We start from the raw sequence: 71083 nt of genomic DNA on the forward strand, positions 1-71083 counted from the left end.
TAGATTTTGATGATTGCCACATCTCTGAAGTTATAAAGTTCTTACAAAAACTTGCTAAGAGTCCCAATGCTAGCGTCTGTAAACTTGGCTTTCACAAAACATATTACAAATGCTCTCATAAAAGCTAGAGAAGAGAAACTAAAACTTGAAACTTCTATTCCTAGAAAGCAAGAGGATGGTTGGGAGCCCATCATTAAAATGAGGGTCAAAGATTTTGATTGTAATGCTTTATGTGATCTTGGTGCAAGTATTTCTGTTATGCCTAAGAAAGTCTATGATATGCTTGACTTGCCACCATTGAAAAACTGTTATCCGGATGTTAATCTCACTGATAATGCTAAAAAGAAACCTTTGGGGAAAGTTGATAATGTTCATATTATGGTTAACAATAACCTTGTCCCCGTTGATTTTGTTGTCTTGGATATTGAATGCAATGCATCTTGCCCCATTATATTGGGAAGACCTTTTCTTCGAACCGTTGGTGCTACCATTGATATGAAGGAAGGTAATATTAAATATCAATTTCCTCTCAAGAAAGGTATGGAACACTTCCCTAGAAAGAGAATGAAGTTACCTTATGATTCTATTATTAGAACAAATTATGATGTTGATGCTTCATCTCTTGATGTTACTTGATATACACTTTCTGCGCCTAGCTGAAAGGCATTAAAGAAAAGCGCTTATGGGAGACAACCCATATTTTTACTACAGTATTTTTGTTTTATATTTGAGTCTTGGAAGTTGTTTACTAATGTAGCAACCTCTCCTTATCTTAGTTTTATGTTTTGTTGTGCCAAGTAAAGTCTTTGATGGTAAAGTAAATACTAGATTTGGATTACTGCGCAGAAACAGATTTCTTTGCTGTCACGAATCTAGGTCTAATTCTATGTAGGTAACTCAGAAAATTAAGCCAATTTACGTGAGTGATCCACAGATATGTACGCAACTTTCATTCAATTTGGGCATTTTCATTTGAGCAAGTCTGGTGCCCTAATAAAATCCATCTTTACGGACCGTTCGTTTTGACAGATTCTGCCTTTTATTTCGCATTGCCTCTTTTGCTATGTTGGATGAATTTCTTTGATCCATTAATGTCCAAGTAGCTTTATGCAATGTCCAGAAGTGTTAAGAATGATTGTGTCACCTCTGAACATGTTAATTTTTATTGTGCACTAACCCTCTAATGAGTTGTTTCGAGTTTGGTGTGGAGGAAGTTTTCAAGGATCAAGAGAGGAGTATGATACAATATGATCAAGGAGAGTGAAAGCTCTAACTTGGGGATGCCCCGGTGGTTCACCCCTGCATATTCTAAGAAGACTCAAGCGTCTAAGCTTGGGGATGCCCAAGGCATCCCCTTCTTCATCGACAACATTATCAGGTTCCTCCCCTGAAACTATATTTTTATTCCGTCACATCTTATGCACTTTGCTTGGAGCGTCGGTTTGTTTTTGTTTTTGTTTTGTTTGAATAAAATGGATCCTAGCATTCACTTTGTGGGAGAGAGACACGCTCCGCTGTAGCATATGGACAAGTATGTCCTTAGGCTCTCATAATATTCATGGCGAAGTTTCTTCTTCGTTAAATTGTTATATGGTTGGAATTGGAAAATACTACATGTAGTAACTCTAAAATGTCTTGGATAATTTGATACTTGGCAATTCTTGTGCTCATGTTTAAGCTCTTGCATCATATACTTTGCACCCATTAATGAAGAAACACTTAGAGCTTGCTAATTTGGTTTGCATATTTGGTTTCTCTAGAGTCTAGATAATATCTAGTATTGAGTTTTGAACAACGAGGAAGACGGTGTAGAGTCTTATAATGTTTACAATATGTCTTTTATGTGAGTTTTGCTGCACCGTTCATCCTTGTGTTTGTTTCAAATAACCTTGCTAGCCTAAACCTTGTATCGAGAGGGAATACTTCTCATGCATCCAAAATCCTTGAGCCAACCACTATGCCATTTGTGTCCACCATACCTACCTACTACATGGTATTTATCCGCCATTCCAAAGTAAATTGCTTGAGTGCTACCTTTAAAATTCCATCATCCACCTTTACAATATATAGCTCATGGGACAAATAGCTTAAAAACTATTGTGGTATTGAATATGTACTTATGCACTTTATCTCTTATTAAGTTGCTTGTTGTGCGATAACCATGCTTCTGGGACGCCATCAACTATTCTTTGTTGAATATCATGTGAGTTGCTATGCATGTCCGTCTTGTCTGAAGTAAGAGAGATCTACCACATTAATGGTTGGAGCATGCATATTGTTAGAGAAGAACATTGGGCCGCTAACTAAAGCCATGATTCATGGTGGAAGTTTCAGTTTTGGACATATATCCTCAATCTCATATGAGAATAATAATTGTTGCCACATGCTTATGCATTAAAGAGGAGTCCATTATATGTTGTCCATGTTGTCCCGGTATGGATGTCTAAGTTGAGAATAATCAAAAGCGAGAAATCCAAAATGCGAGCTTTCTCCTTAGACCTTTGTACAAGCGGCATGGAGGTACCCCATTGTGACACTTGGTTAAAACATGTGTATTGCGATGATCCGGTAGTCCAAGCTAATTAGGACAAGGTGCGGGCACTATTAGTATACTATGCATGAGGCTTGCAACTTGTAAGATATAATTTTCATAACTCATATGCTTTATTACTACCATTGACAAAATTGTTTCATGTTTTCAAAATAAAAGCTCTAGCACAAATATAGCAATCGATGCTTTCCTCTTTGAAGGACCATTCTTTTTACTTTTATGTTGAGTCAGTTCACCTATCTCTCTCCACGTCAAGAAGCAAACACTTGTGTGAACTGTGCATTGATTCCTACATACTTGCATATTGCACTTGTTATATTACTCTATGTTGACTATTATCCATGAGATATACATGTTACAAGTTAAAAGCAACCGCTGAAACTTAATCTTCCTTTGTGTTGCTTCAATACCTTTACTTTGATTTATTGCTTTATGAGTTAACTCTTATGCAAGACTTATTGATGCTTGTCTTGAAGTACTATTCATGAAAAGTCTTTGCTTTATGATTCACTTGTTTACTCATGTCATTACCATTGTTTTGATCGCTGCATTCATTACATATGTTTACAAATAGTATGATCAAGGTTATGATGGCATGTCACTTCAGAAATTATCTTTGTTATCGTTTTACCTGCTCGGGACGAGCATCCGACGTATCGATAATTTCTTATGTTCCATGCCACATTATTGATGATATCTACATGTTTTATGCACACTTTATGTCATATTCGTGCATTTTCTGGAACTAACCTATTAACAAGATGCCGAAGAGCCAGCTTGTCTGTTTTCTGCTGTTTTTGGTTTCGAAATCCTAGTAACGAAATATTCTCGGAATTGGACGAAATCAACGCCCGGGGTCCTATTTTGCCACGAAGCTTCCGGAAGACCGAAGAGGAGTCGAAGTGGGGCCACGAGGGGCCGCCATCATAGGGCGGCGCGGCCCGTGCCCCGGCCGCGCCGACCTGTGGTGTGGGGCCCTCGTGTGGCCCCCCACGTTGCCCTTCCGCCTACTTAAAGCCTCCGTCGCGAAAACCCCGGCATCGAGAACCACGATACGGAAAACCTTCCAGAGACGCCGCCGCCAATCCCATCTCGGGGGATTCTCGGAGATCTCCTCCGCACCCCGCCGGAGAGGGGATTCATCTCCCGGAGGACTCTTCACCGCCATGGTCGCCTCCGGAGTGATGAGTGAGTAGTTCACCCCTGGACTATGGGTCCATAGCAGTAGCTAGATGGTTGTCTTCTCCTCATTGTGCTTCATTGTTGGATCTTGTGAGCTGTCTAACATGATCAAGATCATCTATCTGTAATGCTATATGTTGTGTTTGTCGGGATCCGATGGATAGAGAATACCATGTTATGTTAATTATCAAGTTATTACCTATGTGTTGTTTATGATCTTGCATGCTCTCCGTTATTAGTAGAGGCTCGGCCAAGTTTTTGCTCTTAACTCCAAGAGGGAGTATTTATGCTCGATAGTGGGTTCATGCCTCCATTGATACCCGGGACAGGTGACGTAAAGTTCTAAGGTTGTGTTGTGCTGTTGCCACTAGGGATAAAACATTGATGCTATGTCTAAGGATGTAGTTGTTGATTACATTACACACCATACTTAATGCAATTGTCCTGTTGCTTTGCAACTTAATACCGGAAGGGGTTCGGATGATAACCTGAAGGTGGACTTTTTAGGCATAGATGCGCTTGGATGGCAGTCTATGTACTTTGTCGTAATGCCCAATTAAATCTCACTCGTACTTATCATGACATGTATGTGCATTGTTATGCCCTCTCTATTTGTCAATTGCCCGATCGTAATTTGTTCACCCAACATGCTTTTATCTTATGGGAGAGACACCTCTAGTGAACCGTGGACCCCGGTCCATTCTTTTATACTCGAAATACAAATCTGCTCGCAATACTTGTTCTTTACTCGTTTTCTTGCAAACAATCATCTTCCACACAATACGGTTAATCCTTTGTTACAGCAAGCCGGTGAGATTGACAACCTCACTGTTTCGTTGGGGCAAAGTACTTTGGTTGTGTTGTGCAGGTTCCACGTTGGCGCCGAATCCCCGGTGTTGCGCCGCACTACATCCCGCCGCCATCAACCTTCAACGTGCTTCTTGGCTCCTCCTGGTTCGATAAACCTTGGTTTCTTTCTGAGGGAAAACTTGCTGCTGTGCGCATCATACCTTCCTCTTGGGGTTCCCAACGAACGTGTGAATTACACGCCATCATGCATCTCTATTTGTCAATTGCCCAACTGTAATTTGTTCACCCAACATGCTATTTATCTTATTGGAGAGACACCACTAGTGAACTGTGGACCCCGGTCCATTCTTTTACATCTGAAATACAATCTACTGCAATCTCCGTTCTCTGTTTTTCTTTGCAAACAAACATCATTCTCCACACCATACGTTTAATCCTTTGTTTTCAGCAAGCCGGTGAGATTGACAACCTCACTGTTAAGTTGGGGCAAAGTATTGTGATTGTGTTGTGCAGGTTCCACGTTGGCGCCGGAATCCCCGGTGTTGCGCCGCACTACACTCCTTCACCAACAACCTTCACGTGGCCTTCATCTCCTACTGGTTCGATAACCTTGGTTTCTTACTGAGGGAAACTTGCTGTTGTACGCATCACACCTTCCTCTTGGGGTTCCCAACGGACGTGTGCTTCACGCGCCATCAGGCGCCGGACCCTCCTCCTGCACGCCGCGGCCCCTCCTCCTCCACGCCGCAGCGGCATGTGCTGCTGGTGGCGGGGATGGGTGGATCGTGGCGGCATGCGGCCCTCGCGGAGGAAGGCGGCGACGGCGGCGGCGGCGACGCTCACCATGGAAGGCGGCGACGAGCGGTAGCTAGGGATCGAGAGGGGAGAGAGGGGGTACGGGCGAGGGAGGGGTACGGCGCGCAGTGATATAAGAGGCACTATTTCTGTGGCGCACCAGAACAAGTGCGCCACAGAAATAATTATTTCTGTGGCGCAGCAGAACAAGTGCGCCACAGAAACACTTATTTCTGTGGTGCACCATGCCCTGTGCGCCACAGAAATAACTACATTAATTATTGGTGGTGGCAGGATGTGGGCCCCACCTAATTTCTGTGGCGCATGGCTTAGTAGTGCGCCACAAAAATAAGCTATTTTTGTGGCGCACCCTTCCTGGTGCGCCACAAAAAAGCTTTCTATGGCGCATAATTGGCTGGTGCGCCACAAAACTAAGATCTCACCTATAAGGCTTTTCATACTAGTGCAAGAATAAGATGGGATTGGATGACCTTTTGAGTAAGCAAAGGTCAAACAATAAGAAGTATGGACTTGGGTATGTTCCCAAGCCCCACAAGAAGAACAACTACAAGAAGGAGAAGCCCTCTCAAGAAAAGGACAGGAAGGTCACTAATGTTGGCAAAAGCCCCAAAGGGCAAAGCCACTAGTGGTGACCGCACATGACCTAACAATCTCTATGCTTTATTTGTAGATTATTATGGTGATGTGTATGCTAAATATGTTGGCCCTCGTAATGGCTATGCTTATAGAGGGTACTAAATTTGGGTACCAAAAGATCTTGTTGCCATTGTAAAGGAACCCATTAATCAATGGGTTCCTAAATCCTCTACTTGATTTTGTAGGGGTATTCCTCTGGTGGTCCAAAATGGGTGTTTGACAGTGGATGCACCAATCATATGACCGGAGGAAGAGGTATGCTTGACTAATTCATAGAGGATGTTAACAAAAAGTCAAGCATCACCTTTGGTGACAACTCAAAGGGAAAGGTACTTGGGTATGGCAAGGTGGCAATCTCTAAGGACTTGTGCCTTGAGACGGTCATGCTTGTTGAATCCCTTGGCTACAATTTGCTTTCTATTTATCATCTTGCAGATGCCGGTTATGATTCCTATTTTACTAATTATTGTGTGAAAGTCTTTAGGAGTGATAATCTTAAATTGGTCCTTGTTGGATATGTGGAGAACAACCTTTACGTGGTTGACCTCTCAAAAAAGAGTTCTTCTCTCCCTACATGTCTAATGGCCAAACATGACGAGGGCTGGCTGTGGCATCGCCGCCTTGGTCATGTCAACATGAGAAATCTTAAACAACTCCTAATGGTTGAGCACATTGTTGGACTAACCGGCATTTCCTTTGAGAAAGATCGTGTTTGCAGTGCATGTGTAGATGGGAAGCTACTCACGAAGAGACACCCTATCAAGAATATTGTCACCACCTCTAGGCCTTTGGAGCTCCTTCACTTGGATCTCTTTGGGCCATCTCATTATGATACCCTTGGTGGGAGAAAATATGGACTGGTCATTGTTGATGATTACTCAAGATACTCTTGGTTCTTTCTCCTTAAGTCTAAGGATGAGACCTATAGAGAGTTCATCATCTTCGCCAAGAAAGCTCAACGAATGTATGAATCTGAGATCAAGGCGATAAGGACCGACAATGGCACCGAGTTCAAGAACTACACCATACAAGAATTTGTTGATGATGAGGGCATCAAACATGAGTTTTCAGTTCCATATACCCCTCAGCAAAATGGTGCTGTTGAAATGAAGAACCGGACTATTATTGAGATGGAAAGAACCATGTTGAGTGAATTTAAGTCACCCCATAATTTTTTGGGAGAAGCCATCTCTACTGTTGTCCACTACTCCAACCGGCTCTTCCTCCGTCCCCTGCATAATAAAACTCCATACGAGCTTCTCACAGGTAACAAGCCTAATGTCATGTACATTCGTGTCTTTGGATGCAAATGTATTGTTAAAAACAATAAAGAGAAGCTTGGTAAATTTGAAACTAGAACTATAGAGGGTATATTTGGATATGAGAAAAACTCCCACGCCTATAGATACTACAACAAGTTCGGTGGGACTATTGAAGTATCTTGTGATGTGATGTTCTTGGAGGATAATGGATCCCAAGTGGACCAAGTTGTTCCATGTGTTGCTGGTGATGTTGATCCTTCTAATGCCATCAAGATTATGGGCATTGGGCACATCCGACCCACAGAGATTCATAAGAATGACCTAGATGGTGAAATAGAAGCTTCAAGCTCAGCCCAAGTGCAGCCTTGCTCAACTCAAGCTGAACCATCAAGTGCAACCCAAGATTCATCCTCTACTCAAGATGAGCCGCATTCCGAAGAATAAGAATAAAATCCTCATCCTCCTGAGCAAGACCAAGATGATGATCAAGAATCATCCTCATCCCATGGTCAAGCTCAGTTTGTCCCTCATGATCAAGAACTAGCTAGGGATAAATTTATTGATCATGAAGGAACCATTCGGAAGATCAAGGCCACTTCAAGGGCAAGTGACATGAAAGTGGATCAAGTCCTTGGTAGCATCTCAAGAGGAGTGGTTACTCGTAGAAACCATGCATTACTCATCACTTATTATCAACGTCATGCTTTTGTGTCTAGTTTTGAGCCACTCAAGGTACATGAAGCCTTAGTTGATCCGGATTGGGTAATTGCCATGCAAGAAGAATTGGAATGTTTCACCCGCAATGAAGTATGGTCTCTAGTTGAGAGACCCAAAGATCATCGCATCAATGTCATTGGGACCAAATGGGTGTTCAAGAACAAGCAAGATGAGAATATCATTGTCATAAGAAATAAGGCAAGGTTAGTGGCGCAAGGGTTTGCCCAAATAGAAGGTATGGACTATGAGGACACCTTTGCGCCAGTTGCCCGTCTTGAACCTATTCATCTTTTGCTTGCATTTGCATCTTTTCATAATTTCAAGCTATATCGAATGGATGTGAAAAGTGCATTTTTGAATGGTCCCCTAAAAGAAATTGCATATGTGGCTCAACCCCCGGGTTTCGAAGATCCATGCCGTCCCAACCATGTGTATTTACTCCATAAGGCACTCTATGGTCTCAAGCAAGCTCCACGTGCTTGGTATGAGTACCTTAGGGATTTCTTACTCAAGGATGGGTTCATTATGGGTACGATCGATTCCACCCTTTTCACCAAGCAGTTAAAGGGGGTGGCCTGTTCTTATGCCAAATATATGTTGATGATATTATTTTTGGTGGAACTAACCCTGAACATAACAAAGCTGTTGATGACCAGGAAATTTGAGATGTCCATGATGGGGGAGTTGAAGTTCTTTTTTGGCTTCCAAGTGAGGCAACTTGCAAAAGCCTTCATCTCCCAAGAAAAATATGTGAAGGACATGCTCAAGAAGTTTAACATGACCAAAGCAAGCCCAATGAAAACACCCATGCCCGTAAAGGGGCAGCTTGGTTCATGTGATGCTGAGAAGGATGTGGATCAAAAGGTATATTGGTCCATGATTAGATCCTTGCTCTACCTCTGTGCTTCTAGGCCGGATATCATGTTAAGTGTCGGGATGTGTGCTCATTTTCAATCTGCTCCTAAGGAGAGCCACTTGGTGGAGGTCAGACGGATTTTAAGATACCTTGTTCTTACTCCTACTCTCGGGTTGTGGTATCCAGAGGGGTCAACCTTTGAACTCATAGGCTATTCGATTCCGATTGGGCTGGTGATAAGGTTGACCGGAAGTCTACCACCGGGGCTTGCCAATTTATTGGCCGGTCATTGGTGAGTTGGTCATCTAAGAAACAAAACTCCACTACCTTATCCACTGTCGAAGCCGAATACATATCAGCGGCATCTTGTTGCACTCAGTTGTTGTGGATGGAGCAAACCTTGAAAGGCTATGGTGTGTCCCTTGGTACGGTGCCTCTTCTATGTGACAACGAAAGTGCAATAAAGATCGCCAACAACCCAGTTCAACATTGCCGCACAAAACGTATTGACATTCGCCATCACTTCCTACGTGACCATGTTGCCAACCGGGACATTGAGCTCACTCATGTGGGGACAGTGTACCAATTGACAGATATTTTCACTAAGCCTTTGGATGAAGCCCGGTTTGTGAACTTGAGAGGAGAACTTGGTATTCTTGATCCTATCAACTTAGATTGAACAACTTCTTGCACTACATTCTTGCTTTTAACTTGCTATCTAGTTTAGTTGTGCATCACATATGGGGATAGTCATCTTACCACTCTTGGTATGATGCATACCTATGTGTGCAACATAAATGGAACCAATGTCAAAATATGGACCCAAGCATGTCCCTTCGAGGTCTCATTAACATAGGGGGAGTAACCCCCCGCCACTCATTAGCCTCACTTACAAAGTGATTTCATCCCATGAGGCTAACTGATCTTATTGCAAAATTATTCTAAAAGATTTGTGATTCTCGATATATTTCGAATCATGCCCATTGTTGCTATTTACATCTTGTTTGGATTTCAATCCAATGGGTATGCCTAGAAAAACATATGTTCCTACCCCGTGTCTATGCTCCTCTTCTCAAATATCTATCTATCTATATTGTGCATGTCATCTTCTGAACCTACACAAAAATTTCCCATAAAGAAAACACAAATAGGAGGTTAGCTAATGGCAGCCCGGCGCTGCCGGCTCTGCCGCCGACCGTCCCGATGCACGGCCTGGTCTGTCAGCCCACAGACCGGTCGATGATAGGATAAGTGGGGATGGAGGATACCTCTTTGGGTTTCTTCCTCATTCTTCCCCTCAACCTCCCTGCTGCCATGGACGTTGCCCTCTCCCTCTCCCTCATCTCCTAGGGCGTAGGCCGCCCCCTATGCTAGTGCACACCGGATCACTTCCAGGAAGTTGAGACATGCCCACTCGGTGCAGGCCCGGCGCCACGCTCGACGGCTGCCGGCTGCCCTGGTTTGCAGCCCGGCGGCACCGGCTGGTCCGACGCCTGGCCCGGCAGACCAACCACTTCGACCCGCTGCTGAGCTGTCACTTCCCCAACGGCTGGATTTCAACTAGAGCTATAAATACCCCTTCACCTAGCTCAGAACAGTTAGGCACTACACTATACTTTGTTCTTGAACTCTCTCTTTCATACTCTGTTGTTGCAAACACCAAAAGCTTCAGATCTCCCTCCTCCTCCACCCAAACTCAAATCCTTTCGGGGAAAAGCTAGAGGAGGTCTTGATCTATAGGCTCACCGAGCGAAATCTTGTTCCCCCTTGTATTCTTCGAGATACCTGCTCTTTAGGGGTGGGAAAAATCGTCCGAAAGCATCCGGGCTGTGGATTTGCTCCTGATAAGATTGTGAAGGTTTGGAGGCTGCCTCAAAGTCTACCACAAGTGAAAGGGCTATTCCTTCGTGGGAAAGACTCGGAGAAGAAGGTGAGCCTTCGTGGCGTTGAGAAATCCTTCGTGGGATCCCCCCACCTCTCCAAACGTGACGTACCTTCTTGCAAAGGAAGGGAAGCCGCGAATACATCTTCGTTGCGTGCTTTCGGTTATTCCTAACCGAACTCTTTACTTGTGTTATATATCCCGTGAGATCCTTCGTTCTTGAGATACTTGCATTATCATCTAGGTTACCTCACCTAGTTTGTATTAGGATCACATTTATATTTCGCAAAGCCTAATACTGCAAATAAAGAATTAAAATGTGTAGAAATCTATTCACCCCCTCTAGATTTACCATCTGTGAACTTTCAACACCTCTATATAAATCGACCTCCACATGTCGCAAACAAGAACAGAGCCACGGTCACCAACACGTCACATCTCAGGAGGAGATCCATTGCCAAGCCGTCCCCATCACCATCTCCACATCCATTTCTCCACCTCCATTGTGTAATCTTGATCTCCTCGATTGGCGATATTGTAAGACTATTTGATATTTATATTGAATCCATTTTTACAATATTTATGTTTGATCTCATTATGGGTGAGTAGTCTCACGGGACTATATTTATTTGTGTGCTATGTTTAAATTAGTTTTGTCTTCAAATATCCTGAACACAATAAAATTTATTAGGAGGCACGTTTAGGGCACGCGGTTGGGTAGAGACGCGTCCCAAAAACGACACCACGCGGGAACCTAGCGCATGCGGAGAGGGTGAGCTTCGCCCACGTGGTCTGCGGGGTGCACGACTGGCGATGGAGGAGGAGAGGGCGCCGGAGAAGGTAGAGTGGGAGAGGGCGGCAGAGCGAGTGAGGTCTGGAGGCCGCGCGCCGTCTTTTATAGCCGGCGGCCTTGGCGGGAAACTTGGCGCGAGCGCCCGTCCTAGACCTTTTCGCACGCGCGGGAACTTTCCAGCGCTTTCTCCTGCCCGCCATTGCTGTCCGTCGAGACCTGCCATGACATGACGCAGGGCCGCCTAGGGAAGACGAGCCACGTGGCGGCTTTATGGGTCGCCGCGTTGGGCGCAGCGTGCGACCAAACGAACCCGCGGATCCGAGACGCTGCCCGCGTGTCCATGCGACCATCCAAACAACCTAAACCGGCTCAACCATGCATTTGGGTCGGCTCGTTGGAGATGCTTTAGCGCATTCCCCATACGTTTAATCCCACAATTTTTTCGAATGCCGGTCTGAGAGATGCTCTAACTCACCGTACCCTGTCGGCACGTACTCGTGTTGTGCCCGTGTACTCGAAAGCATACGGAAACGAGTACTCCGTACGGCGGCTTCATGAATGATTGGGCCACGACGGCCGTCAAAAAGCGTGAGAGAATGTGCGACGCAGGAGTCCAACTCGGCACACTTTCCCGGCGACCTTTACCACTTTTCAGCCTGTTCTTCCATTCCAGCCCCTACCCATCTCATCCCATCCCTCATTGCACCCCTCATCTCTTCCAATGTTTGTTTTCTCCATTATTAAGCACATGCTATTATTGGTCTACGGAAACAAGCATATTTTCTCTGTCCTTTTTTTTCTCTCTCGCAATGCTCAGCTCAGATCAATCTGACTTCCTTTACGACGAGCTCCTTTTGTGGGGAAACTGGAGCGCACGGTGGCAATGATCACATATACCTGAACCATTATTGTTTCCTTTGTGTGCATTTAAGTGAAGTAATTACATTTAAGGAGTACAGGTACGTGCATATCTTTAGATTGTCGATTTGACAACTATAACACAAAATATATACTATCATCCATTCTATACTATCATCTTTAGAAAATATATCATTTGAAGTTTCTGATTATATACTGTCATCCATTCTGTATTAACTATCCCACATTTATCTAAATTTACATGTATCTTTGTTTCAAATTAAAGATGCCTAGATTTATGTGTATCTACACATGATACATGTGGATCTAGATAAATGTGCAACAATTATGAAATGAGATAGTCTCTTTTATACCCGCTCTATCCCGAATTAAATGTTATAAATTGGTCTAGATTTGCATTATCTACACAATAAAAAGCATGCCTAGATACATGCGTATCTAAATAAATATGCCAACTAATTTGTGACCGAGGGAGTGATATTACATTGTATTACGTTGGTCAAATTGACAATCCAGGGACAAGCGCAGTACCTTTACAACGGGGAGTACACATAATCATCGTCATAATTATTTTCTCTATCATGGATGGACGGTTTTCCATTGTTTAGATGGTATTTGAGTTTTGCTTCCGTTATTAGCTGAACTAATTTAACTTATTAACTAGACCAATTTTCATCTTCCTATAATGCAATACGAGAGCTTCCCGCTCTCTAACGAGGTTCGGTCGGAAAGGTATGTTCCATTTTTTTCCAACACTCATCAAAGAAAAGGGGATCTGTTTTCCATTTTGACCTGACAATGACTTGGTCCATAACCACTCAGATATCATACTTACTTTTTTTTGGAGCAACTTATTTCGTTAATTGCATTTAGCATCTGGTGATAATTATATTCTTTTTTTTGCGAATAATTATATTCAAGTAGACTAAATGCAGCAAATCCTCGAAGATTTGTTCACCCACTAGGCCCAAACCTCCTTCAAGCTGAAAGGATTTGGTGAGCAATCAACTATTCAACTGGTACCACAGTTAACGGTTACACTGACCCCAATCAATCAACTTTTAGCCTAACACAGATCACAGGCACATGATCATCCACTAAAACAAATGTGAACTAGAAAGGGGAAAGAAGCTACTTAATCATATTCAAATGAAACGGCGCTACAAATGACCATGGGTTATAATATCCTATATTCTAGGGGTGTTCGTGCAAAACTAAAAGGTACAGACCCTGTTATTACTACGCGTCCCCAGCTCCAGACCCCCACCATTTGCTCTCTCTTTCTCTCTCTCTCGTGGTGTGTCTGGGCTTCCGACATCGGCGGCGGCGCGGCGGCGCGGGGGGCGGCATTGGGAGCTGGCGGCGCCTTCGGCGGTCCTCGCACGGGAGGGAGCTCTCCAGCGGCCATGACCTGATCCGGGTCCGTGATCTCGCCGCGGGTTGCTGGCTCGCGAGGGCCGCGCGGGGATGAACGGGGCGAACGCCGGCGCTGGCCCCGGCGGCGCCGGCGGAGAGGCGCCGCTGGTGTACCAGGCCTGGAAGGGAAACAATGTGAGCCCAGCGCCTCCCCTCTATCCCCTTCTGTATTTCCTTCTCTCCGTGCGTTTTATTTCTTAAATGTGTGGATCTGCGTGCTCTTGAGGCGGCCACTCGAATTGAACGGTCCTGTTTACTGCCCTCCGTTAGATTTACTTGTGGAAATGCTAGGGTTCTTCTGTTGAGCTCCCTCCGTCTAGATGGTTGCTGATCTTTTTACCCCCTGTGTTTTACGATTTTGTTTACTCTGTACTTGGGAATGTAGATTCTGGCTGGGACATGTATGTGGTGTCCTTGTTCCGGAGAAGGACAAGAAACGCGAGGGGATAGTCTGATTTCAGTGCTAATTAATGTGTTAAGGAGTTTTAGCTCAGACTTGATAGAAGTTAATACTACCAGTAAAGTAGTACTAATGTACTGTATTAATCATCCTTCCACTTAATGATGTAAAAATGTGAGATGGTTTTCCCCTTCCTTCTGTTCTACCTTGAAAGATTTATGCATAGAGAATAGCTGCCTGCATAGCGTGGGAGAAGTCTTTTTTATATAAAATCTCCCAACTGTAGTCAAGTAGTTGAAAAGTGTGACTGCGACTGATGGAATGTATCTACTTGCAGGTATTTTTCCTTCAGGGGAGGTTTATATTCGGACCTGATGCGAGATCCTTGTTCGTCACCATGTTCCTCATCATCGCGCCAGTATCCATCTTCTGTGTGTTCGTTGCAAAAGGGTTGATGAATGACTTCTCGTATGGTCTGGGGTTACCCGTGATGGTTGCAGCAGTTGTATTCACAGCATATGTGAGTACTATCCTTGCCCGCTTTTAACCATATTTCTGTTGCACCTGACCCAGTACATGCTATTTTTGTGGATAGTAGGTTCAATCTTTATTAGTTGCAAGCTGCTTTTCAAGTTCAAACAATGTACCTGCTGTGAATCTATTTTGGGTTTTATGCGATTAAATTTCCACTCAATATAAAGTCAGAGACATATGATTATATGAGTTGAAGTAGGGATTGTCCTACCATGAATATGCACCTTTATTTTTAAATATTCTTTGATCAACCAATCTGTTCCGGATAATATAGATCTGAACTATGATATTTGCAATGCTGAACTGTAGTACCTTCATCATACATGGCATCTTTATCGATTAACTGATCCTGATTGCATAGGTGCAATTAAGTTTTTGGAGGTCAAGGAATGGGGCCATGATTTTTTTTGGGGGGGAGAAATAGACCATAGCTTGCTTCAACTTTCTGGCCATTAGCATTAGCATATTTTAGTGTTGCTATCCCCTCACATCATGCGAAAACTGAATACACAAGCAATGTTCTCTTTGTTTTTAATGTGCTGGTAAACAGAGAAGTGTATACATAATTTATTCTCTTTGTTATACTTGTGCAGTTGTGCTGGTAAACAAAAACGTGTATAGCTAATAATATATCCATATATTCCATAGTACTCCATGCTTACTGCTTTAGGCATTTCCATGATTCTGTCACTTTACAGGATATGAGTCTTCTGCTTCTCACTTCTGCGAGGGATCCAGGTATCATACCTCGGAATGCACATCCTCCAGAACCTGAAGGTTTTGAAGGCAATGCTGAGGTTGGAGCTAACCAGACTCCACCATTGCGGTTGCCCCGAGTGAAGGATGTTGTTGTCAATGGAATCACTGTGAAGACAAAATACTGTGACACCTGCATGTTGTATCGGCCTCCTCGCTGCTCCCATTGTTCTATCTGCAACAACTGCGTAGAACGGTTTGACCATCACTGCCCATGGGTTGGGCAGTGCATAGGACTTGTAAGTTTATTAACTGAAGACACTCACATTACCAGCATGACCTTCTTTCTTACATTGGTTGATTTTTGGGAATATTGCTATCGTTATTTGGTTCTTGAGGATTTATCTAAGATTTCCTCTATAACCTTTTGCTATGTATACAATAGTCTGTCTCATTGTACTCTATGCTTGTTAGTTTAATTCACTTGCTTATGCTGAAAGAATAATGTACTAGCTATTTCATATTGTGGATAAATATGACTTCTCTTGTTCCAACATTCCAAGCTCTATTTGATACCTTTTGAAATACTTTAAAGTGCTCACAAGGTTGCATATGATTGTGCAGCGGAATTACAGGTTCTTTTATATGTTTGTCTTCTCAACAACTCTTCTCTGCCTCTACGTCTTTGGATTCTGCTGGGTGTACATTATTAAGATCAGAAACGCAGAGCAGATAACAATATGGAAGGCAATGGCAAAGACGCCAGCGTCTATCGCTCTGGTTGTCTACACATTCATTGCGGTTTGGTTTGTTGGTGGCCTGTCAGTGTTTCACTTGTATCTCATGAGTACTAATCAGGTGAATGACCGTTTCCTGAAAAGATATATTCCTAGTTTTGCATGGTACTTCCGTTCTGCCAATTGCTAAGCATTGGTGCCTTTTAAATTCTGCAGACAACATATGAGAACTTCAGGTATCGCTATGACCAACGGGCCAACCCATACAACAGGGGAGTTGTGGAGAACATCAAGGAGATCTTCTTCACGCCGATCCCTGTTTCCAGGAACAACTTCGGTGCCAGAGTTCCACAGGAGCAGGGCCTGAGGCCTCGCTCCACGAATGGTTTCATGAGTCCAAACATGGGAAGAGCTGTCGGCGACATTGAGATGGGCAGAAAGCCAGTAGCATGGGACGAGCCAAGGATGGCAGCTGAGATAGGCGATCTTGGAGGTCTGGGCAACTTGCTGGAGGACAAGGATGGCAGGTTCCGCAATGCGTCCCCTGATCTGAGCCGCGACGCCCTCGCAGTTGGAGGCTTAGACGAGCAGGGCTCCTCGGCCATGAACCCACCGCGGACAAGCTGGGGAGTTGAAGCAGGCAGATGATGGTGATCGGCTGATTAGCCGTGTACGCAGACTATAGTGGAGGACTAAGGGATGTTAGTAGTACCAGCTTGTTCCTAATTTGGTATCTGGTTGAGATTCGAGGTTGCTGATGTTATTAGGCCTATGACCTGGTTGTTGTTATTTTCTTGTGTTGCTTTTGCGTTTCCTGTATCAGTGGTTTGTAAGCAGATTGTTGGTTTGTGAGTTCTCCAGTTTAGTGCAATTCTAATTGTATCTGTATATAGTTGGAGCGGTGAACTGAAAAAATAGATTGTTTTGCTTGGCTTTGAATGTCAATGATTGTGCACGAAATTGTACCCATCAATTAGTTTAGTTTTTACTGGTCAGCTGTCACAGTTGCAATTTGGCATGCGTTTCTGTGGCCTGGACGTTGATGGAGATATCCATTTCTTGGAAATTTCATCTCGTTACTGCAAATGAAATGGCAGTGTGTTACTATTACTGTAACAATTCAATTCCGTGTACAAAATTACGGGCAGGGAGAGGCATCACAAGCACAACTCAAAACCAACAAGTCCATCTCTGAATTATATTTATGGATTCAGAGATTTTATTTCTTGTCTACCATCTCACTACATCCTCAAATTGCCATGATTCGAAACAATACATTACTCTGTGAAAGTGTGAAGTATGCTTTATTTCATAATGGCAGCATCCGTTTCAAAAAAATAATGGCAGCATCTCCGGGAAAGATTTGATGGCATCTAACAGGTCGTTTGACAGGCCGCGTTACAGCGTTACTGCACGTTTCACTTTTCCTTTTCTTCAATGCAGAGGCTATCTCTGTGCCTCCTTGTTCAGCTGGAAAGGCCATGGAAGCTAAGCAAAAAACTTCTGTTTGTGTCCGTTTTCCATCGTAGCAGTGGTAACGAATATGACCCAAAAATTGTTGTTACTGTGGTACTCCTAAATAAGCGTCTTAGAAGCGACCTACCCCTAAAGCATGCAGTACGTACCAACATCTTCCTTCCATTTAAGGATATATTATCAACTATCCCATCAACTAAACATGCACATATTTCTGGTCCTGCCATTGCCATATGTTGCTACAATGCTTGCCTGTTAAGAAACCTAAATAACTGCAAGCTTGTCTACCTCGATTCCTTCCACTCCACATTACAACTTTAAAATAGTTCTGGAAACGCTCCGCATTACAAGTTCACAGTTTGCTGAAACAGTAAATGGTAGAAGCGACTATGAAATGCTTATGGATTATTACACTGAATTTTCATCAGATTGTGCCGTCATAGCTGCAAGCAGTCTTGGCATTGGGGGCATATCAATCTCCTGAAGACCCTCGAGAACCCAGACCACTTCACCCATTGTAGGCCGATCAGACTCATTATCCTGGATGCACCAACACGCAACTTTGCAAACCCTCTTAACCTGTTCCACATCGAAGTCACCATTTAGCTGTGGATCCACCAAACACCGGACATCCCCCTCGTGAAGCTTGCTGATGGCTTCCACAGGGAAATATTCTGCATCATAACTGCTGCTAGTGAATGTTTCAGATGAATTCCTCTTTCCTGATACGATTTCCATCAGTACCATGCCAAAGCCATAAACATCAATTTTTGGTGTAATGGCAACTCCGCTGAGCCACTCTGGGGCAAGATAACCGGCAGTTCCTCTGAATGTAGTTAGAAGTCGGCTAAAATCCCTTCCAACAAATGCTGCCATCCCAAAGTCCGCGACTTTAGGAACAAATGATGCATCCAGAAGTATGTTTTCCGGCTTAATATCACAGTGTATGATGCATTCGTGACAGCTCTGATGCAAGTAAGACAGTCCTCTAGCAACTCCTAGGGTTATTTGATATCTGGTATTCCAATTTAGGACAGATTTGCTTCTAAATAGATGACCATCAAGAGACCCGTTTAACATGTGTTCATACACAAGTAACCTTTTATCACCCTCACAACAGAAGCCAATCAGTTTAACTAGGTTGATATGTTGGATCAGTCCAATTGAGCTCACCTCAGCCCTGAATTGCTTCTCTCCTTGACGGGCACCATCAAGCGTTTTCACTGCTATAGTAGTCGAGTCACAGTCACTTAACACTCCCTTGTATACAGCACCAAAACCCCCTGCTCCCAGCTTTTCTGAGAAGTTTTTAGTAGCACGAACTAAATCACAGCATCTAAAGGCTATAATCCCACCACTACCTTGATTGTCGTATACTGGCAAACCACACCACTTGAATTTGTTCTTCCAAATCAGTATCAACAACATCAGCATCAGCAACCCAAAACCAACAATGCTTGCAGCAGCAACAGCTCTAACGTTTGGTTTTCTTTTATTTTTTCTCAAACTTGGCGGATCTTCGGCGGCAAGGCGAAGGTAAAGAACATCTTCAGAAGTATTATCAATGCCATCATTCAGATTTACACTAAGCAATTCCCCATGCCAGACAGAGCATCTGCTATTGTTATAGGAATAAGCAGTGCAGGAGCAGGAACTGAGACAAGTTTCTTCACATTTGCTCTGAGTGGTAGCAGCGTCTATGCTTTGCAGGCTATAGGGCAATGTAACTCGAGCAATTGGGTGGAAAATGTCTGTTGAATTTGTGATGTTTTCATTACTAGTGCAATGTAATGGTGTATTTCTGATGCACCCTCCTGTTCGATCGCTTAACTCCCAATCCTGCAGTGACTTGTGAGAGAACCTCTCCATACAGTCACAGGGTGGTTGTGCATTGCCGTTGCAGACCGTGAAAGGTCCACAGGTAGCAGACGGAGTGCACGGATCGGCCGGTTGAGCATATATGCTTTCCCAAGACTGTTTGGCTTGCGACCAAATATTCGGCTTTATCTGACCAGAGATGTCTAGTGAGACAAATATGGAAGATTCATCTGGTGAAGTGTACATGTAGTACTCCTCTTCTTTGTTATCAACATATGCTGGGTCAATCAAACCTTTGATCCGTGGATCTGAGTCTATGATCGACTTGAGTATTGGTATAAGTTTCAATGACGATGTTCTGGAGGATGACCAATGCCAATACACAATCGAGGGGTTGCGGCGCTTGAGGACAACCCCACTGCTGTCTAGTTCAATGCTGTATGATCCAAGACCCAGATCAATGAGGCTCTTGATTGAAATGGCCAGGCTATTCAAACCGGTGACCTTGTTCCGGCCAAACTTGGCGCCAGGAAGCAGAACATCTGTTGGGTAGTCGAAGCTCTGCCACAACAGTATGTCAGATGATGGACTCGCTGTGAGGGCAAGGTTTCCGCTGTTCAAGAGAACGACACTAGTGGTGTTTATGTTGGTTTGTCTCCTATTGACAATTTGAGTGGACCAAACTACAGACTGAGTACCGGCATGGTTTACGATGACAAGATTGCCATCGCCTGAGATCTTGAGCTGTGTTAGAGGGTCGGTGATGGGTTCCTCCCTATTGGCAACCCACACAGTAGTAAAAACTGGGATCTTATTGAACCATATGCCAAGGTACCAGCTGTTGTTGTGGGACTTACTGATGGTGCTTGCGGGCTGGAAGAAGCCAAGTGCGAACTTGCCATTTCTTGAGACGAGCTTGCCTCCAACAACGAGCGCTTGGCCTGCCGTGAGAGTATCATTTGCAGCTCCAGACGAAGGAGTGTACAACAGGAGAAACCCCAGCAGTATGTACAGGGGATGCATCAGGCATGTGTAGATGACTTGGAGAAGAGAGGAAGCAGTATGGCTGAGACACGCTGGATGGATGCATGCTCTGCTCTGCTGTTTGGAGAAGGAAGAAGAGGATGTAGAGTGCCCAATTATGTGATGCTATGTTCAACTGGCTGACCGAGAAGCCACTTGGGATCTAAATTCAGATGGTTGGCCAAGACAGCGTTACCCTGTATCATATTTAGACTTCCACTTGAACGGGGTAGCTGTACATGCACATGCTAGTATGCTACCTCTCTGTCCGGTTAAAACCGATGAAGCTTCCCACCAAGCAGCTGGAAGTCAACCACAAGGCTTCAATCAAGCTTACCAGGGAAACTTTAGTGAGCTCTGTCTGGGAAGTGCTAACCATACCATTCATGATCGCTCATGGATGTCAAAGGTCAGCCAACAGCCTGAATGATCATGGTATTAACCTAAACCAGAAAAATTAAACTAACCAAACCCACAAATACTTGCTTCAATGAAATATAGAAAATGAATATTCAACGGATATCAACACAAAAGACCAACAAAAATATGAGAGACAAAAATATGATTAAAGAAATACAACAATTATTGTACCCTAAAGTCAGGAAACTTAGAACACATAAGTGCTAGGAAAAAAATGAACATGGTAACATGGCAAGCTAAAGCATCAGAGTACCAGCTCGTCAAGACTCAAATTCAACTCATACCTAGACAAGCTATGGGACCGTCCCAGGCTTATTGGACTAAGATCTTGTTCGCCTAACTCAGATGTAAGCTCAGTGAGTTGATTCATTGATCACACGCTTACTGTAAAGGCAACCAATTTTCTGCAAAAGCGCATCACACTGGTAAGTGGTAGTGGTTAATCACAGTTCTCACAGCATAACCCTAACAAATAAGGGCATGAGTAGTGCTAATAAAATTCCGGAAAATTCCCACTTTATTTATGATGTACAACATACAACCAATAAGAGCAATTGTTTTGCAAATTCAGAGATTGTGTTTCTTGTCTACTTTCTACCATCAATCTCACTTTAGTGTCAAGTGGCTAAGATTCACAAGTAATTTTTGGCTGCGAAGTATGGTTCATTTGGTCATTCAGAGCTTAGAGAATACGGGCTTCCGCTTCTCCACAAAAGCTTTGATGGCCTCCATCAGGTCATTAGATTTCAGCATTCCCGCATTCCACGTCGCTACATGCTCCAGCCCCTGCTCTACTGTTATATCCCTGCTTCTCAGCAGAACGGCCTTCGTTCCCATCACTGTCAAAGCTGACTTCTCTGATATTTCTGAAAAGATTACACAAATTTGTCTCTTAGATTGGAGCTTGTTGAGTTGTATAGTTTCTGGAGAATAATGCAGCATAAGGTGGTAGGTATGGTGAACAAAGAACTGCTTATCACTGTGCAGGGGTCCTATGCGTGCATCTGAATTCTGAATAAACATTATGTCTATGTACACGGAAAAATACTGAATGTACCATATGTACGCGGAACCATACTTACAAGTTACAATCGTACCTACATGTGTGCATATACTTCAACTTGGAGGGGAAATAATTTAATTTGCTTCTGGCTCAATAAAGGGGTGGTACTGGTGAATTTCAGATCCTTTAAACCATCATAGATTGTTTTGTTGGATTGATTCGAGTAGCCCTGACTTCAAATTAATAGTATTACCTATTCAACGGAAATAATCCAGTTTACTACGTTGAAAAATGGAGCAGTACGTGTCTGCATCCGATGAAGAGAGTGATGGATCACGCTGTTTAATCTAGAACAAGGAACTTCTAGCTCGGTACTTATATGAATCTCAGCACACTAAAGCAAATTCCCAAAAGAAAGCAGGGAATGCAAATAAAGACGAATCTTCACAAAAGATAGGAGAGCTGTTATCCTAGAAAGCTTGTCAAAATTTTAAGCTGAACCACACAGTTGTTTAAAATACAGGCAAGTTACCAACTGTATTTCCAACAATTTACCCATGCTGGAAATGCTTTTTAAAAGATACTCATGATTGATTTTAGAGTGAATGGCAGAAGAAACCTGATTCTGAATAATAGAAAACCAAGCAGACTTTGCAGACAAGGATGTACCAATCACAAGTACAAGAACTTCAACTAGAGCACAAGGAGGATTCGTCAAAATAAAACGGCTACAGAATACAGATAGCCGAGAGAGAACTCCTAAGGGTTGGAGCTTCCTTAGCTACTTATACACTAAGAGCATCTCTAACAGAGCCCGTAAATCCCGCCAGAACTGAATTTTTCCGGCGGATTTACGGGTTTGGGCCGAAAGTGGCGCAGAATGGAGCCCGAATCGGTGGGCCGGCCCGTATAAATAGTTCGGGGGCCCGAGAAACTGGAGCGTCGACCCGTATAAATACAGACCGTGGAGGGAAGTAGAGTTCCAAAACCCTACTCCCTCTGCCGCGCGCACGGTTCGACTTCCGGCGAGCAATCGCGGAGCCACCGTGGCCACATGTCTGGGGCGAACAGCGGCGGCAGGGGAGGCGGGCGGATTGGCGGGAGCAACTCTCCGCCGCCCCCCCCGTCTTCTAGTCCGAGGCCGAGCGGCGGAAATGGAACCGCTCGAAAGGCGCTCGGAAGCGCGACGCCGCCGGGGAAGCTCGCGCGCTACGCGAATAGCGGCGAGGGGTCGTCCTCGGGCGCGTCCGGCCGTGCGCTAGCAAGGCCCGCCGCCGACAGCAGCAGCGACGAGGAGGAGGAGGAGGAGGTGCCGGTGCGCAACCTCCAGTTGCAGTAGGGGTACTACGTCCTCAACCACGATGAGGAGGCGACGGCGGTCCAGCAGGTGTTTGTCATCTCCGCCGCCGAGGCGCGCGCGCTTCCGCCGCGAGGAGGCGGAAGCCGGCCGTGTCGTGCGCGAGTACGAGGCGGCCCAGAAGGAGGCGGTCGTCCGCCGCGTGAAGCAGGAGGTCGACGACCTCGACTCGCGGCGCGCACAATAGGTCGCCGCCGGTGAAATTAGTTTACTTTTGGAGGTGGTCGCCGACGACCACCTCAAATGCAATGTATTTAGCGATCATATCTATCAAAAACTGCCCCAACTGCAAACAGAGCTTAGCTCTGGTGGTTTGGGTCCTTGTGGTGGAACCAGCCCACCCAAGTTCAAGTCCTAGACTTAGCATGGGTGTTTGCATTTACCTGGATTTATTTCAGGATTTAACCGGCGCTATGCTTTCAGTGGTACATGGCGTGCCCGTCAACAGCGAGGCGCCAGTGGTGACTTCGTCAACCTCAAGATATGCCGGCTCAGTCCCTCGGAGGTGCTCATAGGGGTAGGGTGTGCGTGCCTGTGTTCATAGGAGTGTTTGTACGTGCGTGTTTGTGAGCGTCTGCGTTGTACTGTGTTCTCAAAAAAAAAAAAAAAACTGCCCCAACTATGTTTGAATTTCAGTTTTTAAGCTTGTTTGCGATGATCACTTTACCGGCAAATTTTGAATTCGATGTTTTTCGGTTCCGAATATGGGTGCTGTTTTGCGCCACCTCCAAAACCGCTTGCATTTTGTTTTTCGGGAGACTGAACTAACTTTTTTCGGTTCCGTAACCAAGACAGAGTTATGAAGTGTTTAGTATGATTTCTAGCACAAGGTAGTATATTGGCCCTCTCTACAGTCATGTTCAAACTCCAGCACTGGACACCGCTCATACTGTACTATCGACATGAACTACATAATGATTTACCCTTATGAACTGAAGTTCTACTACCTCCATACCGGATTATAGGCCTATTACGCATTTCGAGAAAAACTTCAACTACAAATTTGAACAACAAAATATGAGATATATGATATAAAAATTATACCATTGGATTCATATTCAAAAGAAGTTTCCAATAGTATAATTTTTGTGATACATATTTCATATTTTGTTGACTAAATTAGTAGTTGAAGTTTTTCTCGAAATGCGTAATAGGCCTATAATCCGGTATGGAGGTAGTAGTAAATACCCTACATGATTGTGCAATTATTCGGAACCAATTTTGGAGAATCAAGAACATGTACACATGCGGTAAGATTAGAGTAAATATACACTTGTATACCTTTGGCAATCTTTGCAACGCCGGCATCCAGCTCCTGCTTGGAATCGAAGACCCTGCTGACGAGCCCCATCTCCTTGGCCTCCAGCGCGGTGATCCTGCGTCCCGTGAGCGCGAGTTCGGCAGCGTTGCCGTAGCCGACGATTCTCGGCAGGCGCTGCAGCGCGCCGAGGTCGGCGACGATGGCCATATCCACCTCCTTGAGGACAAACGTCGCGTCCTTGGAGCAGTACCGGATGTCGCAGGCGGCGACGAGCTCGACGCCGGCGCCCACGCAGGCGCCGTGCACGGCCGCGACGACGGGCTTCCGGCACAGCTCGACGGCGGTGAACGCGGCCTGCAAGTCGAGGATCGCGCGGCGGAGCCCCTCGGCGGCGGCGGCGGGGTCGGTGCCGGGGGGCGCGGCGAGCGGGCTCCCGGGCGCGCCGAGCTCGATGCCCCCGCAGAAGTGGGGGCCGGCCGCGGAGAGCACGACGGCGCGCGCCGCGGGGAGGCGGTCCAGGAGGGACATGGCGCGCGGGATCTCCGCGAAGGCCTCCGGGCTGAGCGCGTTGCGCTGCGCCGGGCGGTTGAGGCGCACCTCGTACACCGCTGCCACGGGGTCCGGGCGGGACACGGCCAGGGTGTTGAAGCCCCGCAGGAGCTCCGCCTCCGCGTCCGACGAGCCGCCGCCGGCCATCTGAGCTACCTGCCGTGTGGGTGGTCAAACTCTAACCGCCGCTTGCTCGGCCGAGTCGCTGCCCACGGGCGGGGCTTTGGACAGATAGTTCGTCGACAGCATTCCCACCAGCAACACGAAGAAGACCAACAAATAGAACAGTGAATCTTTTATCCGGAATTTGATGATTCGGGTAATATTCGGTCGCCGGGTATTTATCCTTTTATTTCGAGTTTGATTTTAGAGGAAGCAACGTGAAACTCTGTTATGTGTTGTGGTGAAAATAAGAAGCGGAGAATATCACGAAGATTGAATCGGAGAACTAGCAATCGAAGTTCGAGTCTCTGTGCGATGCTGAGGGATTTGTTTGGTGTTCTGGTTCTCTCAGCAGTGGTATGCAAATGGGGGCGGCAGCACGTGTGAAGTTCAGAGTCTTACCTTTCAGGATAAAAAATCAAGGTCTGATCTTAATTGGTTGTGTCTAACAATGACCTTGTTGAAAGTATGTTTTAAGAGCGAGAATTATCTTCAGGATGAAACTCTAAGATCTTTGATTCAACGACGACGGTGTTTGTGCAGTTGTTTACTTTTTTGGAGCCGTCGCTTTTGGAGAGCCTGGAGTTCAGGTGTTGTCTGCTAGGGTTGGAACACCGTAGCTAGATTTTTTCCTTAGTTTTTTTTTTACTAGGTGCATCCGTATTACCATTAGGGTAGTGCGTAGTTGCAGAAGCTAGATGTAATTGGTATCTTTTTAATATTAATATATCCCCTTTATCGAAAATAGGCATTTGATTCATCCGGACAAAATCTGGTCACACCACCAAATTTCCTAGAGCAGCTTCGAGCAGCAGAGTTGCTGCCCTTGGAACCATGATCTTAGCGTGTGTAAGAAGTAATGCAACAAATAGAAGCACAATATAGGGACTGTATTTATACTACTAGTCTCTTCGATCCATATTATTTGATATTAAAATAGATGTATATGCAATTAAAATATGTGCAGATACATCTATATTAGTGTTAAGTAATATTAGAACCATGTTAGAATGACATGATATTTGCGTAGTTACACATGAAAAAAACATTTTCGCAGGAAGTGTACTAACTTTAGAATCTACTATGACATAGTAGCTTAATTCAATAGCACGATGAATTTGTATTTCTCATCAGAACAACAGCATTATTCTCTTTATTCCTCAACAACGTACATAACCGATTAACCCTACATATATTCTATGCTAAAACAGCAACCATTTAAAAAAACAATTATAACATGGGACCTATACTTCTTTGATTCAGCCAGCACTTGTTTTGCAAATGCAGAGCTTGTATTTCTTGTCTAATTGCTATTGTCCATCTCACATTATTCTCAAGTGGCCAAGATTCACATCTAAATTTACAGATGCAAAATATGGTATAAAGTTTGATTTAAACTGAAAATGGTATATTTTGATCATTCAGAGCTTAGAGAAAACGGGCTTCCGTTTCTCCACGAAAGCTTTGATGGCCTCCATCAGGTCATTAGACTTCATCATCCCCGCGTTCCACGTCGCTACATGCTCCAGGCCCTGCTCTACTGTTATATCCCTGCTTCTCAGCAGAACGGCCTTTGTTCCCATCACTGCCCATGCCGATTTCTCTGATATTTCTGAAACAAAAAGAATGACAAATTTGAATTTTAGTTTATCATTGGTCGGTATGTTGAGTTGTATAGTTGTTGGATAAAATGCAGCAAAAGGTGGTAAACAAGGAATTTCTTATCACGGCGCAGGGATGTCTCATTCATGCATCAGTGCATCTGAATTCTGAATACGACCAATGTACAAGAAACTATACTTACAGTCAGACCTGCATATGTGCATGTACATACGACTTGGATGAACAGATTCTACTTGCTTACTCAATATAGGGGGTTGGTACTAGAGAATTTTAAACCCTTTAAACCATCATACAATGCTTCGCTGGATCGATTCGAGTGCCTTCAAACTAACAACACTAACTATATGATCCAGAGTTTACCTTTTTATATTGGGAAATGGAGCAGTGCACCAAAGAGTGCTGGATCATGCTGTTTAACTTTAATCTAGTACACCTACAAGGAACTTTGAGCCCAACACTTGTATGCAGTGAAACTCAGCACACAACAGCAAATTCACATAAATCTAGTACTGACCCCTTGCTCATATGTAAATGACATCTCAACTCCAAACAAGCTCAAATCCTTATTGTTTCTGAAGTTCTAGTAACACCCTTGCATGAGTATGAATTGTGCGAAAGCCTATTTCGAGAGAGAGAGCGTATGAATTGTGCAATTAATGGTGGGAACCAATTTTTGTGGATAGCAAAGCAACAAGTTCTATAACTATTAGAACTAAGAACATGTGCCCATATGGTAGAGAATATCCGTCGAGATAAGTGGGCTACAGAATACAGATACCCTAGAGATAACCCTTAAGAGCCCTTTAATTCATAGGAATTGTATAGGAATAGTGTAGAATTTGAATCCTATAGGAAAATTTCCTACACAAGTTGTTTGATTGATAGGAACATATCCTGTAGGAACTAATCCTATAGGAATCTTGTAGTGCAAATCCTATAGAAAAAAAGCATTAGATCATACCTCATGGAAAAATTCCTTTGCTACAATCAAATAAACTTTATCTTCCCATAGGATTCAAGTATGCATGACATCCTAATTCTATGATTTTCCTATTCCTATGTTTTTCCTATCCTATAAATCAAAGGAGCCGGTTTGGAGCTTAGTTAGCTACCTAGACATCAGCCAATAGTGAGTTAGTATGGTTTGTAGCAAAACGTATTAGATTGGTCCTCTCTACAATCATGTTCAAGCTCCGGCATTGGACCTCTTGGTGAGCTCATATTGTTCTACCCACATGCACAACATAATGATCTAGTGACATCTCTGCTCAAATCCTGATCAGTTATGAAGTACTACCTCCGGTCAGTTTTAATCGACGTCGGAGTGTGCCTTCTTATACGCTAGCGATGCGTTATCTCCGTGTCGATCTTTTCCGACCAGAGGGAGTACTAGTAACAAACTGCATGATTGTGCAAGTAATGGGAACCAATTTTGTGGAGTAGCATAGCAAATGAACCGTAAGAATTAAGAACATGTACCCATGCATATTCGAGCGTAAAATTGGAGTAACGAAGACAGACGTGCATACCTTTTGCGATCTTTGCAACACCGGCATCCAGGTCCTGCTTGGAATCGAACACCTTGCTGACGAGCCCCATCTCCTTGGCCTCCAGCGCGGTGATCCTGCGTCCGGTGAGCGCGAGTTCGGCTGTGTTCCCGTAGCCGATGATCATCGGCAGGCGCTGCAGCGCGCCGAGGTCGGCGACGATGGCCATGTCGACCTCCTTGAGCACGAAGGTGGCGTCCTTGGAGCAGTACCGGATGTCGCAGGCGGCGACGAGGTCGACGCCGCCGCCGACGCAGGCGCCGTGCACGGCCGCGATGACGGGCTTCCGGCAGAGCTCGACGGCGGTGAGCGCGGCCTGCATGTCGAGGATGGCGCGGCGGAGCCCGTCGGCGGCGGCGACGGGGTCGGTGCCGGGGGGCGCGGCGAGCGGGTTCCCGGGCCCGCCGAGCTCGATGCCCGCGCAGAAGTGCGGGCCGGCGGCCGAGAGCACGACGGCGCGCGCGGCGGGGAGGCGGTCGAGGAGGGCCATGGCGCGCGGGATCTCCGCGAAGGCCTCCGGGCTGAGCGCGTTGCGCTGGGCCGGGCGGTTGAGCCGCACCTCGTAGACCGCCGCCGCGCGCGCCACGGCCAGGGTCTTGAAGCCCCGCAGGAGCTCCGCCTCCGCGTCCGACGAGCCGCCGCCGCTGGCCATTTGAGAGCTAACGTGGCGTGTGGGGATCAAAATATAGCCGGTGACGATTGCTCAGCTGAGTCGTTGCTCTGCGCCTCTGCTGCTTGTAAATAATGTGAGGAAGCCATGAGCAAAGCAGAGTCCTCTCTTGTTCTTGTGCGGACACAACGAGATGAGCAGCACATTAACTTAGCGAAAATTACCTGAAATTTTGACTCATCGTAAGCTCGTAACTACGCTGCCTCGGCCTGGCCGAAGTGTAAATCCATCTTGAATATTTTTTACAGCGATTTTCCCAAGATTTTTCGCAGCACTTCTTCTACTACTGGTAAAGTAAGTAAGAACAGAAGTATAGACCTCACTGCCACCGGGACCCACAACACCCAGCCTCATCGTCCCGGTTTCCAGAGAGAACGCAGCCCACTTAGGTATCGACGAAAGAAAGGCCCGCTGTAGGATCTTTGCCTAACTTGGCGGCCCATACGCGAAGCGGCAGCCGAGCAACGTCGCCCGTTCCCGTAGCAGCAGTTTTTAGTCCCACATCGACGAGCGGGAGAGCAGATGGAGCGCGACGAGGCTATAAGAGCACCGGGTGGCTGCCGTTGCAACTCATACCTTTCTCGGCCTTTTGGCTAAGATCAAGTGTAGTATCTGTTCTTATCAGTTTAATATCTGATATGTGGGCTCATGTGTCCACACGATATTAAATTAATTTTTTCTTGGGGGAGGGTCCACAACAGTGGCTTGCCACTGGGCCCCAGGCGTCGCTCGTGTGTAGCACGAGCTAGGCGCACCCCAACCAAATCAAATCAAAGCTTTTGGGTTGTTTGAACAGGAATTGGTTTGTTAGGTGCAATTTGCCAGCAGCAAAAGAATGGTGAGAGCTGTGGCAATGCACGCTGTTTGTCCAGGCGAATGCTCGCTTGACGTAAGTCTCAAAAAGAGAGGAGTTGATCACTTTGCACAAAAAGCCTTGCAAAAGAAGAAAATTACAAAGAGGCCCTGAAGATCTCTGTGCAGCACAGTGACGAGCACCTCCTCCTGCAGCCGCCCAAGACGCCGGAAGGGAAGGAGATGGCCACCACACGCTAGAACTTGGATGAGCACCCTCGCACTCACCTCACACCGCTGCTTTGTGGACCTCAATCAGCACCCGACAGGATTGCTTATTTTGGGGAACATCGGCCGGGGCGACGCCACCGGAGCCGATCGACAAGGTCGATGGAAAACCGCCGCGTCGCCCGCCCGCTTCCACACAACCCGCATCGGCCAAGCCAGCCTCTGGAGCCTGCCGGCGACTAGCACCGGCGCTACTCCTGTACATGACCTCCCAAGCTCCATGGCGGCGTTGGAGTGACCGCAGCAACGGCGACGAAGTCGGAGGACAAAATCCAAGGGAGAGGAGACGTCATCGCCGCGCCGACCCCCCAGGAAACCTAGACCCACAGATCCACCTGATCCATGGGTCGACTCGGCCTCCAGCTCTCCGGCGCCGCCATGGAGAGCGCCGCCGGAACAGAGACTTTTGTCCCCCGAAACGGAGTTTCGCGATGGCGGCGGCTCCCCTGGAGTCTTTCTGGAGTTTCGTCAATTAGTGTAGGGTTTTCACGTCACGAGAGATTATATAGGCGAAGAGGCGGAGTCGGAGGAGCCAGGGGCTCCCTCCCCATAGGTCGGCGCGGCCAGGGGGGCCACTCGCGCCGCCATATGGTGTGGGTCCCCTGCTGCCCTTCCTCGTCTCCCCTCCGGACTTCTGGAACCTTCCGTGAAATATAAGATCGTGGGCTTTTATTTCGTCCAATTCCGGGAATATTGCCCGAACAGCCTTTCTGGAACCAAAAACAGCAGAAAAAGGGAACTGACACTTCGGCATCTTGTTAATAGGTTAGTTCCGGAAAATGCATAAAATCATTATAAAGTGTGAGCAAAACATGTAGGTATTGTCATAAAACTAGCATGGAACATCAGAAATTATAGATACGTTGGAGACGTATCAGCCGGCGGGGAGAGATTGGGGAAACGAGGCTTCTCCTTTTCGCCTCTCACTGACACTGTAGCGTGGAGAGGAGAAGAGGAAATCAGACTTTGTGAAGTTCGATCGCTGGCTATGAAACAACAATGATTTAGCAAAACTATAACTCGCATGGCATGTTCCTACTCGACCTCTCTCATTCACTGCAAACCCAGCTTGTATCCTCTTCCTACCACTTCACCATCTCAGTTGCATAAGAAATTCTGATCGTACCACCGATTATTGACCCAAGGATTTCACTTATGCTTGTCAACTGTATCCGCCAAGAGATTCATCACCGACGAGGCAACTCCTTCCTCCAGCTTGCTGCCAATACTAGGACCATCCTCTTCGACCACCAGCGGTCTGTGGACCCGCTGTTGGGGGGATGACCCCCGGTATGCCAAAGGCATGCCAAACCGGATGGTTTGAGCCATTGAGATACCGGTTTAATATCCTAACCGCAACACAAAGGTAAGAGTTTAGGCTAAGTGAAGCTAACCCGGTATCCCCAAGAGGGGTATACCGGAACCTGGTAAAGAAGATACTCGGAGAGAAGGGCTCGTCAGCAGGATCTGGTCAAAGATTCTCTTCAGAGCAAGAAGACAAGGATGAGCTAAGCAAAGTGGCTTTAATCGAGCCACGGCGCCAAAGAGAGAGATGACGCCGAAAGAAGTCGGAGGACGTCGGCGTCCCGATTAAAGAAGACTCCGGCGTCATCTATGATTAAAGTAGCTTTGTAAAGTAGTTTGTCCAGTCAAAGATGCCATTAGGGTTTCTTGTTCTGTAAGCCACCCTCTCCCCTATATAAGGAGAGGGGGCACTGCCTCATACGCGGGTGTTGAAGGAGATATGCCCTAGAGGCAATAATAAAGTGGTTATTATTTATATCTTTATGTTTATGATAAATGTTTATATATCATGCTAGAATTGTATTAACCGAAACATTAGTACATGTGTGATATGTAGACAAACAAGAAGTCCCTAGTATGCCTCTTAAACTAGCTTGTTGATTAATAGATGATTAGTTTCATAATCATGAACATTGGATGTTATTAATAACAAGGTTATGTCATTGTGTGAATGATATAATGGACACACCCAATTAAGCGTAGCATAAGATCTCGTCATTAAGTTATTTGCTATAAGCTTTCGATACATAGTTACCTAGTCCTTATGACCATGAGATCATGTAAATCACTTATACCGGAAAGGTACTTTGATTACACCAAACACCACCTTGCGTAAATGGGTGGCTATAAAGGTGGGATTAAGTATCCGGAAAGTATGAGTTGAGGCATATGGATCAACGAGTGGGATTTGTCCATCCCGATGACGGATAGATATACTCTGGGCCCTCTCGGTGGAATGTCGTCTAATGTCTTGCAAGCATATGAATGAGTTCATAAGAGACCACATACCACGGTACGAGTAAAGAGTACTTGTCGGGGAGACGAGGTTGAACAAGGTATAGAGTGATACCGAAGATCAAACCTCGGACAAGTAAAATATCGCGAGACAAAGGGAATTGGTAATATATGTGTATGGTTCATTCGATCACTAAAGTCATCGTTGAATATGTGGGAGCCATTATGGATCTCCGGATCCCGCTATTGGTTATTGGTCGGAGTGAGTACTCAACCATGTCCGCATAGTTCTCGAACCAGTAGGGTGACACACTTAAAGTTGGATGTTGAAATGGTAGCACTTGAATTATGGAATGGAGTTCGAATATTTGTTCGGAGTCCCGGATGAGATCCCGGACATCACGAGGAGTTCCGGAATGGTCCGGAGAATAAGATTCATATATAGGATGTCATTTTATGTGAAATAAAATGTCGCGGAAGGTTCTATGGAAGGTTCTAGAAGGTTCTAGAAAAGTCCGGAAGAAACCACCAAGGAAGGTGGAGTCCACAAGGGACTCCACCTCCATGGCCGGCCAGCCCTAGTGGGGGTGGAGTCCCAAGTGGACTCCACCATAGGGGCCGGCCACCCCACATGGGAGGTGGGAATCCCACCTTTGGGTGGGAGTCCTAGTTGGGCTAGGTTTCCCCTCCTATGGAAGGTTTTGGTTTCGGGTCTTATTCGAAGACTTGGACACCAACACTTGGGATCCACCTATATAATGAGGGGCCAAGGGAGGGGGCCGGCCACCCCAAGACCATAGCTTGGCCGCCTCCCCTTGAGTGGCCGGCCACCCCTCCCAAACCCTAGCCAAGCTCCTCTACTCCATATTGCCCGCATAGCTTAGCGAAGCTCCGCCGGACTTCTACACCGCCACCGACACCACGCCGTCGTGCTGTCGGATTCAAGAGGAGCTACTACTTCCGCTGCCCGCTGGAACGGGGAGGTGGACGTCGTCTTCATCAACAACCGAACGTGTGACCGAGTACGGAGGTGCTGCCCGTTCGTGGCGCGGGAACCGATCGTGATCAAGATCTTCTACGCGCTTTTGCAAGCGGCAAGTGATCGTCTACCGCAGCAACAAGAGCCTCCTCTTGTAGGCTTTGGAATCTCTTCAAGGGTGAGACTCGATACCCCCTCGTTGCTACCATCTTCTAGATTGCATCTTGGCTTGGATTGCGTGTTCGCGGTAGGAAAATTTTTGTTTTCTATGCAACGTTATCCTACAGTGGTATCGGAGCCGTGTCTATGCATAGATGGTTGCACGAGTAGAACACAATGGTTTGTGGGCGTTGATGCTCTTGTTATCTTTAGTTTGAGTACTTTGCATCTTTATGGCATAGTGGGATGAAGCGGCTCGGACTAACTTTACATGACCGCGTTCATGAGACTTGTTCCTCGTTCGACATGCAACTTGTATTGCATAAGAGGCTTTGCGGTGTCTCGTCTCTCCTACTATAGTAAAGATTCAATTTACTCTTCTATTGAAAACATTAGTATCAACGTTGTGGTTCATGTTCGTAGGTAGATTAGATCTCTCTCGAAAACCCTAAACCACGTAAAATATGCAAACCAAATTAGAGACGTCTAACTTGTTTTTGCAGGGTTTGGTGATGTGATATGGCCATAATGTGATGATGAATATGTATGAGATGATCATTATTGTATTGTGGCAACCGGCGGGAGCCTTATGGTTGTCTTTAAATTTCATGTTGAGTAGTATTTCAAAGTAGTTGTAATAGTTGCTACATGGAGGACAATCATGAAGACGGCGCCATTGACCTTGGCGCTACGCCGACGATGATGGAGATCATGCCCGAAGATGATGGAGATCATATCCGTGCTTTGGAGATGAAGATCAAAGGCGCAAGAACAAAAGGGCCATATCATATCACATATGAACCGCATGTGATGTTAATCCTTTTTATGCATCTTATTTTGCTTAGATCGCGACGGTAGCATTATAAGATGATCCCTCACTAAAATCTCAAGATAATAAAGTGTTCATCCTTAGTAGCACCGTTGCCAAGTCTTGTCGTTTCGAAGCACCTCGTGATGATCGGGTGTGATAGATTCAATAAGTACATATGACGGGTGCAAGACAGTTTTGCACATGCGGATACTAAGGTGGCCTTGACGAGCCTAGCATGTACAGACATGGTCTCGGAACACGTGATACCGAAAGGTAGAGCATGAATCATATGGTTGATATGATGAACACTTTGAGTGTTCGCCATTGAAATCACACCTTTTCTCGTGATGATCGGGTTTAGGTGCGGTGGATTTGGTTCGTGTGATCACTAAGACAATGCGAGGGATATTGTTTTGAGTGGGAGTTCACTTAGGTTTTTAATTATGTTGAATTAAAATTTGAACTCAATTTGTCATAAACTTAGTCTAAACTATTGCAAATATATGTTGTAGAGATGGCGTCCCCAATCAATTTTAATCAGTTCCTAGAAAAAGAGAAACTTAAGAGCAACGGTAGCAACTTCACCGACTGGTTCCGTCATGTGAGGATCTTCCTCTCCGGCGGAAATCTGCAATTTGTGCTTGATGCACCGCTAGGTGACCCTCCTGCAGAAGATGAATCCGATGAAGTAAAAGCTGTTTACGCGACTCGGAAAACTCGGTACTCTCAAGTTCGGTGTGCCATCCTGTGCGATCCGGAATCCGATCTTCAAAAACGTTTTGAGCACCATGATCCTCATGAGTTGATGAATGAGCTGAAAGCTATATTCGAGACTCATGCGGCCGTGGAATGCTATGAAGCATCGAAACATTTCTTCGGCTGTATGATGGAAGAAGGCAGCTCCGTTAGTGAGCACATGCTCGCCATGACCGGGCATGCGAAGAAACTCGGTGACTTGGGAATAGTGATTCCTAACGGATCGGGGATTAATCGTGTCCTTCAATCACCGCCACCAAGTTACAAGAACTTTGTGATGAACTACAATATGCGAGAACATGAACAAGGAGTTACTCGAACTCTTTGGCATGCTAAAAGCTGCTGAGATTGAGATCAAGAAAGAGCACCAAGTGTTGATGGTCAACAAGACCACCGGTTTCAAGAAACAGGGCAAGTCTAAGGGAAAATTCAAGAAGGGTGGCAAGAAAGCTGCCACGCCTCCTATGAAACCTAAGAACGGCCCTAAGCCTGATGCTGAGTGCTATTACTGCAAGGAGAAGGGACACTGGAAGCGTAATTGCCCCAAGTATCTGGCTGATCTGAAGAGCGGCCTTGTCAAGAAGAAGAAAGAAGGTATATTTGATATACATGTTATAGATGTTCATTTCACCGGTTCTCGTTCTAGTACACGGGTATTTGATACCGGTTCGGTTGCTCATATTTGTAACTCGAAACAGGAACTAAAGAATAAACGACAACTCGCTGAAAGATGAAGTGACGATGCGCGTTGGAAACGGATCCAAGGTCAATGTGATCGCAGATCGGCACACTTCCTCTACATCTACCTTCGGGATTAGTTTTAAGCCTAAATAATTGCTATTATGTACCTGCGTTGAGCATGAACATTATATCTGGATCTTGTTTAATGCAAGACGGTTATTCATTCAAGTCCGAGAATAATGGTTGTTCTATTTTTATGAATAATATCTTTTATGGTCGAGCACCACAAAAGAATGGCTTATTTCTATTAGATCTCGATAGTAGTGATACGCATATACATAACATTGATGCTAAGCGAATTAAACTTAATGATAATTATACTTATATGTGGCACTGTCGTCTTGGTCATATTGGAGTGAAACGCATGAAGAAACTCCATACTGATGGATTACTTGAATCACTTGACTTTGAGTCACTTGATAGATGCGAAGCATGTCTAATGGGTAAAATGACAAAGACTCCATTTTCTGGTATGATGGAGCGAGCTACTGACTTATTGGAAATCATACATACAGATGTATGTGGACCAATGAGCGTAGCATCGCGCGGTGGTTATCGTTATGTTCTAACCTTCACAGATGATCTGAGTAGATATGGGTATATCTATTTCATGAAACATAAATCCGAAACTTTCGAGAAGTTTAAGGAATTTCAAAGTGAAGTAGAAAATCAACGTAACAAGAAGATCAAATTTCTACGATCCGATCGTGGAGGTGAATATCCGAGTTATGAGTTTGGCATGCATTTAAAGAAATGCGGAATACTTTCACAATTGACACCGCCGGGAACACCTCAACGAAACGGTGTGTCCGAACGTCGTAATCGAACTCTCTTAGATATGGTTCGTAGTATGATGTCTCTTACTGATTTGCCGTTATCATTTTGGAGTTATGCATTAGAGACAGCCACATTCACTTTAAATAGAGCACCATCAAAATCCGTAGAAACGACACCGTATGAATTATGGTTTAATAAGAAACCTAAGTCGTCGTTCTCGAAAGTTTGGGGTTGCGAAGCCTATGTAAAGAAGTTACAACCGGACAAGCTAGAACCCAAAGCGGAGAAATGCGTCTTCATAGGATACCCTAAGGAAACTATAGGGTACACTTTCTATCACAGAATCCGAAGGCAAAATCTTTGTTGCTAAGAACGGAACCTTTCTTGAGAAAGAATTTCTCACTAAAGAAGTGATTGGAAGAAAAGTAGAACTCGATGAGATTGATGAATCTATACTCGTTGATCGGAGTAGCGCGAGTACCGGAAGTTGTACCCGTACCGCCTACACCGGCAACGAGAGGAAGCTAATGATAATGATCATGAAACTTCGAACGAGGAAACTACGAACCTCGCAGATCGACAAGGGAACGTGCCACTCCCGATTGGTATGATCCTTGTCTAAATGTCATGATTGTGGATAACAATGATGAGGACCACTGCGACGTATGAAGAAGCGATGATGAGCCCCAGATTCCAACAAATGGCAAGAAGCCATGAAATCCGAAATGGGATCCATGTATGATAACAAAGTATGGACTTTGGTAGACTTACCTGATAGCCGTAAGGCTGTCGAGAATAAATGGATCTTCAAGAGAAAAACAGATGCTGATGGTAATATTACTGTCTATAAAGCTCGACTTGTCGCAAAGGGTTTCCGACAAATTCAAGGAGTTGACTACGATGAGACATTCTCACCTGTAGCGAAGCTAAAATCTGTGAGGATTTTGTTAGCAATAGCTGCATTTTTCGATTATGAGATTTGGCGGATGGATGTCAAAACGGCGTTCCTTAATGGAGACATTGAGGAAGAGTTGTATATGGTACAACCCAAAGGTTTTGTCGATCCTAAAAATGCTGACAAAGTATGCAAACTTCGGCGTTCAATCTATGGACTGAAGCAAGCATCAAGAAGTTGGAACCGACGCTTTGATAAGGTGATCAAAGACTTCGGGTTTATACAGTGTCATGGAGAGGCCTGTATTTACAAGAAAGTGAGTGGGAGCTCCGTAGCATTCCCGATATTATATGTAGATGACATATTATTGATCGGGAATGATATAGAACTATTAAGCAGTGTTAAGGGTTATTTGAATAATAGTTTTTCAATGAAAGACCTTGGTGAAGCATCGTATATATTAGGCATCAAGATTTATAGAGATAGATCAAGACGCCTAATAGGGCTATCACAGAGTACATATCTGGACAAGATTCTAAAGAAGTTTAGAATGGACGAAAGTAAGAAAGGGTTCTTACCTATGTTACCGGGCAAGGTATTGAGTAAGACTCAAGGACCGGCTACGGCAGAAGAAAGAGAAAGGATGTGTAACATCCCCTATGCCTCGGCGGTATGATCTATCATGTATGCCATGCTATGTACTAGACCGGATATAGCACATGCTTTGTTAGTTTGACTAGCAGATATCAAAGTGATCCAGGAATGGAACACCTGGACAGCGGTCAAGAATATCCTGAAGTACTTGAAAAGAACTAAGGATATGTTTCTTTGTTACGGAGGTGACCAAGAGCTCGTTGTAAACGGTTACACCGATGCAAGTTGGAACAACGATCCCGATGACTCTAAGTCACAATCCGGGTACGTGTTTATATTGAATGGTGCTGCGGTAAGGCTGGGCAAGCTCGAAGCGGTGCACGGTGGCGAAGTCTTCAACGAGAATCGAGTACATAGCGGCTTCGAGGCTTCATCGAAGCGGTATGGATGAAGAGGTTCATTGTAGAGCTCGGTGTGGTTCCTAGTGCATTGGACCCATTAATCATTTACTGTGATAACATGGGTGCCATCGCCAATGCACAAGAGCCAAGGTCACACAAGAGGCTGAAGCATATCAAGCTGCGTTACCACTCAATTCGCGAGTACATCGAAGATGGAGAAGTAAAGATTTGCAAAGTACACACTGATCTGAATGTAGCAGATCCGTTGACTAAAGCTCTCCCTAGGGCAAAGCATGACCAACACCAGAATGCCATGGGTGTTAGGTATATTACAATGTAATCTAGATTATTGACTCTAGTGCAAGTGGGAGACTGAAGGAGATATGCCCTAGAGGCAATAATAAAGTGGTTATTATTTATATCTTTATGTTTATGATAAATGTTTATATATCATGCTAGAATTGTATTAACCGAAACATTAGTACATGTGTGATATGTAGACAAACAAGAAGTCCCTAGTATGCCTCTTAAACTAGCTTGTTGATTAATAGATGATTAGTTTCATAATCATGAACATTGGATGTTATTAATAACAAGGTTATGTCATTGTGTGAATGATATAATGGACACACCCAATTAAGCGTAGCATAAGATCTCGTCATTAAGTTATTTGCTATAAGCTTTCGATACATAGTTACCTAGTCCTTATGACCATGAGATCATGTAAATCACTTATACCGGAAAGGTACTTTGATTACACCAAACACCACTGCGTAAATGGGTGGCTATAAAGGTGGGATTAAGTATCCGGAAAGTATGAGTTGAGGCATATGGATCAACAGTGGGATTTGTCCATCCCGATGACGGATAGATATACTCTGGGCCCTCTCGGTGGAATGTCGTCTAATGTCTTGCAAGCATATGAATGAGTTCATAAGAGACCACATACCACGGTACGAGTAAAGAGTACTTGTCGGGAGACGAGGTTGAACAAGGTATAGAGTGATACCGAAGATCAAACCTCGGACAAGTAAAATATCGCGAGACAAAGGGAATTGGTAATATATGTGTATGGTTCATTCGATCACTAAAGTCATCGTTGAATATGTGGGAGCCATTATGGATCTCCAGATCCCGCTATTGGTTATTGGTCGGAGTGAGTACTCAACCATGTCCGCATAGTTCTTGAACCGTAGGGTGACACACTTAAAGTTGGATGTTGAAATGGTAGCACTTGAATTATGGAATGGAGTTCGAATATTTGTTCGGAGTCCCGGATGAGATCCCGGACATCACGAGGAGTTCCGGAATGGTCCGGAGAATAAGATTCATATATAGGATGTCATTTTATGTGAAATAAAATGTCGCGGAAGGTTCTATGGAAGGTTCTAGAAGGTTCTAGAAAAGTCCGGAAGAAACCACCAAGGAAGGTGGAGTCCACAAGGGACTCCACCTCCATGGCCGGCCAGCCCTAGTGGGGGTGGAGTCCCAAGTGGACTCCACCATAGGGGGCCGGCCACCCCCACATGGGAGGTGGGAATCCCACCTTTGGGTGGGAGTCCTAGTTGGGCTAGGTTTCCCCCTCCTATGGAAGGTTTTGGTTTCGGGTCTTATTCGAAGACTTGGACACCAACACTTGGGATCCACCTATATAATGAGGGGCCAAGGGAGGGGGCCGGCCACCCCAAGACCATAGCTTGGCCGCCCCCCTTGAGTGGCCGGCCACCCCCTCCCAAACCCTAGCTTTGCTCCTCTACTCCATATTGCCCGCATAGCTTAGCGAAGCTCCGCCGGACTTCTACACCGCCACCGACACCACGCCGTCGTCGTCGTCGGATTCAAGAGGAGCTACTACTTCCGCTGCCCGCTGGAACGGGGAGGTGGACGTCGTCTTCATCAACAACCGAACGTGTGACCGAGTACGGAGGTGCTGCCCGTTCGTGGCGCCGGAACCGATCGTGATCAAGATCTTCTACGCGCTTTTGCAAGCGGCAAGTGATCGTCTACCGCAGCAACAAGAGCCTCCTCTTGTAGGCTTTGGAATCTCTTCAAGGGTGAGACTCGATACCCCCTCGTTGCTACCGTCTTCTAGATTGCATCTTGGCTTGGATTGCGTGTTCGCGGTAGGAAAATTTTTGTTTTCTATGCAACGTTATCCTACAGGTGTCCACGGAGGAGATTAGAGGATAGACCTTGTATCCAAGCACCTGTAATCATGTTGAGATCAATGAAGCAAGCGATCTAGTAAAGAGTTCTTCCTCTTGTCTCTCTTCTTGCATACCGGCCTTTGGTTGTGTTCTTGAGGAAAGCATCCGGAAGTTCATCCCATCTAGTCGCAAACCCTCCCCGAATCCTCTAGCGCCCATTCGGCCCCAACTTAAGCCATCCCATGGCATCTGCTCGTTCGCCACGACGACAGTTGGCGCCCACCGTGGGGCATGAAGTGGCGCTTGCTGGAGTTCACATTCGGGCGGGCATCCTCGATGTCGCCGGTCAGCGTACGGTCTCCGCGTTGGTGCAGCACATCTACGCCATGGACTTCATCAACGACAACGCGGGCTGCTTCGCCAACGGCGGCATCTTCCCCAAGAACGGCCGCATCATCGAGTTCGGCAGTCACCGCATCTACTTCGGCACTGTTCCTATGCGTCAGTGCCTCTCGCCGGTGCTGGTGGCGCCGGATCCGCCAAGGTGGCTACATGCTGGCCGTGCTCCAGGGAGCGTGGAGGTGATGATGGCAGGCGCGGTCGACGCCGGCAAAGAAGCAGCAGAAGAAGGCGCTGGGCGTGCGGTTTCGACCCGTGCGGCCAAGCCACCGCTGGAGCGAGGCGCAGGCGCAGCGGGAGCATCATCCGCACCACCGGAAACACCGCTCCAAGCGGCGATGAACGTCCTCGCCACCCCCATCGCGCAGAACATCGACCCGGCAGCGGCTCAGGCGGAGCTGGAGGCGCAGCGCCAGAAGATGCTCGAGAGCGGCAAGGACATCGCCAGAGCGCAGCGCGAGCTGAACCTAACCCTACGTGAGTACAACGCTGCCCATGGCTTTGCTTCTGTTGACGCGCATGCCGCTAGCATACCAGAAAACCGGCTTAAGGCTCGCAATCTAGATCAGGACCTGCGCAAAGAAGTTGCTGCCGGTAAAACTATCTCTGCATCTGTGAGCGTTGTAGAGAAACCTAAGTACAGTAGCCCGGATAAAACGATAAAAGCTGCTAAAGCCGCCGTAGCGCTGTGTGACTCGCTCTCCGGGGACGCTCTGGCAAAACAACAGGAGCGTGTCCGGGAACTTCTTGAAACTATCGAGCAACAGCATGCAGAGCAGCTTGATAGGCTAAACAAGGCTATGGCTTCAAAATCCGCGCGTTCGACAAGGAATGCCGGTAGCAAGTCCCATGGGCAGGCTTCGTCCCCCCATCCGGACAGAAGAAGAGAAAAGGAAGTGAATGCGCAGCAGATGACTGTGTACGATCCAGTTCTTGCCGGAAAGCAACAAGCCGGGCAATATGATGCCGGCAGAAAAGGCCAAGGGGCAAACAGAGGCTACGCCAAAGAGGGCTATGCCGGAAACAAACATGCCGGTAGACAAGAAACCGGGCAAAATTATCGGGCTGCAAGGGCAGCGTACGATGAGGAGGAAATAGGTCCCCCGAGGTACCGGCAGGCAAGGGCCGCGGTACCGGAATGTTATGATGAAGCTGATTCTGCAAGACCGGCAGCATACCGGAACTCATTGGGAGAACGCTTGGGAGAAAGGTACCTACCGGAACGGGATGCGAGGCACCGTCTGGATAGAGTGTACTTGTCAGAAATGATCGAGGAGGAAGGTCCCCCAGGCCCAAAATGCTTTGGCCCAAGGATCATGAAGGAAAAACCACCAGTTCGCAACTTTATGTTGCCCCGTGACACAAAAACATATGATGGCACCACAAAGCCGGAAGATTGGCTCGCGGATTACGTGACCGCAGTATACGTCGCAGGCGGCGGAGGAACCGTAGCAGGAGGGGGAAATCGACGATGGGCCGTGAGAATCATACCATCATTCCTGGTTGGGCCGGCAAGAATCTGGCTAAACAACTTGCCGGCAAAAAGCATAAATGGCTGGCTGGATTTTGAGGAAGCCTTTGTGAGCAATTTTAGCAGCACCTATCAGAGGCCAAACAGGCCGCAGCAGCTCGCTCTGTGCATACAGCGCCAGAACGAAACAGACCGGGATTATCTGGCCCGGTGGAACACCACAAGGAACTCCTGTGAAGGGGTAATCGAGGCACAGGCCATTGCTTGGTTTAGCAGTGGGTGCAGGAGAGGTTCACCGTTGTGGCAAAAGCTACAGCGGAACATGCCGACAATGTTGGCAGAGATGATACGTGTGGCAGATAGCTATGCGTTGGGAGACCCAACGCAGCCGGCAGTGCAACCTGAGCCGGAACAGCAGCGCCAAGAGCAGCACCGGGATAACCGGAATAACAAAAGAAGGGAAGATTTTCCGGATCGAAGGTACGGTCCGCATCAAGTTGCTGCAGTGCAAGAAAACTCTGAGACCAGCGGCAGTCAGAGGCAGAGAACCGGATCGCAGCCATGGGCGGGTCCTAAAAAACAGTGGGTAGAAAAGAAGCCCTGGGTTCAGAAAAGGAACTGGCAAGAACCCGCGAAGTACACCATGGAAGCTGCCATGGACCAACCTTGCCGGTGGCACACACCGAACCCGGCACACCCGTCAAACCATCTGACGAAGGATTGCACTTGGACCAAGTACTTGATGCAAAAAGGAACGGCAAAAGATGCACAACCACCACAAGACATGCCGCGGCAACAACAGCTACCACCACCACCACCGCTTACCGGGGCAAACGCCTTACCGGTGCAGCCAAACCGGCAGCAGTACCAGCAGGTTAACCAGGTGATGGAGGGCAATGACCAACCACCTCCACCGGCACCTTTGGGCCGGAATATTTACAAAGATCCAGATATGTGCTACGTTGTATTCGTGACTGAGCCAACCGATAAACAAAGCCTGTATCGCCGTTCTATGGAAGTGAACGCAGTGATGCCGGCAATACCAAAATACATGCTGTGGTCTGATCAAGAGATCTCGTGGTCCTTCAAGGATCACCCTAAAGTCATGCCGAACCCGGGTGGCTATGCCCTCGTCTTGGACCCAATCATGCAAGGGCCAAACGCTCGAGTCAAGTTCAGCAAGGTGCTGATAGACAATGGGAGCAGCATAAACATCATGTACAGGCACACCATGAACATGCTGGGCATAACAGAAAACATGCTTCAGCCAACGCGCACAACGTTCCATGGAATCGTTCCGGGACTGTCCTGCGCACCGGTTGGAAAAGTCCGGGTGGATGTGTCGTTTGGAGGACGTGACAATTGCCGGGTTGAAAACCTTGAGTTTGAGGTGGTGGACTTAGATAGTCCTTACCATGCTTTGCTGGGAGACCGGCGTTGGCTGCTTTCATGGCCTCGACTCACACGGCGTATCTCAAGATGAAGATGCCGGCACCTCGTGGACCCTTGACTGTGGTGGGAAACTACAAAGTCTCACTGGAAACAGCTTCCGCCGGATCAAACCTGGCAGAATCGCTGGTGATTGCTGAGGAGAAGAGGAGGATGCAAACCGCGGTTGCGCTAGCTCAGTCCTCGCAGCTGCGCTTAGCGGCAATGAGTGCAAACTTGGGCACACCGGTGTTCAAGCCAACAAAAGAGACAAAAGACATCGTGTTGGATCCAGCTTACCCTGAGCGCACCGTTCGTATCGGTGCCGGTATGAATGAGGCATAGGAAAGCGCGCTCGTCAGCTTCCTCCGTGAGAATCGGAATATCTTTGCCTGGTCTACTGATGACTTGGTAGGTGTTCCGAGGGAGCTGGCTGAGCACTCACTAAATGTCCGGAAAGATGCAAAGCCAGTGAGGCAGCCGCTGCGCCGGTTTGCTGAAGACAGGAGAAAAATCATTGGAGGAGAGGTGACAAAGTTACTGGTTGCCGGTTTCATTGTGGAGGTACTGCACACCGAGTGGCTAGCTAATCCGGTGCTGGTCGAGAAGAATAAGGAAGAAAACATGGAAGCAAAAGCTCCAAAGGTGTGGCGCATGTGCATTGACTACACCAACTTGAACAAAGCTTGCCCGAAAGACCCTTTCCCCTTACCCAGGATCGATCAAGTGATTGATTCCACTGCAGGATGTGAGCTGTTGTCTTTCTTGGATGCTTATTCCGGTTTCCACCAAATCCCCTTGAAAAAGGAAGATCAAATAAAAACTGCGTTCATTACCCCGCACGGGGCTTATTGCTATGTCACTATGCCTTTCGGTTTGCGCAACGCTGGTGCGACGTACCAACGCTGTATGCAAAAATGCTTGTTTGATCAAATCGGAAAAAATATGCAAGTGTATGTGGACGATGTGGTGGTAAAAACGAAGGTAAAGGAAACCTTAATCGATGACCTCCGGCAAACATTTGATAACCTAAGAAGGTTCCGGATGAAGCTCAATCCGGCAAAGTGTACCTTCGATGTCCCAGCCGGTAAGTTGCTTGGTTTTCTCGTATCAAGCCGGGGCATTGAGGTAAATCCGGTAAAAATCCGGGCAATCGAAAGAATGACAATACCGCGCGATCTAAAAGACGTGCAAAAGTTTACCGGTAGCTTGGCATCGCTAAGCCGGTTCATAAGCAGGTTGGGAGAAAAAGCTCTGCCACTCTATGCTCTCATGAAAAAATCTGACACGTTCGTCTGGACCCCTCAGGCAGACGCAGCGTTTAAAGAACTGAAAACAATGTTGGCCACAGCACCTATACTGGCTTCGCCTCTAGAAAGAGAGCCTATGTTATTATACATAGCAGCAACAAACCGGGTTGTGAGCGTAGTGGTTGTGGTTGAAAGAGAAGAGGAAGGAAAAACCGTCCAGAGGCCGGTATACTACCTGAGCGAGGTGCTCTCCCTCTCAAAACAAAACTACCCTCACTTCCAAAAGATGACTTATGGCGTGTACATGGCCGCCACAAAACTCAAGCATTACTTTGAAGAACATCCTATGAAGGTGGTGAGTGAAGCACCAATCTCCGATATCATGTGCAACAAGGACGCTAGCGGAAGGATTGCAAAATGGGCAATCCAGATATCACCATACGTACCAGCATACGAAAGAAGAGATGCCATAAAATCACAGGCTTTGGCTGATTTCCTCGTCGATTGGGCGGAGATGCAATACAAACCGCTAGATCAGAAGATAGAATACTGGAAAATGCACTTTGATGGATCCAAACTCAAAGAGGGTCTAGGTGCTGGTGTGGTGCTTACCTCGCCAAAAGGAGATCATCTCCGGTATGTTTTGCAAGTGCATTTCAGGGCATCGAATAAGGTCGCTGAATATGAGGCCTTGATCCATGGATTAAAGGTCGCAAAGGAAATCGGTGCGCACCGGATCATTTGCTATGGAGATTCAGATCTTGTGGTGCAGCAATGTTCCGGCGATTGGGACGCGAAGGATGCAAACATGGCCTTGTACAGATTTCACGTGCAAAAGATTGCCGGCTTCTTTGAGGGCTGTGAGTTTCACCATGTGCCAAGGGCAGAAAACGAAGCCGCGGATGCTTTGTCCAAGCTGGGCTCATCTAGGCAGGAAATTCCTCCTGGAATAGCCTTGGAACACTTAAGAGTACCATCAATCAAACCAAGCCCGGAATCGGAATCAATTTTCGTACCGGAATCGCATGTAGTACCCATGGATATCGATGAAGGAAACCCGGGGGCTGCACCGGTAAACTCGGGGACTGCACCAACAAGCTCGGGGACTGCTGTAGTCATACCGGAAGAAATGATGCTGGTAGATAGCATGGAAATAGATGCACCGGTGTTTTTGGTTCGAGAGACACCGTCGTGGGTTAAACCTATTAAGGAATTCCTGATCAACGGCACTTTGCCGGATGATGAAAATGAGGCAAGAAGAATCCAAAGAAGGTCCAAGGCATACACGTTCATCAATGGTGAGGTGTACAAGAGAAGCGTTACCGGTGTCCTTCAAAGATGTGTGGAACCGGAAGAAGGAAAAGAAATGCTTGAGGAGATTCACCAAGGAGAATGTGGGCATCATGCTTCATCAAGGGCGCTGGTAGCAAAAGTGTTCCGGCATGGGTTCTATTGGCCCACTGCTTTGGAAAACGCTGAGGATTTGGTAAGAAAATGCAACGGGTGCCAGAGGTACGCCAAGCAAAATCATACCCCAGCGTCCGGTTTAAAAACAATACCATTAACATGGCCGTTTGCCGTTTGGTGCCTCGATATGGTCGGTCCATTCAAAACTGCAAGGAGCAGCATGACTCACATCTTGGTTATGGTGGATAAATTCACCAAGTGGCTCGAGGTGAAACCTATAGCAAAATGTGATGGGCATACAGCGGTGAAGTTCTTAAAAGATGTCATTTTGCGGTATGGATACCCGCACAACATCATCACTGACAATGGGACCAACTTTGCTCAAGGTGAGTTCAAAAGGTTTTGTGAGGACAACAACATCCGGTTGGATTTGTGCTCGGTGGCACACCCACAAGGCAATGGCCAAGTGGAAAGAATGAATGCTTTGGTACTTTCCGGTATCAAACCAAGGCTCATTGAGGCGGTAGAAAAGTCACCGGGGTGTTGGCTTGATGAGCTACCATCAGTGTTGTGGAGCATAAGAACAACTCCAAACCGGTCCACTGGGTACACTCCATTCTTCATGGTATACGGAGCGTAGCGGTCATACCAACCGACATCATTCATGATTCACCAAGGGTACAGCTCTATACTGAGCAAGAGGTCAAAGAGGCCAGAGAAAATGATGTGGACTTGCTAGAAGAAGCAAGAGAGCTGGCTTTGGCAAGAACAGCCATTTACCAGCAAAACCTCAGACATTATCATAGCCGGAAGGTTAACCCGAGAGTTTTCCGGGAAGGAGATCTGGTGCTACGCCTAGTGCAGCGCACTGAAGGCAGGCATAAGCTTTCACCACCATGGGAAGGTCCCTTCATTGTAAGCAAAGTGCTTCACAATGATGCATACTACTTGATCGATGCACAGGAGTGGAAAAAAGGAAAGGCGGACAGGTCCGGAGAGGAGAGCAAGCGTCCATGGAACGTAGCTCTGTTGCGTCCTTTCTACTATTGAAGTTGTGGAGTAAGAAGTTCCTTTTTGTACCTTACATGCTATGAATAAAAGATGTCGGAACCTCAAATGAATCTCGGGGACTACCCCAATCTAAGTTGCATGCAACATGTTTATTTTTTCAGTTCACCGGTTGCTTGGTGAACATTTTTTCTTTTCGGTTTAGTAGCGTGCTAAACCTACCGGAGTCTTCGACTCTGCTGCTGTCCGCAAACCGGCTTCATGGCAAGCAAGATAAACCGGTAGCGACTAAGCACGCGAACCGCGAAGAGAGAGAGTGGGAACAAATAATCCGGAAAAATTTAACTAACCCCGGTTAAACCGGTTTTTTGCAAAATTTCGAAGTTATTTCTAAGTTCAAGAAAATGCTTGTTTGGTGAAAGAACCTTGTGCTCATACGCCAAAGAACGCCCAGAGAAGGCAGGCAGAGCTAAGGCAAAAGAACCAAGTGTGCATCGAATTGGATGCGGAAACAATTTGGAAATCTTTGCAGTGCAGGATAAAAGCAAAACCAAAAGCAATTATACTAAGGCAAACTTAAGATAATTGACTACCGGTATAACTTACCGGCATAAACTGTTGTACGGCAACCAAAAGCGAACTTAGAGTTTTACATCATAAACCCCGGCATACCGGGGTAGAATTTAACGGGACATTGTTTTGAGATAAGCGGGACCAAAGAGCATAACACAAGTAATGATCGGAGCAGCGGGGGCTTCAAGAGGGGCATCGCCAGCACCAGCATCGCCCGCAGGCTCCTCCTCGGCTTCATCCTCCTCCTCGTCGAGATAATCTTTGACGTCAGGAGGGGGAGGGATGAAGGTGCGCATGTCGGCGTACTCCGCGATGTGGTACGCGCGATCCTGCCGCTTAGCGGTGAGAATCGGGTCCAGATCGGTTTCCGCGCCTTCGCGCACTCCGGGGAGGGCATCCAAGTTCAGCTCCGGATACCATGAGCAAGCGACGCGGAGGGCAGAGTCAGCTCCAGCGCGGGCAGCAGAGCACTGCCACTCGCGGATCCTCCTGCCGGCGCCCTTGAGGCGGTCGCTGATCAGTGAGAAAGTATCCGGCACCTCCTCGCCAGGCCACAGAGTCGTGAAGAGCTGGGTAGCTACATCAGGAATGTCAGACAGGTTGCGATCTATGGCGCGCATATGAGACACCTGCGCGTTCAGCGCGACCAGATGGTCATAGGGGGTCCATGGCACGCCAAGATTCTCTTGGGCTCCGGGCGGTGCGGTGCTCGTCAACCTTCTTGACAGCAAACCTCTGAGAGTCCGGGAAGAGGCCTGTGCAAAGAAAGAAAAAGGCTAAGGAAAGGAATCCGGAAGAAAATGCAACCGGAAGGAGAGATAACGAAAAGAAAATGCGATCGGAAGAAAAAAGGCTTGTGGGCAGTAATCGGAAAGTGCAAAGGGAAAGGACTTACGGTAGGCGAGTGTGTCAGTTTGCACGACCAGCCGGTCGTACTCCTTCTGCTCCGCCTCCAGCCGTGCAGCTTTTTCCTCGGCAGCCTTCTGGGCTTTGGCCAGCTCCTCCAGCCCAGTCCGCAACACCATGTTGGAGTTGCCGGCATCTTCAAGAGCCTCATGCATCTTGGCCGCTGCATCGGCTTCGGCAGCTTTGAGAGCCTTAGCATGATCAAGCCCCAGCTGGATGAACTGGGACTTGAGCTCGTGGTAGCTGGTCTTTTGGGCGCTCAGCTCCTCCTGATGCTGCCGGATGAGCTGGTCCTTCTCCCCTGAAACCCGGAAAAGAAGGTGTTAACAAAATTGTGCTGATTAAGATGAAAAGAAACCCAAGCTAACAGGAAAGAGGGAAAATTGTACGTTGGGCGGCGGCCAGCTGCTCCTTGAGAGCCTCAATGGAAGCTTCCGGGATCACTGTTAAGCAAAAATTATAAATGTTAGGAGGAAAAAAGGTTTCCGGTAAGAAGATGCCGGTGGTACAAGAACTTACCTTGGCACTTATCATGTGCCTCAGCCGAGGTCCCGATGCTCCCATAGAAGCTCCTCAAAGAGGACCTTCCGAGCGTCAGCCGTGAGCTGTTCAAGAAAAAGAGATTAGCTAAGTTTTGCGCTAAGAACAAGGTTCTTAACCCGAAACTCGGGGACTGGCAGTGCTAGTTTCGCGCGCTTTAAGCTAAGTTTTGCGCTAAGAACAAGGTTCTTAACCCAAAACTCGGGGACTGGCAGTGCTAGTTTCGCGTGTTTTAAGCTAAAGTTTTGCGCTAAGAACAAGGTTCTTAACCCGAAACTCGGGGACTGGCTGTGCTAGTTTCGCGCGCTTTAAGCTAGGTTTTGCGCTAAAAACAAGGTTCTTAACCTGAAGCTCGGGGACTGGCAATGCCGGTTTCACGCTAAGTTTTTAAGTTAAAGTTTTGTGCTAAAAGCTGTGCTCTCACCACAAAACTCGGGGACTGGGAAGATAGACAAGAGAGAAACCGGCATGAAACTGAAGAAAAGATAGAAAAAATCCGGAAGTAAGGGAACCGGCAAAAGATGAAAAGAGTGCTGGAAACTTACCCTCAGATTGTTCGTGGAATCAAACCACGCGTTGTCAAGCTCTTTCACGGCTCGGCGGAGCCGCATGAAATGCTCCTCGGAGCATCGGTCCCCGGCAGGATCTGGCAACGGCTGCCTGTCCTTGCCCACGCCGTGGGTCGCCCGGGTCACATCCGCGGCGTTCCATTGCTGGGCATAGGGCAGCAGATGCCCCAGCTCCCGGCCCCCGCGCCGGAACTCAGTGATGCGGCCGAGCAGGCCGGTGGCCTTCTCGCTGGCAGCACCGGCGGCCTTGGAGACATGCAGCACCAAGGGCTGCTGTCCACCGGAAGGGGCCTTGGAGGCCGTCGCCTTCCCCTTGACTAGCTTGGAGAGCTTGGGCGGCGGCGCAGTTGGAGCAGCCCCGGCAGGTTTGGGGCGAGGCGCGTCCGGTGGCGGCGTTGGAGTAGTTCTTGGAGAAGGGGGTGCGCTAGGGGCACCACCCAAGTTGGAACTTTCCGGCACGGAAGTTTCCGGCGCGGAAGTTGTCTTCTTTTCAACGACGGGAGGAGCCGAAGGCTCCGCCCGCCCGGCAGCTTTTTCCTCGGCGCCAATGTTGCTGGCGCCGGTATCCTGGTTCTCTGGAGGGAAGGAAAGATCCTCCTCCGTGCGGTGTTCTGGCGGTGTAGGGGCCGCACGCCCCAAACTTGTTGTGCCCCCCAGAGGGGAGGCAGAGGTGTTGCCGGCACCAGATGGTGCCGGGCTTGAGCGAGGAGGAGGGGTTGAGGTCCTTGTGGAACCTTCAGAGCCCGCTGGCCTTGAGCCAAGCTTGAGCGCAGGGCTGAGAAAAAGAAAGAAAAACAGTTGGAGAAAAGCAACCGGAAAAAGAAATTGGCAAAAAGAGGCAAATAAGAAAACAAGAAGCTCACCCGGAGGCAGTCGGCATCTGCTTGCGCCCGTAGCGACGCATGCCCACTTCCTTCTCCCCCAAGGGCTCAGTCCGGAAGCGCTTGGAGGGAGGGGCCTGACTGGAACCGGCATCAGATGCCGGCATCTTGTTCTTTTGGCCCTGGGCCATGAGTTTGTCCACAAACTCGGAGCCGACCTCGGCGCGCAGGTGTTATCACCAGAAATTGACCGAGTCAAAGGTGGGCCACGATCAAGATGGGCTTGAAGAGTATACATGGAAGAATATACGTGAATCGGCCTTATATGCAAAGTTTGGGCTAGTTTGCCCTTGTATCTGTAATATAGTAGGATACGTGTCGGTTAGTTAGAATTTGGCTCGTGCACGGTTGGGATTATTCCCACGTTAGAAAGTCTACGGACTATAAATATGTATCTAGGGTTTATGAAATAAACAACAATCACGTTCACCACAAACCAATCTAGGCGCATCGCCAACTCCCTTGTCTCGAGGGTTTCTTCCGGTAAGCATCATGCTGCCTAGATCGCATCTTGCGATCTAGGCGATACAAGTTTATTCGTTGTTCATGTGTTGCTCGCATCGAAGCCTTTTTGATGGCGAGCAACGTAGTTATCTTAGATGTGTTAGGGTTAGCATTGTTCTTCGTATCATATGCTATCGTCGTGCAACCCTTAGACATCTAGTCGCCCTTACGCCTATCTTAGGCGTAGGGGCGGCACCCCGCTTGATCATTATTTAGTAGATCCGATCCGTTATGGTTGCTCCTTGTTCTTCAAGGATTAGTTTAATATCTGCATAGTTAGGCCTTACAAAGGGTTGGAGGATCCAGCGGCGCGTAGGGTGTAGTTTGCTAGCCCTAGACGAGATGTTCCGGGATCAACCTCGTGTTGGTTTTTAGGCCCTGTCTAGGATCGGCTTACGATCACCGTGCGCGGCCGCGAGGCCCAATCACGAGTAGGACGTTCCGATTATGCGGTGAAAACCCTAAATCGTCGTAGATCGTTTTAGCTTTATCTTGATCAAGCAGGACCACCATATATTCGTACACCTCGTGCGAATCATGGGTGGATCGGCTCTTTGAGCCGATTCACGAGGACAACTTCGAGAGCCGATCGAGGCTCGTATTTAATGTTTATGTGTATGCCATGCGAGAAACTAAGCGAGGCATCTCCATCACCCTCCCGACCAGGTATAGGTCAGGTGGCACGCCCTTGCACCAAGCATCGGACGTGCGTGCCGGAGTCTTTGCGGGCCGTCGCTCGGAGGGACCAGGGCCAGCCGCAGCCCTAAGTTGCTCCCGGCTCTCCTGTGTTGCCCGTCGCTGCTCGCCGGTGGGTTTCTGACCGCAACAGCAGGGGCGGCGCGTGCTCATGGACCTAAGAGTTAAAAATGGCTAAGAAGCGATTCGCGAAAAAGCAACAATGAAAGAAGAAGAAGAAACCGGAAAAGAAAAATACCTCAAGCATGGTCAGATCATCCGAAGAACCGGTTGGCTTCGGCGGAGACCTACCAAGGCGCGAGGCTGGGGTCTTGCCCATCTTCAGATCCTTCCAAAAAATGTAAGGATCCGGGTCGACGGAGTCAAGGGCGCGCTTCACGCAGATTCCACGCCGCTCTGCTTGAATGAGGGGGAAGCGGTCCTTGGCCTGAAACACGAAAAAAGAGGGTTAACAAGAGCGAAAAGTTACCGGCAAAACCGACCCTAATTGCGTAATCTCTTACTTCTTGAGTCGGAGGGTTAGTAGTGCTGAGGGGAAGGAGGCCCCATTCCCAGTCAAACGGCATGGCAGTCTGGCAGATCTGCCTAGCCTTGCGGACGACGTCCTTCTTGCTAAGGGGACGGCCTGTGATCTTGGTGGGATCGCCGGACCGTACATCTCGCTCATCCTATGCACCCGGCGCTTGAGAGGAAGCACCCGGCGCGAAATAAAAGTGCGGATGATATCATCCGAGCAGATGTTGGTCTCCTTCTTCAAGGTGGCCATGAAGTGTACCACCCGGTTGGTTTCGGGGTGATCCGCCTTCGGGTTATAGCTCCAGTTGGCTCCATCGGGAGGCCCCACTTTGAACGGCGGAAGATCAATGAGATTCGCGCGGCCGTTGTTCTTCACGTAGAAGAAAGTTCCTTGCCAGTGCGCGACAGGACTCGAGGCCGGTGAACTTAAAGAAAGGGCTCCCTCGGCGAGAGCCAACGATGCAGGACCCGCACTCCACGAGCGGCTTGGGCTTAGGAATTTCCTTGCCCCGAACGGAATTAATCCGCGAGAGAAAAGAAGCGGGCAAACGTCTCACGAGTGGGACGAATGCCGATGTAGGCCTCCATGAAGGTGGCATAGCAGGAAAGGTAAAAGATAGCATTGCCAGGAAGGTGATGAGGTTGGAGTTCATAGAAATCTAAGAACTCCCGGAAAAAAGGTGAAGCGGGAAGGCCGAAGCCACGCTCAAAATGAGCAAGGAAAACAACGTGTTCACCGGGCTGGGGCTCCGGTTCAATTTCGTCACCGGGAAGCCGGCAGGTTACTCCTTCCGGAATCCTGCGGGACCGGTATAGCCAATCGATCTCGTATTCGGTAACGTTGGAGCCCATCCAGGCTCCACGAGTGATGGGGGAAGGCTCTACGCCGGAAGCTTGGCTAGAGCTACCGGATTCTAGGTGGCTACCGGATTCTTGGCGGCTACCGGATTCCTGCTGGCTGCCGGAATCGGTGTCCATCGGATCTGAAGCCGTAGATCCACCGGAAGATTGTCTACGCCGGCTACCGGAGGAGGAAGAAGAAGAAGCAGAGGAAGATTCCTCGCTAGACATCGGTTTGGAGGCGAAAAAACAGAAATCCCACAGTTGAACCCCGCGCGAAGATCTACGAGTAAGAAGAAAATCAAAGAAAAAGAGGAAATAAGAACACTGTCGACCCAAGATCTAGAAAACAAGCAAATGGCAAGCAGAGTGAGATTGGCACTAACCTCGAGCGGCGCGGTCGCTGGGGAAGGCGTTCGCCGGCGAAGGAGCGGGCCTACTGTCGCCGACGAACACCGTCGACGGTGAAGCAGAGAAGGGCGCGAAGAAGAGAGAATGCGGCGGTCGCAACAGAGGCGCAGCGAAGGATTTCCGCACGGCGAGGTCCGGCGGAGAAGCAGCGCGAGTTCGCCGGGCAGCAAAGCTCGAGCGGATGACGGCGGACGGAGAACGGCGGAGGCACAGCGAGCGAAGAACACTATGCGCGAAGGTTGGGGAATGCAAGAAGAGAGACAAGAAGGGGCGGTTCTCCTTATAAAGAAGAGAGAAGGTGGGCCGAAAACCGCCGGGCCGCGGCGGTTCGCTTCGCGGGCCGCGACGGTTCGCACCACGGGCCGCCACGTGGCGAGGAAGTACACGCGAAAAAATAAAAAGCCACACGGAGGCACACACAGATCCGAAATGGCTAGTGGGATCCGCAGTGGTGCATTTAATGAACGCGCGGGAGTCGAAGCGAAGTGACAACTGACACTGGCGCGCCAGTTAACAGTGCGCATGTCACTGACAGGCGCGGGGCCCGAGATATTCTCGACTTCGCCGAGGAAAGAGTAAATGCGAATGATACCGAAGAAAAGAGATGCCGGGGAATGCCTTGCAAAGAGAGAGAAGACAAGTAAGGGAAAAGATGCCGGATCCAAGTTCAAAGCCGGAGAGATTAAACCGGTATCCTAAAAAAGATAAAAACCTGGCATGGTCTGTAGGATAGAATCCGCCAGACTATACCAGCTTCGGGGACTAATGTTGGGGGGATGACCCCCGGTATGCCAAAGGCATGCCAAACCGGATGGTTTGAGCCATTGAGATACCGGTTTAATATCCTAACCGGAACACAAAGGTAAGAGTTTAGGCTAAGTGAAGCTAACCCGGTATCCCCAAGAGGGGTATACCGGAACCTGGTAAAGAAGATACCGGAGAGAAGGGCCTCATCGGCAGGATCTGGTCAAAGATTCTCTTCGGAGCAAGAAGACAAGGATGAGCTAAGCAAAGTGGCTTTAATCGGAGCCCCGGCGCCAAAGAGAGAGATGACGCCGAAAGAAGCCGGAGGACGTCGGCGTCCCCGATTAAAGAAGACTCGGCGTCATCTATGATTAAAGTAGCTTTGTAAAGTAGTTTGTCCAGTCAAAGATGCCATTAGGGTTTCTTGTTCTGTAAGCCACCCTCTCCCCTATATAAGGAGAGGGGGCACTGCCTCATACGCGGGTGTCCACGGAGGAGATTAGAGGATAGACCTTGTATCCAAGCACCTGTAATCATGTTGAGATCAATGAAGCAAGCGATCTAGTAAATAGTTCTTCCTCTTGTCTCTCTTCTTGCATACCGGCATTTGGTTGTGTTCTTGAGGAAAGCATCCGGAAGTTCATCCCATCTAGTCGCAAACCCTCCCCCGAATCCTCTAGCGCCCATTCGGCCCCAACTTAAGCCATCCCATGGCATCTGCTCGTTCGCCACGACGACACCCGCCTCTCGAATCTAAGTAGAGAGGAATTGTGGAAGAAGGTGCCCAGAAGCTTTCCAACCCGAAAAATGGCCCAAAAACATTGTGCTCCAACTTTAGCTGGGGCTTCACCATATCTTGTAACGTAAAGAGCAAGCCGAAGAAAATCGTGTTGATTCAACGTTCAAATCAAAAGGCCACTCAATGGTGCATCGTTGATCGGTGAAAAAATAGAACATTCTGGTGGCCCACTGGTGCAGGCGGCGCCGAGGACTGCTGATGGTGCATGAGCCTTCTCGGTTCCTCCCATCCTAGACTGCATGCGCGAAGATGCAAGCCCCTACTCTGAGCTTTGTGGAGGCGCGAAGCAAACTGCTTCAGCTTTCACGAGGAAGAACAACCATGTGATGGGTAAGTGCTAGGTCTCCAACGTATCTATAATTTCTGATGTTCCATGCTAGTTTTATGACAATACCTACATGTTTCGCTCACACTTTATAATGATTTTATGCATTTTCCGGAACTAACCTATTAACAAGATGCCACAGTGCCAGTTCCTGTTTTCTGTTGTTTTTGGTTCCAGAAAGGCTGTTCGGGCAATATTCTCGGAATTCGACGAAACGAAAGCCCAAGGCCTTATTTCCCCCGGAATGTTCCAGAACACCGAAGGAGAGCCGGAGGGGGGCCAAGGGGGACCCACACCATAGGGGGGCGCGGGTCCCACCCTGGTCGCGCCGCCATGTGGTGAGGGAGCCCTGTTGCCCCTCCGACTACGCCTCTTCGCCTATAAAACCCCCGTGACCTAAAAACCCGATACCAATTGACGAAACTCCAAAAAGACTCCAGGGACGCCGCCGCCATCGCGAAACTCCATTTCGGGGGATAGAAGTCTCTGTTCCGGCATGCCGCCAGGACGGGGAATTGCCCCCGGAGTCATCTCCATCGACACCACCGCCATCTTCATCGCCATAGCTGTCTCCCATGATGAGGAGGGAGTAGTTCTCCCCCGAGGCTGAGGGCTCTACCGGTAGCTATGTTGTTCATCTCTCTCTCCCATGTGATCTTTATGTGATCATGAGCTTTGTATCACTATTAATCTATGTGCTGCTCTAGTGATGTTATTAAAGTAGTCTATTCCTCCTCCATGATGTAATGTTGACAGTGTGTGCATCATGTAGTACTTGGCGTAGGTTATGATTGTAATCTCTTGTAGATTATGAAGTTAACTATTACTATGATAGTATTGATGCGATCTATTCCCCCTTTCATAGCTATTGTTGACAGTGTGTATGCTATGTTAGTACTCGGTCTAAATTGCAACGGTCTATTATGCACTCTAGAGGTTACTTAAATATGAACTCCGGATGTTGTGGAGCTTGTTTACTCTGGCTTGAGGTGTGCTTTTATAGCCCTACACAATGAATGGTGTTTATTATCCAACAAGAGAGTGTAGAGTAGTTTTATTATGTGATCATTGTTGAGAGTTTCCACTAGTGAAAGTAGGATCCCTAGGCCTTGTTTCCAAATATCGAATCACCGTTTATTTACTGTTCTACTGCATGTTTACTTGCTGCCATATTTATTTCAGATTGTTATTACCGCTCATATACATCCATATCACTTGCATCTTACTATCTCTTCGCCGAACTAGTGCACCTATACATCTGACAAGTGTATTAGGTGTGTTGGGGACACAAGAGACTTCTTGTATCGTTATTGCAGGGGTTGCTTGAGAGGGATATCTTTGACCTCTACCTCCCCGAGTTCGATAAACCTTGGGTGATTCACTTAAGGGAAACTTGCTGCTCGTTCTACAAACCTCTGCTCTTGGAGGCCCAACACTTTCTACAAGAATAGAAGCGTGCGTAGACATCAAGCTATTTTCACGGCGCCGTTGCCGGGGAGGTAAGGTAAAAGGTATTCACATCCTCCGACTACTAAGCTATTTCCTAGCACTGTTGCCGGTGTGTGAGTGCTCGAAGCTATTTCCTTTAGATCCTGCAATTGCATCTTTTTGTTTCTTGTTTTTATTTCACTAGTTAGGCTTAATGGAAAACAACAACAAAATTAGAGATCTCTATAGTATTTATCTTGAGTTAGGACATGAGGTGTTTGAAGAGAAAATTAAAAAAACTATGGAACTTTATATGCATGCTAATGGTAATGTTATTAGTATGAATGCTTTGAACACCATTGTTGCTAATGCTATGGAAAATTCTAAGCTTGGGGAAGCTGGTTTTGATGAGCATGATATTTTTAGTCCCCCAAGCATGGAGGAGAAAATTTACTTTGATGATACTTTACCTCCTATATATGATGATTACAATGATGACTATCATATTTTCAGTCCACCCACTATTGAGGAGAAAATTAATTATGATTACAATATGCCACCTATATATGATGATTATGGTGATGAGAATAATAATGATAGCTATTTTATTGAATTTGCTCCCACTACAATTAATAGTAATGACTATGCTTATGTGGAGAGTAATAATTTTATGCATGTAGCTCATGATAAGAATGTTTCATCTGATAGTTATATTGTTGAGTTTGTTCATGATGCTACTGAAAATCTTTATGAGAGAGGGATACATGGTTTTACATATCTCAATAATATTAAGTCACCTCTCTTTTTGTTGAAAATTTTGAAGTTGCACTTGCTTTGTCTTTCTATGATAGTAGCTTCATGCGTCAATAATTTGTTTTCTTACAAGATTCCTTTTCATAGGAAGTGGGTTAGGCTTAAATTTGTTTTGAATTTACTTTTTGATGCTCTCTTTTGCTTCAACTCTTATTTCTTGCGAGTGCATCATTAAAATTACTGAGCTCATCTTAATGGCTATAAAGAAAGCACTTCTTGGGAGATAACCCATGTTTTTATTTTGCTACTGTTTTGTTGTGTCTTGGAAGTTGTTACTACTATAGCAACATCTCTTTATCTTTATTTTTTTGCATTGTTGTGCCAAGTAAAGTCTTTGATAGTAGGGTTGATACTAGATTTGGATTACTGCGCAGAAACAGATTTCTTGCTATCACGAAATTGAGTAGCCCCCTCTGTAGGTAACTCAGAAAAATCTTCCAATTTACTTGCGTGATCCTCAGATATGTACACAAATTTCATTCAATTTGAGATTTTTCATCTGAGCAAGTTAAGTGCCTCTAAAAAAATCGTCTTTACGGACAGTTCTGTTTTGACAGATTCTGCCTTTTATTTCGCATTGCCTCTTTTGATATGCTGGATGGATTTCTTTGTTCCATTAACTTTCAGTAGCTTTGGGCAATGTCCAGAAGTGTTAGGAATGATTATGTCACCTCTGAATATGTGAGTTTTTGATTATGCACTAACCCTCTAATGAGTTTGTTTTGAGTTTGGTGTGGAGGAAGTGTTCAAGGATCAAGAGAGGAGGATGATATATGATCAAGAAGAGTGAAAAGTCTAAGCTTGGGGATGCCCCCGTGGTTCATCCCTGCATATTTCAAGAAGACTCAAGCATCTAAGCTTGGGGATGCCCAAGGCATCCCCTTCTTCATCGACAACTTATCAGGTCACCTCTAGTGAAACTATATTTTTTATTCCGTCACATCTTATGTGCTTTACTTGGAGCGTCTGTGTGCTTTTATTTTCGTTTTGTTATTTTCATTCTCTGAATAAATTCATGCTTATGTGGGAGAGAGACACGCTCCGCTGTTTCATATGAACACTGATGTTCTTAGCTTTACTTTTAATGTTCATGGCGAAGGTTGAAACTGCTTCGCTCATGGTTATTTGGTTGGAAACAGAAAATGCTTCATGTGGTAATTGGTATATTGTCTTGAATAATTTGATACTTGGCAATTGTTGTGCTCAATAGATCATGTTTAAGCTCTTGCATCATGTACTTTGCACCTATTAATGAAGAACTACCATAGAGCTTGTTGACATTTGGTTTGCATGATTGATCTCTCTAAGGTCTAGAAATTTTCTCGGTGAAGTGTTTGAACAACAAGGAAGACAGTGTAGAGTCTTATAATGCTTGCAATATGTTCTTATGTAAGTTTTGCTGTACCGGTTCATACTTGTGTTTGTTTCAAACAACCTTGCTAGCCAAAGCCTTGTACTGAAAGGGAATGCTTCTCGTGCATCCAAAACATTGAGCCAAAACCCATGCCATTTGTGTCCACCATACCTACCTACTATGTGGTATTTATCTGCCATTCCAAAGTAAATTGCTTGAGTGCTACCTTTAAAATTTCATTCCTTGTCTTTGCAATATATAGCTCATGGGAAAATAGCTTAAAAACTATTGTGGTAAATAATATAGCTTATGTATCTTATTTCTTATAAGTTGCTTATTGAGCGGTAACCATGTTTCTGGGGACGCCATCAACTATTACACTTTTGTTGAATATCATGTGAGTTGCTATGCCTGTTCGTCTTGTCTGAAGTAAGGGTGATTTATCATGATTAAATGGTTTGAGTATGCATATTGTTAGAGAAGAACATTGGGCCGCTAACTAAAGCCATGAATCATGGTGGAAGTTTCAGTTTGGACATTAATCCTCAATCTCTTATGAGAATATTATCTCGTTGTTGAATGCTTATGCATTAAAGAGGAGTCCATTATCTGTTTTCTATGTTGTCCCGGTATGGATGTCCTTAGTTGAGATCTATCAAAAACGAGAAATCAAATGCGATCTATCTCCTTGGACCTTTGTACGAGGCGGCATAGAGGTACCCCTTTGTGACACTTGGTTGAAACATATGTTATGCAATGATAATCCATGTAAATCCAAACTAATTAGGACAAGGTGCGAGCACTATTGGTATTCTATGCATGAGGCTTGCAACTTATAGGATGTCTTATGCATAACACATATGAATTATTACTACCGTTGACAAAATTGTTTCTATGTTTTAAAAATGAAAGCTCTAGCACAAAAATAGTAATCCATGCTTCCCTCTGCGAAGGGCCATTCTTTTACTTTTATGTTGAGTCAGTTTACCTACTTCTTTTTATCTTAGAAGCAAACACTTGTGTCAACTGTGTGCATTGATTCTTACATACTTGCTTATTTGCACTCATCATATTACTTTTGTGTTGACAATTATCCATGAGATATACATGTTGAAGTTGAAAGCAACTGCTGAAACTTATATCTTTCTTTGTGTTGCTTCAAAACTTTCTACTAAGAATTTATTGCTTTATGAGTTAACTCCTATGCAAGTCTTATTGATGCTTGTCTTGAAAGTACTATTCATGAAAAGTCTTTGTTATATGATTTAGTTGTTTAATCATTGTCTTTACCATTGCTTTGAATCACTTCATTCATCTCATATGATTTACAATAGTATTGATCAAGATTATGATAGTAGCATGTCACTTCAGAAATTATCCTTGTTATCGTTTACCTACTCGAGGGCGAGTAGGAACTAAGCTTGGGGATACTTGATACGTCTCCAACGTATCTATAATTTCTGATGCTCCATGCTAGTTTTATGACAATACCTACATGTTTTTCTCACACTTTATAATGATTTTATGCATTTTCCGGAACTAACCTATTAACAAGATGCCACGGTGTCGGTTCTCGCTTTCTCGTTGTTTTTGGTTCCAGAAAGGCTGTTCGGGCAATATTCTCGGAATTCGACGAAACGAAAGCCCAAGGCCTTATTTTCCCCGGAATGTTCCAGAACACCGAAGGAGAGCTGGAGGGGGGCTAAGGGGGACCCACACCATAGGGGGGCGTGGGTCTCACCCTGGCCGCGCCGCCATGTGGTGAGGGAGCCCTGTTGCCCCTCCGACTCCGCCTCTTCGCCTATAAAACCCCTCGTGACCTAAAAACCCGATACCAATTGACGAAACTCCAAAAAGACTCCAGGGGCGCCGCCATCGCGAAACTCCGTTTCGGGGGATAGAAGTCTCTGTTCCGGCACGCCGCCGGGATGGTAATTGCCCCCGGAGTCATCTCCATCGACACCACCGCCATCTTCATCGCCATAGCTGTCTCCCATGATGAGGAAGGAGTAGTTCTCCCCCGAGGCTGAGGGCTCTACCAGTAGCTATGTTGTTCATCTCTCTCTCCCATGTGATCTTTATGTGATCATGAGCTTTGTATCACTATTGATCTATGTGCTACTCTAGTGATGTTATTAAAGTAGTCTATTCCTCCTCCATGATGTAATGTTGACAGTGTGTGCATCATGTAGTACTTGGCGTAGGTGATGATTGTAATCTCTTGTAGATTATGAAGTTAACTATTACTATGATAGTATTGATGCGATCTATTCCCCCTTTCATAGCTATTGTTGACGAGTGTGTATGCTATGTTAGTACTCGGTCTAAATTGCAACGGTCTATTATGCACTCTAGAGGTTACTTAAATATGAACTCCGGATGTTGTGGAGCTTGTTTACTCCGGCTTGAGGTGTGCTTTTATAGCCCTACACAATGGATGGTGTTTGTTATCCAACAAGAGAGTGTAGAGTAGTTTTATTATGTGATCATTGTTGAGAGTGTACACTAGTGAAAGTAGGATCCCTAGGCCTTGTTTCCAAATATCGAACCACCGTTTATTTACTGTTCTACTGCATGTTTATTTGCTGCCATATTTATTTCAGATTGTTATTACCGCTCATATACATCCATATCACTTGCATCTTACTATCTCTTCGCCGAACTAGTGCACCTATACATCTGACAAGTGTATTAGGTGTGTTGGGGACACAAGAGACTTCTTGTATCGTAATTGCGTGGTTGCTTGAGAGGGATATCTTTGACCTCTACCTCCCTGAGTTCGATAAACCTTGGGTGATTCACTTAAGGGAAACTTGCTGCTGTTCTACAAACCTCTGCTCTTGGAGGCCCAACACTGTCTACAGAAATAGAAGCGTGCATAGACATCAGAAGACACATCCGTGGATGACACAAGCTAGAGCTTTGTAATCCATTTCAGAAGAGGCAGCGACAAGAGAAACAAAGGATCTGAAGCAATCCAGGAAGTGATTCAACACGAGAGGTGGATGAGGAGGCAATCAGCCATGGGTCCGATGGTCAACTGATAGGTGCGTATGAGCGCACTTGTCAGGAGCCATGATCGCCATGGCCTGGAACCCCCGAGGGGTAGGCGACTCCCGGAGGGTTCAAGAGCTCGAGCGCCTCATATGCACACTAATCGTCCTCAACTCGTGTTCGTGTCAGAGACTCACCAAAGGAAGGATGTAGTCGAAGCTCTCTGTTGTAGATTAGGCTTAAAACATGTAGTTTCGTTTCATGAGAAAGGGAAGGGGGAGTTATAGCCCTCTTTTAGCATGAGAGTTTAGATGTCGACTTGTTCAATATGGAGGTGCACGTTTGTTTATGGAGAGCCTCGTGCTCACCTCCACCACCATATGTGGGATTTGCTTAGAAGAATAAAGCCTATGCATAATCTTCCATGGCTTATGATGGGAGACTTCAACGATACTATGTGGCGAAGTGAACATTTCTCAGAGACAAGAAGAAATGAGGAAAAAATGCTGGACTTTAAAGAAGTTATGTTCTATTGTGACTTACATGATCTGGGATATACAACACCACAGACATTTGACAACAAAAAAGAGGAAAAAAGGAATGTCAAGGTGAGGCTTGATCCCTATTGCATCTCTAGATTGGTTAAACATTTAGTTGGTTGTCGGCGTTGATCCGTCATTTGGCGCCGGTTGACGGTCGTCATAACCTACGTCTACGACAAAAACCGCCAGCCTAGACAAGACACGCGTCACATCGTGGAGCTCTAGGGGCATTACTACGCCGATGACAAAGTCGTCCACGCAATGACGTTGGCGTAAATATGGATCTTCCGCCATCCGGTAGGCCGTCAGGATGGGCGGTGGGAGAGCCCACGTGGAAGAGCTACACTGACGGTCGGCTGAGCGCCGACAGCCACCCTCAGCCAACATCGTGTTGGGCCATGTCCCTCCACATGAAGGTGTGTTGGCAGCCCAAGATCAGCCCAGAAAGTACAACACGTACCAACCGTTGATCGAGATTCACATCCAACGGTTGTGCTGCCTCCTTAAGAGCTAGATAAGGAGAAGACCCTAGCCACCTTGGTGGTTGTAACTGTGAGAGCAAGAGCAATCCAAAACGTGGCGGCTGCTATGAGAGGGTGAGAGAACACACTGGAACATCACAACCAAGTGAGAAGAGAGGAAAAAGAAAGAAAGATTATTTCTGTCTAGATTTCTAAGATCTGATTGATCTGTTTTCAAGCTAGTGTTTGGAGGCTTAAACGTTCTTGGATCGGCTCCAAACTTGATGAGCTTGTTCCTTACTTTGAGTATTTCGATCTAGATAGCTGGTTTGAGATTTGGGTCAGAGGAGAATCATATTTGAGAGCGGTGAAGTCAGTTCGGACACCTGCAGTTTCAGCACATAGTAGTTTTGGGAGACAAACTATTTGGGCAGGCAAACGGTGTCCGATTGAGTTGATTTTTGGTCAGTAAGTTGGGAACTCATATTTTTTTTGTCTGTAAAGTTGGGTGCTGATTGAATCTGCGTTTTAAGAGCAGTTTGTTGATTGCCGAAGATGATAGAATCTGTGATATCTCTGCTTTGTTGTATCTTGCCTCTTGTGGTTGTTGTTGTTATTGCCGGTGGGCAACAAGATGAAGTGTGTTGTAATCTCTAGATATTCTGGAGAAAACTCTATACCCATGTTGCTCATAGTGAAGCTTGCGTGGACCGGTTGGTCCACACCCGTGGTTTTTCCGTCCTCAAGTTCATGATATTTTCCACGTAAATCTTTGTGTTACTTGTGCGTGTGCTTGTGTTTATTTTTCTGATGCATCTATTGATTGAATCTATCCTCGAAGTTTATCTAAGTTTTTTACACATGCATAGTAGGGGTGGTTGTGCGCCACGCCCCAGCATGGCCACTCCCATCCAACGCCGATAGGCGATTGTAAGCTGACGGCTAGGTCCATCTACGTCGATGGACATCTCCGCTCCTCTCCTCGATAAGTACATCAACGGCTCCTAAAAAGCTATCGGCATAGGTTCCAGGCCATCGGCATACGTCAATTTTCCTGTATTGATTGACTTTTGATTGAAACCCTGAAGCACAACATTGTTCATCTTTCGGAATGAGTTTGCTCTATGTGAGAGCAGACTGTGACGCCGCCCCAGCTAAAGTAGGAGCACGATGTTTGGGCCATTTTTTTATTTAGGTTGGGAAACTTCCTGCCCCTATTGTATTATGATCTAAATTCATATACTAAAAGATGGCTAACTTCTGACGAGTGGAGTGAGGCTCATCCCCGGTAGGTTTGAGCCACCGCCTATATATACATCTTCTAAATCGCCAGCTAGGGTTTATCAAATTATAAGATATCCCACGGCATTTGTAAACACTCCCTGATATAGTAAAATTTTGCTGGCTGACGTCCGTGATTTTTCCCCTTCTGTGTTGGAAAAAGTTTTTCACGTTAAATCTTATATCTCCACTACATCTTCCTTTATCATTTTTCGTTATTTGCTTGTCGCATTTTTAACATCCTTCCGCTCTATAGCCACGAGGCGAGTCTACGGAGTACGGACCACAAAGAGCCATGGACCGTGGCGATGGAAGTGTGACTTGAGTTGATGGGAAATGGGAAGCTTCCCAACCCGAACGAAAATGGTGGAACGGCCGTGCTCCAACTTTTTGCTAGGCTAATACCATCTCTAGCAAACTAATAACTCGCGTGCCATGTTCGATCGTTTTCTCAGTGACTGCATGCAACCACAGCCCATTATATTTTTTAAAATCAGTTACATTCGTAATAAGCTATCACATCCATTTTTAAGTATAATTTTTTTAAAGAAAATTAGTTTAACTTTCTAGAACTTTTTTTATATTTTCAAACGGAGGGTTTTTCTAATATGATGAACGGAACCCAAGCCTCTACATTGAACGATGCACCAACACCTTTATTTATTATTAAAATAACAAAGTCTGGCAAAAGCCATTACAAAGACCATACAAACTAAGACTGTCAAACAACATCGCTAAGTATGAAGATGGCAGCCCATCGTCAGATCCCTACAAAATCTGAAAAACCCCAACCACCTCTTGCTAGCTAGGAGCCCAAATTTACGAAATCCGAAAAACCCCAACCACCTCTTGGTAGCCAGGAGCCTACCCTGGGTGTGATAGCCCAAGATCGGCTTTTGGGAATGACAAATCTAACGAGTGTCGAAGCAAGAAGACGGGTGCTACAACAAAGGCATCTGCAGTGGCTTGATGGTTGCCCCCTTTTGCCTGAGTCTGTCTTTGTCGGCGCGGTGTAGGTATGTCATGTCTGGAGTGTTTGTTAGTGTGGCCTTCTGGTCTCATGCATGTGTTGGCTTGAGTGGATGTGTTCCTGTTGGTTGGGTCTTTTGTTAGGTTCGGCTGCCGGTGAGTGTGGTTGTTGGTGTTTGGATAGGCCAATCCTGTTGTTGTAGTTTTCCGCTCAATTTTATCTTAAAAATTAGGCACCTTCTTCTTAATTAATGGATGGGGCAAAGCTTTTACCTCTGTTTCAAAAAAAAAATCGTCCAATATATAATGATGCGAGCACACTCGCTCTAGATGTCATGCTTCCGCTAGAATTAAAATATTACCGTTGCTACAAACTAGTGTGTGGCATGATGCACCTCCAGATTTCGTATCCCAAGCTTTTTTAGATGATGTAATGATACTTAATAGCTAATAAAATCTCCTTGATGTAAAAAAAAAGATGTAGACTTGCCATTCTCTTTTGCAGACCACCGTGGCACTGACCCCCGTTGTAGAGCGGACGAAGGTGATCCGAAGCTTCTCCACCCGAACAGAAATGGCCGAAACATCGTGCTCAAACTTTAGTTGGGGCGTCACCTGTCTATCACGTAAAGGGCAACCATTCTCAAAGGTGAATTCAATCAGAGGGCCACTCACTCCATGCTACATTGTTGCTTGGTGCGGCCGTTGTTACTCACCAAGATAAACATGTCAACATCCAACCAAAATCCCACTGTTCAACAATAGTCATTATATTTTAAGTCTCCCAAAACAAATACGTTGTATATGCCGATCAAAAGCAAATTTTCAAACTACAAGCAGGATACAGTGAAAAGAAATATTATCAAAGATAAATAATAAAGAGCAACAAACAAGGCATGCTAGCCGTTGGATGGATTCGCGATGATCACCCGATCTACTGCTTTGTCTCAGTGTTTCCCTGGCCGCATCTCGCCTCCGCCTAACTGCCCCGCTTCAAAGAAAAGAAGAACACATAAAAAATTCCCTTTTAACTTCTTTACCCGCGCATGAATCCTCTGGCCTCCGGCAAGCTACCGTGGCAGTGCTTGGAGCTAAAACTACACTTTTAGACCATCTTCAGTCGCGTCCCCCAAACCGTCCCCCAAACCGCGCCGGATCGAGCGTTTGGGGGACGTGTTTTGTTCGTGCCGCGTTTGGGGGACGTCGCTCCCAGCCGCGTCCCCCAAACGCCGCCCCCAATCAGAAATTCAAATAGATGCATTCAAAAGAGATCGTTCCCGCCGATTCGTCGCGATCGAGTAGCGGCGATCGATCAAAGTACCGGGCGCGCGATCATATTACAGACCGGTGGTGCATGCAAATTAGAAGAAGGGGAAGGGGTTGGTCGACGGCGTCGTGTCCTGAGTCGACGCAGGCCCATCGAGCGCGACGACCTCGTCGCGATCTGCCTGTTCCCGTGCATGGTGCGTCTCGCTCCGTCGCCGACGCGGAGGCCGACGCAGGTGTAGCAGTAGAAGACGCGTCAGCCTGCTCTTGCTGCGCTGCCGCTGCCGCCGATGCCGATGCCGCTGCCCGGGCCGCCGCGTCCGCCGCCGCCATTTTGGCTTCGATGTCGTCGAGGATCTGGCCTTTGAAGAAGTTGTGCGCCGCTCGCGTCCGGGGAGACATTCCCTCTCGTCGACGTTCTCGGCGAGGGACATGTCGTCCCTGCGTTTCTTGAGCTCCAGCTTCTCCTCTTGCCTCTTGAGCAGCTCGGCCCACCTTTGGTCGGCCTTCTTGTCGCGGGAGATAAAGGTCGAGGAGATGTCGGCGAGGCATTTCGTGATCGACGCCTGCGTCTTCTCAGACGACGCAGCGTCGGCCAAGGCGGCCTTGGCAGCCTTGTTGCCAGTAGGACGCCCTGTCGAAGTTGCCAGCGGCGCGTCCAGATCAATGGCGTCCTTCCCCTTGGACAGCGACAAGCGCGTCAGCCGCCATTTCTCATTCATTTTGAGCTTGTCATAGCAATGCATGAGCACGAAAGACTTGTGACCTTCCGAGTTCTTGGCGTACAAATCCATGGCCCGATCAAACTAACCAAAGGAAGCAGAGTCATTTCATCGAACACAATGTGGGCGCTACGGATTATGGAAGAAACAGTCGTACTAGTTGGGCGACGTCGGCGCCGCTGTCGCCTCTGGTCTCTAAGTCGTGATGGTACCCATGGAAGGAGTTCACCGACGCCTGGATGATGGCCCATCGCGTCGACATTGCCTTTTGGCTCCTCTTCATTGTCACTTTCACGTAGTCGTCGTTGATGAGCTTGCGCTCATCGAACTCGGCCTTGATCCTCGCCCAATACTTCCCGCCTTTTTGGTTGGCGCCGATGATGGAGTCATGGCTCACCGTCGCCCACGACTCGCACGGACAAAGATCTTCCGCAGGCGTCCACTTCGGGCCTCGTGTGCCCGACGCCTTCTTCTTCTTCTTCGTCCTCACGCCGTCCGCGTCTACCTCCACGAGATCATCGTCACCGGCACCCTCGTCGTCCTCTTCGTCGCCGCCCTCTTCGTCCTCATCGTCGTCCTCCTCGTCGTCCTCCACCCCCTCCTCTTCCTCATCGTCCTCCTCCTCAACCCCGTCGTCCTCCTCAGCACCCGCGCCGTCGTATTCGAGCGGACCCCTGCGGCCGGTGAAAGGGTCGCCGTCCGGACCGGGTCCTGGCTCGCGCTGCTTGTACGCCGGGGAGTAGAGGTTGTTGGGGTTGAAGCCGCCGTGCGGCAGCGCATCCTGGTAGTGCGGCGACAAGTTAGGCGTCACGCACCCGGGAGTGGCGGAGGGGCCGTCGTTGTAGAAGGCGGCTTGCGACGGAGAGATCACTCCGGGAACGTACACCGGCATGGACGTACTCCATGGGCTCGCGTTGGTGGCGGCGATACACCCGGCCATTACGTGCTGGTGCTGGCGCGCCGCCTGAGCCTTCTTCTCCAGCCTCCACCGCCCTCCGTCCTTTCCGCTCCGCCGTCGATAGCTTCCGGCGCAGGCAATCTTGCTGCCATTGATCTTCGGTCATTCCTTCGAGGCTTCTTCGCAGCCGGCGCCTTCCGCGGCTTCGCGAACGGCGCTTTGCCCCTATCGTCGCATTGCCCGGCGGCTTCTTGGCCGCTTTCTTCGCCATCTTTTTGGGGGCTGTCGGCGGCGCCATGGAATGGGGAGAGGGTAGCGGCGGCGGGTGGACGGCGGGAGGGAGAAAGAAATCGGCGGGATAGGAGAAATGAATCGGCGGCGGGATATGTTTTGGGAGGCCCGTGCGCGGCGGTATAGGCGCGATTTGGCGGGAGCGGCGGGATTTGGCGGGAGTGTGAGACGAATTTTCCCCGTGCCGCCGACGGGTCGGCCCCGCGTCGGTTGGCCTCGCTTTCGTTGTGTCCGGCGTCCCCGGAGCGTCCCCCGTGGGACGGGGACGGGCTCGGGGCGCCGGACACCGTATCGGGCCGCGCCGGACAAAAATGGGCTTTGGGGGACGCGGCTGGAACGCTTTTTTTGTCCGGCGCGCCCCAAATCCCTTTGGGGGACGCTTTGGGGGACGCGACTGCAGATGCTCTTATGTAGCACCCCCACGGGTCGCTCGTACCATAGTAGCCGTCATGTTGTAGCACCGTCGGGTGCTCGTAGCACAGCCGCTGGCTCTGCTAGCGTCACCGCCGAGCGCTTTTAGCAGCATAGTTGAGCGCTCGTAGCACCGCCGCTAGGCGCTTGTAGCAACGTCGCTGGCCTCTGGTAGCAGCGCCACCGGACACTGATCGTAGCACCGCTGCTGGCCTTTCGTAGCAGCGCAGCTGGCCTCTGGTAGCAGCACCGCTGACCTCTGTTATCAGCGTCGTCGGCTTCTAATAGCACTGCGACGTTCTGCTAGCAGCTTCTCCGTCCACAGCTCGCAGCAACGCCACCCACGACTGGAAGCACTGCCACATGTCGTTCGAAGCAACCACGACCGGGATTAGCAGCGCCACCTCTAGCGCGGGCAACTTGCAAAGCACTAGCGGTGAATCCTTGGTGTGGCCCGCGGTGGCTGCGTTCGATCTGCATCAATCCCCATCTGGCCATCCCGTTGTGAGCGCGTGAGGTGGGAGCGACGAAGCGAGCCACCGAACACGGGAGTGGGATGGGGACGGGAAGTTAGTCGGGGTTGGGTGGAGTGTGGCCGGGTGTGGTGCCGCGCGTTAACGAAGATGGTGGTCGGAGCTTAGCTCGAGCTGAAAGAAGGGATAAATTGCAATGGAAGAACGAGAAAAGGATTATAACTAATGTGGTGGAACCCATAGGGACACGTGGCAAACGAGCCGGAGGATGCGAGACGCGGAATCCTCCGGGCAATTCACGCGTTTTCTTTTGAAAAATGCATATGTCCCATGTATAGGTATGTTTGTGCCGTTGGATTCATCGTGTTGCATGCTTTAAGATCCATGTTGCCGGATTTCATTTTTTTTTGAAACGGAGGCAAAAGCTTTGCCCCGATCGATTAATTAAGAAGAAGAGTTTTGACAAGATAGTCGGAACAAGTACAACAACAACAAGGGACTACTCTCCCGGCATGATTTTGCCCAGGTGCTTAGCACCGGCGGTAACCCACACGCGGGCTTCATTCTTAATTTTTTCTAAGATAACGGCGACGGTGGCATGCTTGTTGTTGAAGACCCTAGTGTTGCGCTCATTCCACAGCTCCCAAGTGACAAGGAGAGCAAGCGAGGACAAGGCTTTGCGGTTGGGCATTTGAGAGTTCGTCATGTTGCGCCACCAAAGCTCAATGGAGAGACCCACCCAATCCCCCGGTTGAATGACGGAGTTATGCAACCATTCGGCCACCTTTTCCCAAAGCCGGGTGGAGAATCTACAATGAATGAAGAGGTGGTTGGCCGTCTCCATGGTTTGCTTGCAAAGGGGGCATAAGCCACAATTTGGCCACCCTCGTTTTTGTAGACGGTCGGCGGTCCATATGCGGTTTTGGGTGAGAAGCCAAGCGAAGAATTTAGCTTTGGGAGGGGCCCAAGCCTTCCAAACCGACTTGTGAAGGAAGGAGGTGACGGACCCCAAAAATTGCACCTCATAGGCCGACTTGGCGGAGTAAATGCCACTTGCCGTGAGGTTCCAAGTAATGTCATCATCCACCGCCGCAACAAGGTGCATATCTTGGCAAAGGACCCAAAGATCGATGAATTGCGCGAAGTGGTCCATGGAGAAGTCGTCACCCAATTTGATGTTGCTAACCCAAGCATTTGCATTTAAGGCTTGGTTGACGTTCCACCTTTTGCGCCTAGAG

The 71083-nt window shown here is 47.1% G+C and overlaps 4 protein-coding genes and 1 non-coding gene across 5 annotated transcripts; 2 read left to right on the forward strand and 3 right to left on the reverse strand.

Moving 5' to 3' along the window:
• Window positions 1-13851: 13851 nt before the first annotated feature.
• On the forward strand, window positions 13852-17140 carry LOC124661442 (probable protein S-acyltransferase 7). The gene is made up of 5 exons (XM_047199298.1): window positions 13852-13935; window positions 14538-14720; window positions 15433-15729; window positions 16055-16288; window positions 16384-17140. Exons 1-5 carry the CDS (start codon window positions 13852-13854, stop codon window positions 16813-16815), a joined length of 1230 nt encoding a protein of 409 aa, XP_047055254.1. The 3' UTR covers window positions 16816-17140.
• Window positions 17141-17875: 735 nt separating this feature from the next.
• LOC124661441 (G-type lectin S-receptor-like serine/threonine-protein kinase At2g19130) lies at window positions 17876-20587 on the reverse strand. The gene has a single exon (XM_047199297.1). It carries the CDS (start codon window positions 20482-20484, stop codon window positions 18052-18054), a length of 2433 nt encoding a protein of 810 aa, XP_047055253.1. The 5' UTR covers window positions 20485-20587; the 3' UTR covers window positions 17876-18051.
• Window positions 20588-21407: 820 nt separating this feature from the next.
• Window positions 21408-25339, reverse strand: LOC124661443 (delta(3,5)-Delta(2,4)-dienoyl-CoA isomerase, peroxisomal-like). Its single transcript, XM_047199300.1, has 2 exons — window positions 24546-25339; window positions 21408-21770 (listed from the first exon to the last, which is right to left on the reverse strand). The coding sequence occupies exons 1-2, from the start codon at window positions 25219-25221 to the stop codon at window positions 21580-21582; spliced, it is 867 nt and encodes a 288-aa protein (XP_047055256.1). The 5' UTR covers window positions 25222-25339; the 3' UTR covers window positions 21408-21579.
• A 1029-nt stretch (window positions 25340-26368) lies between these two features.
• LOC124661444 (delta(3,5)-Delta(2,4)-dienoyl-CoA isomerase, peroxisomal-like) lies at window positions 26369-29118 on the reverse strand. The gene is made up of 2 exons (XM_047199301.1): window positions 28389-29118; window positions 26369-26848 (listed from the first exon to the last, which is right to left on the reverse strand). Exons 1-2 carry the CDS (start codon window positions 29056-29058, stop codon window positions 26658-26660), a joined length of 861 nt encoding a protein of 286 aa, XP_047055257.1. The 5' UTR covers window positions 29059-29118; the 3' UTR covers window positions 26369-26657.
• Window positions 29119-29648: 530 nt separating this feature from the next.
• On the forward strand, window positions 29649-29836 carry LOC124668938. Its single transcript, XR_006992000.1, has one exon. It is a non-coding gene; the product is annotated as a U2 spliceosomal RNA (small nuclear RNA).
• The last annotated feature ends 41247 nt before the right edge of the window (window positions 29837-71083 follow it).

This window comes from Lolium rigidum, chromosome 6, assembly GCF_022539505.1.
Source record: "Lolium rigidum isolate FL_2022 chromosome 6, APGP_CSIRO_Lrig_0.1, whole genome shotgun sequence".
Lineage (NCBI taxonomy): Eukaryota > Viridiplantae > Streptophyta > Magnoliopsida > Poales > Poaceae > Lolium > Lolium rigidum.

Bases quoted from the DNA above. Each gene is read 5' to 3' on its own strand.
- LOC124661442 (XM_047199298.1), top strand. From the start codon at position 13,852: ATGAACGGGGCGAACGCCGGCGCTGGCCCCGGCGGCGCCGGCGGAGAG. The intron at 13,936-14,537 runs GTGAGCCCAGCG...ATCTACTTGCAG, and splicing joins AGGCCTGGAAGGGAAACAAT to GTATTTTTCCTTCAGGGGAG. The intron at 14,721-15,432 runs GTGAGTACTATC...GTCACTTTACAG, and splicing joins CAGTTGTATTCACAGCATAT to GATATGAGTCTTCTGCTTCT.
- LOC124661441 (XM_047199297.1), bottom strand. From the start codon at position 20,484: ATGCATCCCCTGTACATACTGCTGGGGTTTCTCCTGTTGTACACTCCT.
- LOC124661443 (XM_047199300.1), bottom strand. From the start codon at position 25,221: ATGGCCGGCGGCGGCTCGTCGGACGCGGAGGCGGAGCTCCTGCGGGGC. The intron at 21,771-24,545 runs GTATACAAGTGT...TAATCTTTTCAG, and splicing joins CGTTGCAAAGATTGCCAAAG to AAATATCAGAGAAGTCAGCT.
- LOC124661444 (XM_047199301.1), bottom strand. From the start codon at position 29,058: ATGGCCAGCGGCGGCGGCTCGTCGGACGCGGAGGCGGAGCTCCTGCGG. The intron at 26,849-28,388 runs GTATGCACGTCT...TTTTTGTTTCAG, and splicing joins TGTTGCAAAGATCGCAAAAG to AAATATCAGAGAAATCGGCA.